At 37.1% G+C, this 72,089-nt stretch overlaps 2 protein-coding genes and 1 pseudogene across 2 annotated transcripts; all 3 read right to left on the bottom strand.

The window, feature by feature from the left end:
- Window positions 1-20,757: 20,757 nt before the first annotated feature.
- Window positions 20,758-22,356, bottom strand: LOC139890200 (uncharacterized). The gene is made up of 3 exons (XM_071873096.1): window positions 21,770-22,356; window positions 21,292-21,664; window positions 20,758-21,198 (listed from the first exon to the last, which is right to left on the bottom strand). The coding sequence occupies exons 1-3, from the start codon at window positions 22,354-22,356 to the stop codon at window positions 20,758-20,760; spliced, it is 1,401 nt and encodes a 466-aa protein (XP_071729197.1).
- A 15,955-nt stretch (window positions 22,357-38,311) lies between these two features.
- On the bottom strand, window positions 38,312-40,623 carry LOC139890199 (G-type lectin S-receptor-like serine/threonine-protein kinase SD2-5; annotated as a pseudogene).
- A 5,152-nt stretch (window positions 40,624-45,775) lies between these two features.
- Window positions 45,776-48,414, bottom strand: LOC139890198 (G-type lectin S-receptor-like serine/threonine-protein kinase SD2-5). The gene has a single exon (XM_071873095.1). It carries the CDS (start codon window positions 48,412-48,414, stop codon window positions 45,880-45,882), a length of 2,535 nt encoding a protein of 844 aa, XP_071729196.1. The 3' UTR covers window positions 45,776-45,879.
- Between the last annotated feature and the right edge of the window lie 23,675 nt (window positions 48,415-72,089).

Below are 72,089 nucleotides of genomic sequence, written 5' to 3'. Positions count from 1 at the left end.
TAAAGTTTTAAAATCGACAAACCGGTCATTAAACGGTAAAAACCCCCCTTTATAATAATAATATTACTTATATATATATTTGTATTTTTATAAAAGCAAACTAATATAGCGTTAAGCTTTGTTTAAAGATTTTCCCTGTGGAACGAACCGGACTTACTAAAAACTACACTACTGTACGATTAGGTACACTGCCTATAAGTGTTGTAGCAAGGTTTAAGTATATCCATTCTCTAAATAAATAAATATCTTGTGTAAAATTGTATCGTATTTAATAGTATTTTCTGCTAAAATATAATAGCTATTTTATATACACCTCGCATAACTATCAAGTATTTTTGGCGCCGCTGCCGGGGAATCGCTTAAAAGCCGGAAGCGCAACGCTAATATAAAAAAAAAATATTTTTAGTTTACTTTTATTAAAATTCGTTTTTATAAAAATACGTTTTAAATATTCGAAAATATAAAAAGAAAAACAAAAATATAAGTATTTTTAAGATTTTGTTAAATATTTAAGTTTTATAAAGTTTCTTTATTTTTATATAAGTTTTATTTAATTATTTTGTTTTTATTTAAAATATAAAAAAAACCGAAAAAAACATATATATATAAAATTTTAAGATTTTTATAAAATTATAAAGTATTTCTATTTTTAATTTAGTTTTTTTTTAAAAAGTTTTTATTTAATTTATATATTTTATTTAACTATTAAAACAGAAAATATAAAACAGAAAAATAAAAAAAATATATATATAATAAAACTGACCTGTCGAAACTTGACCTGTTTTTGAACTGGAATTGAACCCTCCGCGACCCGCGGAGGTTTTGAACTGGGTCATCGCGACTCGCGGAGCCGACACCGACAGAAACCCTAAACATCATTAATTACGGGGTATTTATTAATTATTATTATTATAAACCCTAATTACCTATTATTATTATAATTAGTTTTATTTTAAAGTTTCTTTTTATTTAATTTGTTTTATTTAGTTAAATTAGTTTAATTAAATTGTAAAATTAGTAGTTTTAATAAATAAATAATATAAAAATAATATTTTTATAAAAATTGTATTTTTATAACTTTTAGTTTATTTTTATATTTTATCCATTTTTAATCGTTTTAGCGTAATATTTGTATTTTTAGCTCATATTTAGTTTTAAACTTAGTTTTTGCCATAGTTATTTTTACTTCTAGATTTTTAGGCTTTGCCGTAGAATTCCTTAAGTGCTTTTTCTTTAGACTAAGATTTAGGTGCTTTAGAATTTTGCGACGCCTTTTTAAGTTTTAGTTTCTTTTTAAGTTATTTCCATTTGGGATATAGTTTTTCTTGTAAGCTTTAATATTTTTAGACGACTTTTTCCTATGTATCAATTATCATTCCAATTAGTAATCTCAATTTGCGATTATAATTTTAAGTTAGTTGTAGTAATAAGGTTAGGTTAGTTAATTGTTTTTAAGTTTTATAAGTTTCTTTTATTTTTCCGTCACCTTTTATTTTTCAACCATTTTTCTTTTTCGACCTTTTTCGACGAACTCTTTTTCTTTCTTATTTCTCGCTATTCTAGTTTTAGGACATAGATTTTTATTCTACTTCTTATCTAAATTTCTTAAAATTATGAAAATTTATTTTAAGTGGTTAAATTGATAGACATCAAAATTTTCTGGTTCGTAGTAATAGTTGGATTTGTACGTGGACCGGGTTATTGGAGCCAAACAGTCCTCAATTATATTGAGACCAAACGAATCCTGCCCCTCTGCTGCATCTTTTGACTATTCGAAACGTGGGCAAAATCAGAAAAGTCTATTGATTGGATAACTTATTATAATTTTTCTTTCCTTTTAAAAACTAATAGGATATTCAGTGAATGCACCGAGCAAAACGTTCACCACATTTTGTACGTTCACCACCTGTAACTAGATCAAGACATTTAGCAAATATTACCGCCGTTAATTTTTCTTTAGAATCGTCATCCAGTCGACCAAGTACTCCAGTTCAAATTTCCGATAATCCATTTTTTGAACCCGACCTCACAATTGAGAATCCGGAGAATATTCAGGGATGATTCATAGATCCTGAACCACTAAACTTTCCTCCGGAACCACCAATCATTCAAACAGAGATTGTTGAGGAACGAACCATTAAATCAGAATCCTCTAGTGATTCCGATTCAACAAATTCAATTATGGAGAATCTGGAACCTTTAAGTATGGAAGACCGAATGAGAGCTAAACGCACTGGCCAAGGTCACGCAATTACTCATCCAGACATTAATGCGCCAGATTATGAAATCAAAGGACAAATTCTACACATGGTGACTAATCAATGCCAATTTGGTGGTGCGCCGAAGGAAGATCCAAATGAACATCTACGTACCTTTAATAGGATCTGCACACTATTTAAAATCCGAGAAGTGGAGGATGAACAGATATATCTCATGTTATTTCCCTGGACTTTAAAGGGAGAAGCCAAAGATTGGTTGGAATCGTTACCTGAAGGGGCGATTGATACATGGGACGTTTTAGTTGAAAAATTTCTTAAACAATTCTTTCCGGCATCTAAAGCCGTAAGACTTCAAGGAGAAATTGTTACATTCACACAGAAACCAAATGAAACTCTATATGAGGCGTGGACTAGATTTGGAAAGTTGTTAAGAGGATGTCCGCAATATGGTTTACACACCTGTCAAATAGTACAAATATTCTACCAAGGATGCGACATCACTACAAGGAAAGACATAGATATAGCAGCTGGTGGTTCTATTATGAAGAAAACCGAAACTGATGCTTACAAAATTATTGATAACACTGCTTCCCACTCACATGAGTGGCACCAAGAAAAAGATATCGTTAGATCATCTAAAGCAGCTAGAGCCGATTCTAGCCATGACTTAGATTCAATTTCCGCAAAGATAGATGCTGTCGAGAGACGAATGGAAAAGATGACTAAAGATATTCACTCAATACGAATTAGTTGTGAGCAGTGTGGAGGACCACATTTGACAAAAAATTGTCTCAGTATTGAATTAACAATGGAACAAAGAGAGAATATTTCATACATAAACCAAAGGCCTGGAAATAATTATCAGAATAATTATCAACTGCCAAGACCTATTTACAATCAAAACCAGAATTATAACCGAAATATTCCATACAACAACCAACAAGGTCCTAGCAATCAACAAGTATCCAATAATACTTACAATCAGCAAAGACCTAATTTTCAAAACAAACCACCACAACAAACCGATGATAAAAAGCCGAATTTAGAAGATATGATGACGAAGCTAGTTGAAACTCAAACGCAGTTTTTCACATCTCAGAAACAAACTAGTGAACAAAATGCTCAAGCATTTAGAAATCAACAAGCTTCTATTCAAAATCTGGAACAAGAAGTAAGTAACCTAGCAAGGTTAATAGGTGAAAGAAAACCGGGAAGTCTACCTAGTGATACAAATGCTAACCCCCGAAATGAAACAGCTAAAGCCATTACCACAAGAAGTGGTACAACACTTAAACCACCAGAAATGCCTGTAACTTCTGATGAAGCTATTCCTACTCCACAAGAACCACAACCTGATCAAGATAAGGAAAAAGAACCGGTAGTTGAAAAGGTTAATGATGATAACACAGTTAAGGCTAAACCTTATGTTAAACCATACCAACTACCACTTCCTTACCCGAGTAAAATGAAGAAAGAGAAACTTGAAGCCGAGCAATCTAAATTCTTGGATATGTTTAAACAGATAAATGTAAATCTTCCTTTCATTGATGTGATTTCAGGAATGCCTAGATATGCTAAATTCTTGAAAGATCTAATCTCAAATAGAAAGAAAATGAAAGAACTCTCGGCTGTTACCATGAATGCTAATTGTTCAGCAGTGCTGTTGAATAAGATACCAGAAAATTATCTGATCCAGGAAGTTTCACAATTTCATGTTTTCTGGGTAGTCTTAGTTCAATAGAAGCATTGGCAGACTTAGGTGCTAGTATAAATCTAATGCCGTATTCACTATACGCTAAACTAGACCTTGGAGAATTGAAACCAACCAGAATAAGCATACAACTAGCCGATAGATCAATAAAATATCCTAGAGGGATAATGGAGAACATGCTAGTTAAAGTTGGTACTTTAGTATTTCCAGTAGATTTTGTTGTTCTGGACATGGAAGAAGATTCTCAAGTTCCTCTCATATTAGGAAGACCATTCTTAAACACGGCTAAAGCAATGATAGACGTGTTCGGTAAGAAATTGACCCTAAGTATAGAGGATGAGAGTGTTACCTTTTCAGTTGATAGAGCAATGCAACAACCGCAATCTGCAGATGATACATGTTATTATATTCAAACTATAGATGCACATGCAGAATTATTAGAAGAATTTCCAGAATTACAAGGAACCGGAGAATGTTCTTTAGGAGAAGGTAATGAACCAATTGATGAAGCTGAAATGTTAGCTACACTTATAGCTAATGGATATAAACCAACAATAGAAGAAATTCAAATGCTAAAATAAGAAGACAGATATCGATACAAATCATCGATAGAAGAACCTCCAAAATTAGAGTTAAAGCCACTTCCAAACCATTTGGAATACGCTTATTTACATGGTGAATCTGAATTACCTGTAATAATATCGTCTTCTCTTACTGAAAATGAGAAATCACAACTCATTTCTGTGTTGAAAGCTCATAAACCAGCCATTGCATGGAAGATTCATGATATTAAAGGAATAAGTCCTTCGTATTGCACACATAAAATCCTTATGGAAGAAGGTCATAAAACGTATGTGCAACGCCAACGAAGACTAAATCCTAATATGCAAGATGTAGTTAAAAAAGAAATTATTAAACTGCTAGACGCAGGTCTAATTTATCCAATCTCCGATAGTCCATGGGTAAGCCCAGTCCAATGCGTACCTAAGAAGGGTGGCATGACTGTCATTACAAATGAAAAAAATGAGCTTATTCCTACTAGGACTGTTACAGGATGGCGTGTGTGTATTGATTATAGAAAATTAAATGACGCCACCAGAAAAGATCACTTTCCCTTACCTTTCATAGATCAAATGTTGGAAAGATTAGCCGGAAATAGTTACTATTGTTTTCTAGATGGATTTTCCGGATATTTTCAAATTCCAATAGCACCCGAAGATCAAGAGAAAACCACATTCACGTGCCCTTATGGTACTTTTGCTTACAAACGCATGCCATTTGGACTTTGCAACGCCCCTGCAACCTTTCAAAGGTGTATGATGGCGATTTTTCACGACATGATAGAAGAATGCATGGAAGTTTTCATGGATGACTTTTCAGTCTTCGGTGATACATTTGAATCATGTCTAGTTAATCTGGAACGAATGCTTATTAGATGCGAACAATCAAATCTAGTTCTTAATTGGGAGAAATGCCATTTTATGGTTAAAGAAGGCATCGTTCTTGGTCATAAAATTTCAAAAGAAGGAATTGAAGTGGATAGAGCTAAAGTAGATGTAATTGCTAAACTTCCACATCCCACCAATGTTAGAGGAGTTAGGAGTTTTCTTGGGCATGCCGGTTTTTACCGACGTTTCATAAAAGATTTTTCTAAAATTGCCACTCCTATGAAAAAACTCCTAGAAAAGGATGCTCCATTCATCTTTTCAGATGAGTGTATCAAATCTTTTAATATTCTTAAAGAGAAACTCACTAATGCGCCAATCATGATAACACCAAATTGGAATCTACCATTTGAACTAATGTGCGATGCAAGTGATTTTGCAATGGGAGCCGTTTTAGGACAAAGGATTGAAAAACGATTTCAACCTATATATTATGCTAGTAAGACGTTACAAGGAGCACAAACGAACTATACAACTACTGAAAAAGAACTCCTTGCTATTGTCTTTGCTTTTGACAAATTTCGATCATATCTCGTTCTAGCAAAAACGGTGGTCTATACCGACCATTCTGCTCTTAGATACCTATTTTCAAAACAAGATGCTAAACCAAGATTAATCCGTTGGATCTTACTCTTACAAGAGTTTGATATTGAAATCCGAGATAAAAGAGGAGCAGAAAATCTCGCCGCTGATCATCTTTCTCGTCTTGAAAATCTCGAATTAGAAGTTCTAAATGAATCGTCCATACAAGACAACTTTCCTGATGAATATCTATTGAAGATAGATTATAAAGAAATTCCATGGTTTGCAGACTATGCAAACTACTTAATTTGTGGATTCCTTGAAAAAGGATTATCATACCAAAGACGAAAGAAATTCTTCAGTGATATAAAACACTATTTTTGGGAAGATCCCCATTTGTTTAAAAGTTGTCCCGATGGAATAATACGCCGATGTGTATTTGGAGATGAAGCTAGTAAAATATTAAACCATTGTCACACAGGACCAACAGGAGGGCATTATGGGCCTCAACTAACAGCAAGAAAAGTTTATGATGCTGGATTCTATTGGCCTACAATTTACAAAGACGCACACCTTCTTTGCAAATCCTGTGATGCTTGTCAAAGGGCCGGAAAAATAAGTCAACGTGATGAAATGCCACAAAATGTCATACAAGTATGTGAAGTATTTGACATTTGGGGTATTGACTTTATGGGTCCATTTCCAAAATCTCATAATAATCTATATATACTCGTAGCCATTGATTATGTATCTAAATGGGCGGAAGCACAAGCTCTCCCAACTAACGATGCACGAGTTATAGTCAAATTTTTAAAACGTCTTTTTGCAAGGTTTGGAACACCGAAAGCTTTAATAAGTGATCGGGGTACTCATTTCTGTAATAATCAACTTGAGAAAGTTCTTAAAAGATATGGAGTAACTCATAAAATCTCCACCGCATATCATCCACAAACAAGTGGACAAGTTGAAAATACCAACCGAGCTTTAAAACGTATTCTAGAGAAAACCGTAGGATCAAATCCGAAGGAATGGTCCATTAAATTGGAGGATGCACTCTGGGCTTTTAGAACAGCCTACAAAACTCCAATTGGAACCACACCTTTTAGACTTGTTTATGGAAAAGCATGTCATCTTCCAGTAGAAATTGAACACAAAGCATTTTGGGCTTTGAAGGCATGTAATCTTGATTTACATGAAGCCGGACGTCTACGATTAAGTCAACTAAACGAATTAGAAGAATTAAGACATGAAGCATACGAAAATTCGTTAATCTATAAAGAAAGAACGAAGAAATGGCATGATAAAAGAATCAGAAGTTCAAAAGAATTTAAAGAAGGAGACAGAGTTCTTCTTTTCAATTCACGATTCAAGCTATTTCCTGGAAAATTGAAATCAAGATGGTCTGGACCATTCATAGTCAAAAGAGTTTTCCCATACGGAACGATAGAATTAATAAATTCAAATGGGATGGAATTTAAAGTTAATGGTCACAGAGTTAAACACTACATAGATAGTCCGATGGAAGTCGACAACGAAGTTAATCACAATTTCGACACCACAGCTAACTAAGTGTGGGGAGAATCAAGTCTTTAAAGGATAATATGTATTTCTGTTAGAGTTAGATTGTCTGTTTTCGTGTAGTTCTCGAAAATGGAACCCGAATGGTCTTTCCCTAGCAGACCCTAAAGAACTAGTCTTCTCCCCCCATTCTGAATTTTTATTTTTTTAGGTTTTTACAAAATGAAGACTGCCTGTGAACTAAACCATGGTCTAATGCTACACGCTTTGATCACTAAACGTAATAATGACACACTACTGAGTGAAATAGTATCAGTAATCAGAGAAAGATTGGACGGAGTTAGAAAAGAATCCAGATGCGAAGATAATAAGTTACAATTTGGAAAAGGAAAATCAAAATCCGCAGCGAAAAGAAGAGCACGACACCTAGAAAGATGTCACAAATGCGGAAAATGGTCACATGGAGGTAAATGTTCAAATAATCAAACCTATTCAAATACCGAATTTGTTACTTTATGCAGAGACGGACCGTTCATATGTTTAGAATAAAAGACACTGAATGCTCGAGGTTACGCCTATGTAGCTATGGAAAACCAATTAAACCGACTATCTTATGAATGGGATAGATCATATAACTAAGAAATCTATTTCACAGGTATGTTTGTACAGTTTTTATTTTATTTTTTTTATTTTTAACCTTTTGATAATAAACGCTAATTTGTTCGCTATAAAGTATTAAATTGGTATTGAATAAAATTAGGTTTGGCGACCGAAATTATTGATATCATTCAAAAATTTATTACATCACTGCGAAATTTAACGTTTATTCTTAAGGTATAAATATCTTTAGACAATCAACCCAAAATATTTCAAAAATTCGTCATGAGTTAAATTAGGTCATGGAACCGAAATTACTTTACCGAAAAGAGGGGCGCATATTTTTGATAATATTTGATTGATTAAAGTGGGATAAAAAACCAAAAAGATTTTTAATTTTATTTTTACCATGTTTTTAAAATTAATATATAAATCTTAAATTAAAATTGTAAACTTTGTAAAATCAATATATTTAAAATTGTAAATATTTGAAAAAATTAATATAAGTTTGGTGTGAATTTATAATATGAATTTTTAAATTAAGTTTGGTGTGAATTTTTAATTTTTAAAATATGAATTTTTAATTTTATGCATTTCAAATTTTAAGTTTGGTGTGAATTTTTAATATTAATTTTGAATTTTATATTTAAATTGTGTGAATTTAAAAACAAAAATTTACTTTATCTCATTAAGTTAAAAATATGATTTTTAAAATTCGTCGTAAGTTGAAGACTAGGTCTTTAAACCGAAATTGCTTTACCCAAGGGAGGGACGAGAACTTTTATTATCATTATTTTTAATCTTATTGAATTAAAGTATGCCAAAAACATTAAAAAAACCCCAAAAATCTTAGCTTTTAAAACAATCGCTACAAAAAGACAAATTTTAAAATTTTGTCGAAGGACGGACTAGGACATCGATCCGAAACGACCTCGTCCTAAATAACAAGGGAAACAAAATTTTAAAATTAATTACTTAATTGTTTTAATTAGTATAAGATATTTAAAAAAAAATATACAAACTCCGCGACTCGCGGAGTTTGAAGAGTAAAAACCCCGCGACTCGCGGAGGGACCAAATTACAGAAAAAAAAATAAAGCTGAACGAACAGCTCAAACCACACACCACAAAAACACATACAGCTAAAATACTGCGCGAAAAAAACCCGAAAAACACCCCCAAAATCACAATTTTTAACCGTTAATCATCAAATCTTTTACTAAAATCATGTTGAGAAGGATGCTATCAAGGAATTACTCAAGAAAAATGACTGAAAGGGGTGAATCTTCATCCCAAGCTCGCAATGCTCCTGCTGAGAATGCGGAACAACAGGAGGTGGATAACTACTACAAGCAAGATATACCTCATCCAGTCATGACATTTTCTGATATGCACTTGGAAGATTTGCACCCGAACCTGAGATTTGACAGACTTTGGATAGATTATCCAAAATACCAAAGGGGTTTGCATACTCTTCATTCTAAAGTTGTTGAGGTACCGAGGGTCATAGAATGGGGACCATTAGAAGCTGTAGAATTGGCCGGGCCAATTAGGGAATTACTTGCACAGAGGTATGGTAATTCTACTTTTAATAACTAGGTACGTTTATTCACCATGCGTAGACCTGTATATAAAGTATGGTGTGAAGAATTGTTTTGTAGTATAGAATTAAATGATCAGGTAGCTAGTTTAACCGATCGATCTTTTATTAGATTTTTGTTAGGAGGTTCGATGCGCCTCATGTCTTTACTAGACATGGCTCAGGCTTTACGTATATATACGCCTGAGGAGTTAGCATCTGCCGATTGTAGAGGGTTGATACTAAATGGTAGAAAGATAGATGAAAATTTTGATACACATGGTGTATGGAGTCAAATGACAAGCCATCACCGATTCAAAGGGGGAAATTACTCTTATTTGGATATAGATAGAGCTGAATTAAGAGTGATTCATAGGTTTTTAGCTAATTCGATTACACAAAGAGGTAAGAACAAGGAAAAGGTAAATGAACAGGATTTGTTTTACCATATGTGTATTCGAGACCCACAAAGCGCTGTAAGTATACCTTATTGTGTGGGTTATTATTTATCAGCTATGGTTAGGGGGATGAGACCGCATAGCATAATAGGAGGTGGTATTTTTATTACTTTGATTGCTGAATATCTCGGTGTGGATATAAGTCGGGGGGATTATTAGTCGAAGAACCAGAACCCCGCGATACTATAGGTTTAAATGTATACCATGGTGCGAAAGTTTTGAAGAGGCGAAATAACGCCGCAGTACGATACCATGGTAGACATCCACAGGTTGAGAGAAACCAACAGCAAGGTAATGTAGGAGGGGGAAATGAAATGCAAGAAATTCAAAGGTTTATAGCTTCACAGGAGTACGAAAATGCTAGACAGAGAGCATTTGAAGATTGGCATGTTCATCAAAACCAAATCATAGCTCATTGCTAACATATAGGTAGAACCCATATTCCCACTCCAAAACCCATATTCCCTCCCTGGTCTATAGAGATGCAACCACCGTATCCTACGTATAACCCTGCCGAAGCATTTTATAGCACCTATGGTTATGCATGGAACCCCTATTGGTATCAGTATCATCCCTAGTCTACTTAGTTTTATTTATTTTGTAATTTGTAATGTTGATACGTTTAATACTTATGTTAATATTGTAATAGTTTTTATAATTTTCTAACTTTTATTCTTAGATTTTAATAATTTTTGAATGTGGGGTAATATACCAAACTTCAAAAATATGTATATATGTTTGCAGTTTATCTTATGTACACAACAGGGTAAAACAACGCATTTTCAAAGACTGGCATTAAGTTCAGCAAAAGCAACTAATTTTGACGACAAGATGCAAAATATATGTGAAATAACAACAAGACGGAATGAACAAATGATGTGCACCATTTATCATTCAGCAAACAAACGCCAATATATTTGGAAACTTTGGTAAAATTTAATCATTTTCACACAAATCACCCTCAATAATTTAAATTGTTACTGATTTCTTGCAAATGAGGGCATTGCAAGATCTTAAGTGTGGGAAGGGGTTAAATTCTTTCGGATTTTAAAATTTTTACTTTATACACTTGGTTACCATTAGAAATACTAGTAAAGTAGTAGTTGTATTAGAATCTAGTGCTCTCTGATAATAAAGAACAGCCCTAGTCTTATATACTGACTACCCAATTCTAGTAAAATTTTTCAAAATTTTCAATTAAATGAACTCAAAATCATGTTTATACATATTTATGAACGATAAAACTAGGTTTTAACACCGAAATTATTGTTACCTCAGAAAGGACATAAATTGAGAAACAAACTAAAATGTTAAAATTCATTTAAAATGGAATAGAGGACGATAAAAAGGAAAATAAAAGCCAAGTGTGGGAAAATTTACCAAGTTATCTTAAACATATGTCACATATATCTGTAACAAATAACTGAAAATACTTTTGCTTTGGACTAAACTAAACTGTTTTACCTGATTTACTATAAGAAAGATGGATCTACACGATGAATCAATTCCATCATTAAAAGGAAGTAAAGTCTTCCGAAAAAGACACGCGCTTCTTGATTTAGGTCAAGAAGTTGTCGTCCAGACCAGCTGTAGGTTGACGAAAAATCTAGAAAAGTAATCACTAAAATCAGCAGGAAATCCACGGACCTCGGCATTAAACAGGGTCGCCAAGTGGTCAGATTTATCCTAACCATGAGAAGGATTTATCTCGTAAAATGGGGGGCACCATGCAAATTAGCTGGATAAGACTAATGAACCAGATCCCCAGAAAGGATAATCTCCTTAAAAGATCAAAAATCAGCTTTTAAGCCTGATATTACTCAATCCTTGAGATTGACCTTAAAGATTGAGAATTACAAACTCATGGAATTCAATGATATCTAAACTCGAGCTTGAACGAGAAACTATTTTGATCAAAATTACAAACTGATTTGTTTTCTGAAAACCCTATTTTCAATGCGTTCATTACCATTGAACGTAAAATCCTAGGAATTCACCTGGAATTCATTAGGTCACCTGAACTAAATCGGGTGTCAACCGTAAGAACGGTGGTTGCATAGCATGGTCAAAGACAGGACCTTGTGCTAGACCGAAAAATTATAAGGATGAGCTTTACTATTGCTCCTACCAAGGATAGTAATTGCGTCTGACACGTTATAGACCATAATTAAAAGCATGTCAGGGGACATTGCCTTAACAGTTGCTTGTTCAACGCTTTCCTTTACAACCGGACGGTAGTTTACCAAAAGGTAATATACAGGACAAGTAAACTGGACTTGTTGCTTTCCAAATACAAGGTTAGCAAGTGGGTGACACAAAATCATAAGTTTTGAGCTAAAATTTTCAAATATGAAACCCACCAAACCCACAAAAATAATTTGTAAACACCGGTGAAGGGTTATTCCGGAAAACTTATCTAGGGTAAAAACTAGATTTAATTTTCAAAATATCAAATGTTTTCATAAAGATCCAATTTCCTTAATGGATCTAAATTTTTATAGTCATGTGGGACTGTAAACCATATCATTACTACCATTGTTTATACCGCCGTATAGAAATCACTGATGTACAAAGTGTGAAGAATAAAGAAGTGATTCTAGTATTTCAAGACGATATTGCTTGAGGACAAGCAACGCTCAAGTGTGGGAATATTTGATAATGCTAAAAACGAACATATATTTCATAGCATTATTCCTCAAGAAAGACAAGCTTTTAGTTGCAATTATTCTATTTAAAAGTGATATTCGTTTAAATAATAAAAGGTGAAGACAAAAGACAGATTCGACGAATTGAAGACGCAAACGACCAAAAAGCTCAAAAGTACAAAATACAATCAAAGAGGTTCCAATTATTGATAAGAAACGTCTCGAAATTACAAGAGTACAAGATTCAAAACGCAAAGTACAAGATATTAAATTGTACGCAAGGACGTTCGAAAATCCGGAACCGGGACCAGAGTCAACTCTCAACGCTCGACGCAACGGACTAAAAATTACAAGTTAACTATGTATATAAATATAATATAATATATAATTAATTATATAAATTATATATATATTATATTTATATAATAAACCGTCGGCAGACTAAGATCCAATTTGGAGTGAGCTGTATTTTCAAACTCCGCGAATCGCGGAGTTTGAAGGCAAAAAATGCCTCGAGTCGCGGAGTATCCCTGAACTCAATTCCCTATAAAGCCAACCGAATTCTGATCATTTTTCACACTCATATATCCATCCTCTCTATATCTATACGTAAATATTTATATATATATTTTAATTTTAATTTTAATTTTAATCCTAATAATAATGGTATGTTAGCAAATGTTGTAAGGGTGTAAGTCGAAATTCTGTCCGTGTAACGCTACGCTATTTTTAATCATTGTAAGTTATGTTCAACCTTTTTATATTAATGTCTCGTAGCTAAGTTATTATTATGCTTATTTAATCCGAAGTAATCATGATGTTGGGCTAATTACTAAAATTGGGTAATTAGGGCTTTGTACCATAATTGGAGTTTGGACAAAAGAACGACACTTGTGGAAATTAGACTATGAGCTATTAATGGGCTTTATATTTGTTTAACTAAATGATAGTTTGTTAATGTTAATATAAAGATTTACAATTGGGCGTCCCTATAAATTACCATATACACTCGATCGGACACGATGGGCGGGGTATTTATATGTACGAATAATCGTTCATTTAACCGGACACGGGAATGGATTAATAGCCACTAGAATAATTAAAACAGGGGTGAAATTATGTACAAGGACACTTGGTATAATTGATAACAAAATATTAAAACCTTGGGTTACACTCAGTCGACATCCTGGTGTAATTATTAAACAAAGTATTAAAATCTTGTTACAGTTTAAGTCCCCAATTAGTTGGAATATTTAACTTCGGGTATAAGGATAATTTGACGAGGATACTCGCACTTTATATTTATGACTGATGGACTGTTATGGACAAAAACCAGACGGACATATTAAATAATCCAGGACAAAGGACAATTAACCCATGGGCATAAAACTAAAATCAACACGTCAAACATCATGATTACGGAAGTTTAAATAAGCATAATTCTTTTATTTCATATTTAATTTCCTTTATTTTATATTTAATTGCACTTCTAATTATCGCATTTTTATTGTTATTGTATTTAATTGCACTTTTAATTATCGTACTTTTTAATTATCGCAAGTTTATTTTATCGCACTTTTATTATTCGCAATTTCATTATCGTTATTTACTTTACGCTTTAATTTAAGTCTTGTATTTATTTTTAATATTTTACATTTGGTTTTAACTGCGACTAAAGTTTTAAAATCGACAAACCGGTCATTAAACGGTAAAAACCCCCCTTTATAATAATAATATTACTTATATATATATTTGTATTTTTATAAAAGTAAACTAATATAGCGTTAAGCTTTGTTTAAAGATTTTTCCTGTGGAACGAACCGGACTTACTAAAAACTACACTACTGTACGATTAGGTACACTGCCTATAAGTGTTGTAGAAAGGTTTAAGTATATCCATTCTCTAAATAAATAAATATCTTGTGTAAAATTGTATCGTATTTAATAGTATTTTCAGCTAAAATATAATAGCTATTTTATATACACCTCGCATAACTATCACATGTCATGGGACATTGCCTTAACAGTTGTTTGTTCAACGCTTTCCTTTACAACCGGACGGTAGTTTACCGAAAGGTAATATACGGAGCAAGTATACTGGACGTGTTGCTTTCCTAATACAAGGTTAGCAAGTGGGTGACACAAAACCATAAGTTTTGAGCTAAAATTTTCAAATCTGAAACCCACCAAACCCACAAAAACAATTTGCAAACACCGGTGAAGGGTTATTCCAGAAAACTTATCTAGGGTAAAAGATAGATTTTATTTAAAAGATCAAATGTTTTCATAAAGATCCAATTTTCTTTAAGGATCTAAATTTTCATAGTCATGTGGGACTGTAACCCACATCGTTACTACCATTGTTTATACCGCCGTATAGAAATCACTGATGTACAAAGTGTGAAGAATAAAGAAGTGATTCTAGTATTTTTATTTCAAAACTATATTGCTTGAGGACAAGCAACGCTCAAGTGTGGGAATATTTGATAATGCTAAAAACGAACATATATTTCATAGCATTATCCCTCAAGAAAGACAAGCTTTTAGTTGTAATTGTTCTATTTACAAGTGATATTCGTTTAAATAATAAAAGGTGAAGACAAAAGATAGATTCGACGAATTGAAGACGCAAACGACCAAAAAGCTCAAAAGTACAAAGTACAATCAAAGAGGTTCAAATTATTGGTGAGAAACGTCTCAAAATGACAAAAGTACAAGCCGCAAAACGCAAAATACAAGATATTAAATTGTACGCAAGGACGTTCGAAAATCCGGAACCGGGACCAGAGTCAACTCTCAACGCTCGACGCAACGGACTAAAAATTATGAGTCAACTATGCACAAGAATATAATATAATATTTAAATAATTATATAAATTATTTATATATTATATATATTTAAAAATAACGTCGACAAGCAAGAAAACAAATCAATCTGAGCTAGCCCAGATGGCCATGCGATCGCATGGCCTGGAGGTGCATTTTCTATGCGATCGCATGGCAGTAGGTAGCAGGCCACATTGCTATAAATTTGCAGTTTTGGTTGATAAAAAAAATATATATCTTTTTCTTTTCTCTTATCCTATGTATCAAATATCACTCCAAATATTAATCTCAATTTGTAATTTTAATTTTAAGTTAGTGATAATAATAAGGTTAGGTTAGTCGAATGTCTTAAGGTTTTGCAAGTTGAAACTCTGTCCGTGTACCACTACGCTATTAATATCCACTGTAAGTTATGTTTAATTTTATTGTTAAATTAATGTCTCGTAGCTAAGTTATTATTATGCTTATTTAAGACGAAGTAATCATGATGTTGGGCTAAAATATTAAGACGGGGTAGGTGGGCTTTGTACCATAATTGAGGTTTGGACAAAAAAACGACACTTTTGGAAATTAGACTATGGGCTATTAATGGGCTTTATATTTGTTTAATTAAATGATAGTTTGTTAATTTAATATAAAGATTTACAATTGGACGTACCTATAAATAACCATATACACTCGATCAGACACGATGGGCGGGATATTTATAAGTACTAATAATCGTTCATTTAACCGGACACGGGAATGGATTAATAGTCTATGGACTTATTAAAACACGGGTGAATTATGTACAAGGACACTTGGCGTAATTGTTAACAAAGTATTAAAACCTTGAGTTACACGCAGTCGATATCCTGGTGTAATTATTAAACAAAGTACTAAAACCTTGTTACAGTTTAAGTCCCCAATTAGTTGGAATATTTGACTTCAGATATAAGGATAATTTGACGAGGACACTCGCACTTTATATTTATGACTGATGGACTGTTATGGACAAAAACCAGACGAACATATTAAATAATCCAGGACAAAGGACAATTAACCCATGGAAATAAACTAAAATCAACACGTCAAACATCATGATTACGGAAGTTTAAATAAGCATAATTCCTTTATTTTCATATTTAATTGCACTTCTAATTATCGCACTTTTAATTATTGTCATTGTATTTAATTGCACTTTTAATTATCGCATTTTTTAATTATCGTAATTTTATTTTATCGCATTTTTATTTATCGCAATTTCATTATCGTTATTTATTTTACGCTTTAAATTAAGTTATTTTTAATATTTTACATTAGGTTTTAACTGCGACTTAAGTTTTAAAATCGACAAACCGGTCATTAAACGGTAAAAACCCCCTTTTTATAATAATAATATTACTTATATATTTTTGTATTTTTACAAATATAGTTTTTAAAAATATAAGGTTAAGCTTGTTTAAAAGATCCCTGTGGAACGAACCGGACTTACTAAAAACTACACTACTGTACGATTAGGTACACTGCCTGTAAGTGTTGTAACAAGGTTTAGGTATATCCATTCTATAAATAAATAAATAACTTGTATAAAATTGTATCGTATTTAATAGTATTTCATAATAAATATATAACTATTATATAAACTATTTTGTATACACCTCGCATAACATCAACGAGCCATTCGCTTTTTTGACCAGTACTGGATTGGCAACCCATGTTTGGTACTTAACCTCTCGCAGTATGTCTGCTTGTACCAACTTTTCCACTTCATTCCTTAGGAAGGCGCTACGCTCCAGAGCCATGCCCCGTTTCTTTTGCCTTACTGGAGTCATACTTGGGTTGGCATTTAAACGATGTTCTGCAATGGTACGAGGTACTCCCGTCATGTCTGACTCTTGCCATGCAAACACTTCAGCGTTGTTCGCCAGGAGTTCACATAACGCACTTTTCGTTGCGTCAGATAGTGTGTGTCCAATCTGTATTGCCTTCTCAGGAAAGGAATGGTTGATGATAATGCTTCCCCCTTGCTCAATCGGTGGCGTCTGATGTAACGGCTGTTCGACCTGGCCCACAATCGGGACCCGATCAGAGAAAACAGTTGCAACACCTAACGGAGTTGGGAATTTCATCATGCCATGCACAGTTGATACTATCATGCTGAATTCGCACAACGCTTCCCATCCCATGATAATGTTGTACTTTGACTGGACTCTAACAACCACAAAGTTTAAAGCGACCGTTCGCCGTTTCGTATTTTCCTCTAACGTAACGTCAATGCTTACTCGACCCAGAGGCCAAGTCGTTTTGCCTGTGAATCCCGAGACGGGATGGAGTGGGGGTTTTAGTTTGTCCTGCACATCTTGTGGTAGCTGTAAGAAGCAATGTTCGTATAAGACGTCAACGGCGCTTCCCGTATCTACATAAATTCTCGAGACCTTGCATCGTCCTACCGTGGCGGTTATCATTACGGGTAGGTCGGTAAGACAGACTCTCCAGAAAGCAGGAAACGTGATAGGGGCACATTCCCATTCCTCCAAAACTTCTGCCTTACGAATGTGACCCGCGTGCCACATTTATACCATGTGGATGTGCTTTTCTGGAGCTTTTTCTTTTCCCCGTTGCCAGGCAAATTTCTTCGTCCCGGGGACTTTGACACGCGACGGTTTTAGATGGTTAAGTTTCCCCAATTTCAGCCATTCAACTATCACCTTCTTTAGTTCCCTGCAGTCGTCCACGTCGTGACCTTTATCTTCGTGAAAAATACACCATTTACTTTCATCTACAGCGAAACGGGGCTGCATCGGCTTTGGTGGCGGGAAATCTTTACTTATCTCTTCCGTTGCCAAAATTTCTTTAGGCGCTTTTGAAAATGACTTGACCAAACTTTCCTCTTCTGCCGACAACCTTTTGGGTACGTACCGTTCATAAGGGCGGTAGTTGTTACGGTGGTCAGACTTATGACTGGAACATCCGTAGCCCCTGTTGCTGCCGCTACCACTTCCTTTATACTTGTTACATGTATTTCCTTTGCTGTTTCCCTTGTCGTCTTTATCGCTCCGGTCCGTTGTGCTGTGACCCCTAACGACAGCATCTACAAACTCCTCGGAACGTACATAATGCTTTACCATTTTTACAGCTTCAACGTACGTTTTTGGCAACTTACGCCGCATCGATTTTACCAACGACAAATGACGAGTTTGGCAGATTCCCATGATGTACGAGTTTGGCATTCCGCTGTGAAGCGGGAAGTAAAATTCATTCGGGATTCACGCGACCTCATCTTGATGATGTGCGCATCTAGGTGAGTCAGTTCGGTGCGTTAAAATTTCTTGAAACGCTGCACAAACTTAGTTCTGAGGTCCGTGTAGCTGGATATGCTCAAGGCAGGTAATTTGGTAAACCACTCTCTCGCGACAGCTTGGAGCTGTCCCGGGAACATGTGGTACGCCGTCGAGCTATTCCAATGATGCGTCTTGACAGCTTGTTCGAATTGCTGCAAGAAGTCTTCCGGATCCGTGGTGGGGTCATATACCCCTAGCGTGAGGGGAGTAGTAAGGACGGCGGGCAACGGATGGGTGGCTATCTCTCGAGTAAACTTCTCAGACGTCGCGGAAACTTCAAACGTCCTTTTAACGTTGTCTCCCATCATAGCGTACCAATTGTTCAACATGTTGTCCGCCACGCCAAGCTGCTCGACCTGAGCACTCATAGATTCCGGCGCGGCTAGAATTAAATTCTCAATTAAGTCCTTTCATGCTTCCTCTCGGGTTTTGCTAAAACTTTTACCAACGTCTGACGCCAGACATGTAGAGCTTCGTGGTTGAACTTTGGACATACCAGTTGGCCATTCGCCGCCTTTGGACATGAGTGACGGTAAAACGAATCCCCCTTTTGCCAGAAAACGTATCGCTTCTGCTCCGCCGATGGGTTTAAGCTGGCTTAAATTCATTTCCGGGTTTTTCGTCTCCTCAGCGTCACGCCTATTGGTTTCATCATCATCGTCAAATTGCAACCTGGTACGCTTGATGGAGTCATCTGGTGTCTCAAAAGAGCTATCGTCATTGGGCTTCAAAGGGTCATACGGTTCTTTGCCGGTGTTGGCATTTGGTGACGGATTGGAATCGCCTGTCATCTGGTGTGAAAGTATTGATCAAACGGTCCCACGGATGGGGCCAAATGATCAAGTCAAAATTGACTTGAGTGCAATTAGTTGCATGACTAACCTTCGGAAGGGTTTCCTTCGATTTGCGTGATGAGTATGAGGGGTGTTGTGGTGGTTAACTTTTGCTGAGCCTCCAATTGAGCTTAGAAGAGTAATCAGCGGTGGTAAGTGTAAAATGTTTATTGATCCCTAAATGTGTGATTAAGAGCAGTATTTATAGGCATAAGATGTCGGTTACCAAGGATAACCACCACTAGCCCACTAAACCACGATTACCACTCCTGGAATCCTCTAATCATGCCCACTAACTGCTCCACGTTCTCCTGATTTTTCGGACGGATAAGTAGCTGTGCAAACCAAGTCAAATGTTAACGGCACGCTACGGGTGGCGTAGTGTAGGGTTAATCGTGGCCTGAGAGTGACGTTGACTTGCTATCCAACCAGGAGTTGAAGCTAAACGTCCAGCTACAGGATACGCCATGCGTCACACGTGACGGCCATGGCGAGACGTACGTCATTAGGGCCAAACGCGTGCAGGCCCATAAGCCAAAACTTACAAAAAACGAAAGTAGCAGCAACAGGCTTGTATCAACCATGATCGTCATTTGTTAGCCCAATATGATCACCAACCGTAGGTGAATATATCGTTCGCTGAAATCGGAATACATCACAAACACGTCCAACGCCCAGACACACAATTTGCATCTTAATTTCATTTCCGTGTGTATGTATGCAACTATGCATCAAATTCGCATGTCTCAAAGTTCAAATTTTGATACCCTCCCTCAAACATTTGAGCACCAAAATCAATTCTGCCTTCAAAACCAGGTAATAAAATCCAAGTAATTTTTAATCTTTTCATGGTATTAAATATTAAATATACTAAATATTTTTTTTTTTGAGCAAATAAAGACTTCATTAATAAAACTTACAATACATGGCTGGACATACCCAAGCCAAAAAACAGAAATACAACAAAACCTCAAAACAATACAACACACCAAAACCCACCAAGATAGCAAAAACAACCCAAATCAAGCCGTCTCATCTTTCACGACGCGCTAACATTGGGAACAAAACCAACATCCAGAATACTACATTGCTAAAGAGTTACCATTCCATTTCAAACCCCAAACACCAGCAGCACTCAATACATTTTTAGTCTTCTTAAGCTTGATACTGATCAGCTTCATCCAGAGATACATGATAACTTGATTACAAATATCATCACTTGATCTCCTTGAATTTCTAAAAACTCTCTTATTTCTTTCAATCCAAATATGGTACACCACAACAGCAATTAGAACTCTATTAATAACATTCCAGATGTTCTTAAGGCCAGGGTATTTTGCAATATTCAAGATAACAGTCTGCAGATCATTCCCAATGCCTCTAAACAAAATCTTCTGCTTTAATACAGCCCAAATTCTATGTGAATATTCACATTTGAAAAATAAATGAACATGTGAATCCATTTGCTTACCACAAAAAACACAGCTGAACTGTTTATTAGGGTACCATTTAGCCAACTTATCCTGCGTAGTCAATTTATGTTGAATGGCCAACCACAAAATGAAAGCATGTTTAGGGTTAAACTGATTAAACCAAACAACCCTGTGCTAAACTACCAATGGAAAATTATCTCTTAAATCAACCCAAGCTTGCTTTGTGGAAAAATGAACATGCTTATTATCAGAAGTAGCCCATACAGCTACATCATCATTATCACTTAAAGCAGGGACATTTAAGCTTGAAAGAGCAGGATACCTGTCAAGAATCTCCTCTGTCCAAATCCATTGGCCATTAAAAATAAGATCAGCAACCTTCAAATTTAAAGAGAGCCTGGAATCATAAAGATCTCTTTTAGAAATCATATCAGCAAGACAACCCAACTCAGACCATCTGTTAAACCAAGCTGAAACATTTCTTCCATTACCAATTAACCAATACTCATGAGATTTAACTTGATCTCTTAAAGCAAGTAAATTCTTCCATCCCCAACTATCAGAAGCACACAAATCAATATCCCAGATACTTTTTCCTTTCAATTTAGTAATCTTGACCCAGTTTGACCACAATGAATTATCTTGAGCAATTATTTTTCACAACTGCTTAATGAGTAAAACCTCATTCCACTTATGCAATGATTTTATGCCCAGTCCACCTTGATCTTTTGGCTTACACACCATTTTCTTAGCAATCTTAGCTCTACCCTTTAAAGCATTACCACTATTCCATAGAAAATTCTTTAACATTCTTTCAATATCATTGATAGTTTCCTTTGGCAACAGATATACAGAACACCAGTAGATTTGCATAGATGATAGAACTGAACTGATCAATTGCAATCTACCAGCATAAGATAAAGTTTTTGTTTTCCAACAATGGATTCTGTTTTTAATTTTATCAACCAAACATTTGCAATCAGAAATACCAAGCCTTTTAGAGAGCAAAGGCACCCCTAAATATTTCATTGGGAGGGAACCAATCTGAAAAGGGACAATCTTAAGAATTTCATGCCATATAAACCCTGGAACACTACCAAAGAAAATGGTACTCTTCATAAGACTAGGGAATAGACCTGAAAACTCACTGAATTCAGATAAACTTTTGTCAATGACCTTTATAGAGTCAACATCACCATGACACAGCACAAGCAGATCATCTGCAAAACATAAATGTGATAACTTCATGCCTTTTCAACCAAAATGGTATTTAAAAGAAGAGTTCTTGATGTTTTTAGCCATGATAAGAGTGAACACTTCCATCACTAAAGTGAATAGGTAAGGAGACAAAGGATCTCCCTGCCTAAGCCCTCTTCCCCCTTTAAAAAACCCATGATTTACACCATTAACACAGATAGTGAATGATGAAGTGGTAACACATGTCATAATCAACTTAATCATTTTGCCATGAAAACCAAATCTCCTCAAAATATACTCCAGGAATTTCCAGTCAAAGGTATCATAAGCTTTCTGAATATCTATCTTTAAAGCACACCTCTTAGGACCATTAACTCTATTATAGCCCCTTAGAAGTTCTTGAGTGATCAAAATATTATCCTGTATAGCTCTCCCAAGGATGAAGGCGCTTTGGTTGCAATTAACAAGCTTACTTAAGCTGCCTTTGATTCTATTAGTAAGAATTTTACTAATGCACTTATATAGAACATTGCAACATGCAATGGGTCTAAAATCAAAGACCTTGTTTGGAGTACCAATCTTTGGAACAAGTGCAATAACAGTAGAGTTGATTTCCTTCAAAAGTTTCCCAGAATCAAAAAACTCTCTCACTGCATTACATATATCAGGCCCAACTATATCCCAAGACTTCTTAAAAAAATATGAAGAAAAACCATCTGGACCTGCAGCCTTATTATTATCAATATCAAAGATGGACTGCTTAACTTCCAGATCAGTAACTTCACTAATCATTTGAATGGCCTCTTCTTCACTTAAAGAAGCAGTGAAGATATCACCCAACTCATTAACATTCCTAAGAGAATCAGAACAGCCTAGAAGATTTAGAAAGTGAGTCACAAACTGAGCTGCCACATCATCCCCAAAATGCCTAACACCAGTTTCATTACAAATGCTTTCAATCCTATTTTTATTTTTCCTAGCCCTTAAAACATTATGAAAATACTTAGAGTTCTTATCACCCTCTTGAAGCCATTTGATCTTAGCTTGTTGTTGCATAAGACTCAACTCAATCTTTGAAGCATTTGGTACTCCAGCAGCAGGTCAACTGCAACTTTTTTTAAATAATGATCATGAGGGTTAGAGTCAACAGCAAGTTGAGCATCTTGTAACTTCACTCTTAATTCCTTTACTTTAGAGAACACGTTACCATTTTCCCAACATAGCTTCTTTAACTCTCTTTTCATACCCTTCGGTTTCTTAACAACTTTAAACATCTTGCAGCCATGAACCTCTTTATCCCATCCAACAGTAATAAGAGGGAGGAAACCCACTTTATCAGCTACAAAATTCACAAATCTGAAAGGTTTAGTGTTAACAGCAAGACCATTTGGAATTACAAGTGCAGCAGGGCTATGATCTGACACTAGATAAGGATGGAAAATCCCATGAGCATTCGGATACTTGGCAATAAATTCACCATTTACCATAATCCTATCAAGCTTTTTTAAAGTATCAAAATTAGGGTTCTTGAGAGATTTTGTCCAGGTGAAATGAAACCCTGAACTACCAACATCTTCAACTTCAATACAATTAACACAATCAGCAAACTCTTGCATATCATCAGACATATCAAACAGCTAGCAGAATGTTCCTCAGGATCAAGAGTTACATTAAAATCACCTAATAAAACCCATGGTTTTGAATAAATAAATCTGGAATGATTGGCTAATTCACTCCACAATAATCTTCTCTCCTTCCCAGTATTATTGGCATAAATGAAACTACAGAAGAATTTGCTTTTCTCCACAACAGTCTCAATAAGACAATGAATAGCTTGCTTTGACATATGAACCACCATTACATTGACCAAGTTAGTATTCCATCCCAGGATGATTCTGTAACAACTAGGGCTATGTACAACATTGGATGCCCAACTCCAATTAGAAAAGACTTTTTCACATACTTTATTAACAGTCTTAGTTTTCAAGTGAGTTTCTAAAATAGCACAAATACTAATTTTATCATCTCTAATAAATTTACTAACTTCATTCTACCTATCATCATTATTCAACCCCCTAATATTCCAAGAAGCAATCCTTAACTCCATAATAAAAGAGGATAGAAAAGACATACCAACCTATACTAATATGTGATGGTCTAGACCATCAACATCATCAGCACCCACATTCATACAATCTGAGTATACTTCTTCAACATCATCTTCATCAGACTCATCACCTTCTGCAGATTTACCTTTCCTCAACATAGCTTCCCATTGTAATTGTAAGAATTTCACCATATCATATGACCACTTCTTAGTAACTTCAGCAGAAGGCTGTTGCTTATTATTAATATATTCTTCAACTATCAATCTATCATCCCTGATCACATCTGAATCATCATTATTATCTGCCAAAACTTGGAACTGGTTGGTTTGCACAAGAGCAACATTCACCTTATTCAACTGATGTGCAATTTTGTACTCTAGATTATTAGCTAAATACCTATCGATTATCACACAATACAGGCAACTATAACCAGTTCGTGTAGTAATTAAACAAGTATTTGACCAATTCGTTCCACAGAGAGCAGGTAATTGAAAACTTGAACTATTAATTATTCTAAGATTTAAAAGGGGAGTTTTGTTGTAAAACTGATTAAACGCAAAAGTAAATTAAACTTAACTCAATAAGAAGCAAACGTATCCACTTAGATTCAATTCCCTAGGCTAGGATTGCTCGTTTAAACCCGTTAATTAAACAATTACAATGATGTGACACTGTATTTATCTGTCGATTCCTACAGTTTAAGACTAGCAACCTAAGTATAACTGTCGTTAACCTAGAGTTACTAACCAATTCACAATGATATTACTCAAGATTATAACCTAACTTAGGTTGGTTTGGTGTCCCTTACAACCTCACAATTATTGCAATTAATTTCAAGCTCAACCACTATACGATTAATTTTATTATCGGTGTCCCACATAAAATCTCACGTATTCCTAAATTATTCACGTTCAATAATCTAGTAAAAGCTATTAATCAATTTAACTGTCGTTATTTAATCAATAACTTTCGTGATCTAACAATCAATAAGCTTTAATAACAGTGGATCTTAGCTAGACATAAACTTGTGTAATTTTAATTAATTGTTGTTAACCAAAAGATCGCAATTCATCACCTAGGTTCATGCATCTAAGCGAATACTAAATATTTAGCTACTCATGGTAAAGCAAATAACAAATAAATAAGAAGAACAAATAAGCATGAACATTGAATTAATTAAAAGCAAATGAAGTAAATTTATAATTTATAATCAAAACTAACCAAGAATGATATTGTGGCTTAAACCCTTGTAATATAATGAAGAAAGACAAAGAAATTCGTAACTAATGTTGCTGTGAAAGAAAATTCGTAAATAAAACTGCATGCCCTAAATTGGGGTAAAATTCGTCTATTTATAGAAGCTGGGAAAACAGCTAAAACCGACCCACGTCGCAATCCGTGACATCCCATCGCGATCCGCGATAACAACATCGCGATACGCGATGACTAGGACGCGACAAAGCCCATTGGAACGCGACAGAACGGTCAGAATGCCCTTTTTCCATGTCGTGTTCTGATGCACTTCATCACGTATCATGATGACCAAAACGCGATAAACCTCATCCTGAAGCGATGGAAACTTATTTTTTCACCCGAGGCATGTTTATCTTCAACTCTAACTTCGTTTTGGCTATATCTTCAATAAAATCAACAATAATGAGCCAACGAACCATATCTTGACACTTTCTTCATTTTAAACTCAAATAACTCGATATCTTAATCAAAGTCTTCAAAATACTAACAAATGGAACAAGATAACGCCCAAAATATATGTATAAAAATGGCGTTATCAAAATCCCCCACACTTGAACCTTGCTTGTCCTCAAGCAAGTCAATCTCGAAACAATAACTGTACGTATAATCTTCAACAAATTTCCGCAAGATTCAAGCCTTCAAGTCAATCCTCCACAAGCTCTCGTACTCTTCATCTTTTCACGAATAAGCTTATTTCCTCACAAAACAATTCCTCACATTCCTGTCACTTATAAAACAACATACAAACCATCAAACGCACCCCCCTTCTCCCCCCATTTTCATTCAAACACATTTCAAAAACAATATCCTAAGTGGCCCTTATCGCAAACAAATTTTCATAAAACATTCTTTCTAGGTCATGAATTAAGATGTAAAGACAATTTGGGTTGAGAAATCAAACTCCAAAAGTTTCCACAACTTTACTTCTTAACACAAACCTTTCATCTCAAAGCCTTAACTCTTTTCACTTAACTTCCCCTAAAAATCACATTACTAGGCTTTCAATATCCTTCTTTTCTTTGCATCAATCAACCCTTAAGACTTAACTTTCCAACCTCAATAACTAATCACCAATAAACATTCAAATAAAATTGGTGTAAAATGATTACAAATGATAAAAATAATCTTACGTTATAAGGTTTAGTATTTGTAATCATCACCCTTATTCGCATCAAGATAGCCTACTAACAATATTTAAGGCGCTACTGCAAATACCAATACTTCACAATTTAATCAAAGATCCAGTTATAAATAGATTCATACCTGTGTTTATGTAGGGAAATCCGTTTAACTTTTTAACTCTCTTGATTCCATTTCATGCTGATAATTTCTAAATATGCAAGCTATTCACATACTGGTCACATCTCTCTTATCCAACGTACCCTGCAAAGGTAACTCTTCCCAAAGTCTAGTCTTACTAGGTATTTCCCACATCATGAGCCAAAGATGATCACTGCTGCATAAGTATGAGACGAGTACTTAAAGATGATCACCTTGCCTTGAGATAGTAACGTCCTTGACCCGTGTAGCGAACCTTCAACCAACCGATCCCAAACCGGAAAAAGGTCTTAGGTGGTTAGGTGATCTAGCACCCCAAAGGATCTATCGGATCGAGTCTTAGAAACTACTACTTAAGCTCGGATCTCATAAGCATTATTTTTTTTTTTAGCTTTTTTTTTTTTTAAAACATGAACATTCTCTTTGAATGTCTTCCTCGTCTTCAATTTGTGACTTTGTAGAACCCGCAATGTATGATGTAGCGGATGCATAATGATGTGATTGATGATGATGAATGATTTGTTGTAGGAAGTCTTTAACTCATGACATAAAGCAATACCATTCACACCATAGTCAGCAACAACCACCCCTTAAAGGGTCCATTGGAGTCAGAGATTTGTGATTTTTCCTCTTCAAGCTTACATACCTAGCACTTATGAGTATAACACTTCTTTAAGAGAGTCAAAAAGCCATAAACACAAAATATGAAGCCATTTATATCCTAATCTCTAATTAAACCATTTTTCTCGCATTTTACCCAAAAACCCTAAATACCGTTATTCTTCATTTCTTGACACAAATAAGTTGCATTGTCATTTTTAAAACAAATACTAATCTAGATAAAATAAGATTAAATTTTTAACATTTTTAACCAAATTTATCCAACATATATCCTTTTTCAACTTTCACCTTTCATCAATTGTTTTTCCTCAAGCACTTATATACTCAAAATTCCTAAGTCATGGTAAAAAAGTTCATTCATAATTAACAAACCACTAACAATTTGCTTAAAACTAATAAACCTCACCGGCCAAAACCAAAAATTCCAAGTCAATCCCTAATCACTACGGGTGCTCTCATGGGTAAACATCTCAATCATAACCTTAAAAAGTTTAAAAATTCCAAAAATTTTGACCACTAGGCAATTAAAACATGCAAAAAAAATTTCAAAATCTGCGAGAATTTATCTCTCCCCCCACACTTAAGATCATGTAATGCCCTCATTTACATGAAATCAGAAAATCAAAAATAAATTCGAGAGGACAAAATAGTGAATAGGGGAAAAGAAAAGAAAACCCGGATTTTTAGATCCGTAGATCGCGGAAACACGGTGCACGATGGCGCTGAACTTACTGCCAGCATAAGAAAATCGGCATCCACTCGATCACCAAAACATCATAATCAAGTAAGGTGCTGAACTTAATGCCAGACTTTGAAAAATAATAAATCACAACCACCGTGAAACCTGAAACGAAAACATACATACCACAACCATAATTAATGGGGTGGTACCACCACGGTACCGAAACGCCCCAATTAAAATCCAAAGTATTAAGTTTAAGACTAACAATTACCATCATCCTAATTAAGATTACAGTCATCCAAAATAAAAAAAAACAAATAAACGAAATTAAAAAGTTTTGTTTTTCTTGTCACCACACGATCACCCCCGCATCCAATCACCAAGGCTTATACCCTCCATAAGATCCATCATACTGCCCACCATAAGGACCTCTACCACCTGACTGACCTCCCTGGTTACCTTCATCATACTGAGAACTAGAACCTGCTCCTCTTCGTCGGACCATATCCTCCCAAACTTCCTGAGCTACTGTGCGATCACACACACGATAAGGACCCGTCGACTCCGGAGTCCATGGAATACGAGTGCCATAAGGAGTAAAGATGGTATTAGGAGAAACAAGCTCCATGTTGTGTCGATGCCAATCGTGATGATATGTAACCTCATTAATACCATATGCAATCTGACTCTCCGAGCGTGCTCGGGTTTCCTCATTATAAATCTGCATATTACGCATCTGTTCCATTAAATCCCGGTTTGTAAAACGCTGACCCCCGACACCTTGACCTGCATCTTGATCACCTTCGGCCATCTCTTCATCCTCCTCCTGTGCCCCCTGCGAATCTCGGGGACGACGACGTCGAACCCTATATGGAATAACCTGGCCGTGCTCAATAGATATTACTCTCGCCCCTCGAAAAACATTTTCTCCTAACACAACTGCTTCAGAAACAATTCGTTCCATATCCGATCTATCAATTTCAAAAACCGATGCAATCCTCGTGATAAAATGACCACCTCGAATCGGGCTTCCCGTAGAACGAAGTCCACTACCCTGATGTTTAAGAAAATAGGCCACTCCATAAGCAACCGAAGTAGGTGTCCTGGTTCGAAATTGGTTCACATACCAAAGGTCCGGTAAAGAGACCTTCTCGTTCCCACTTCTTCAATGTGTAATAGTATGCGAAACCATTCGTTGAATTACACAAAGAGCGAGATCCATGATGTTAACACAAGGACAGTTACTCGGGCTCCATTCAGAATCGAAAGCAATCTCCCCCCAAACTCTAGCTGCATCAAATTCACGAGGATCAATCATATCAATTACCCTTTCAGCACCCCAAAGATAATCTCGAAAACTAACTCGTGTGCGTTCTTCATCGGTATAAATTCCCAAACAAGTAGCCAACTGAAATAATGACATAGAATGGTTAAAGATGCCCACCCGAATCGAATCGAAGATTTTCTTAGCCGTATAATTAGCTCCAAGATGCCCACCCGTGGGTCCTTGGTGACAATGCTCTAGAATTTGTTGAGCTTCCTTCCCATAAACACAACGACGAATCACTTGATTCGCCCCAATTCGAAAAAGATGTGGGGCATCCCAAAAGTAAAACTTAATATCCGCAAAGAATTTCTTCTTTTGTTGGTAAGTTAAACCTTTGGAAAGAATGCCCGCGGCTAGATAATTAGCAATATCGGCGAACCAAGGAGTTTCGGATTCAATTTCGATGCTCATAAGGGACTCATCGGGGAATGTATCATGAATGTCTGATTCATTGAGTTCCTCTAGGTTTGGGTTTTCAAGACGAGATAAATGATCCGCGGCTAAATTTTCGGCAACCTTTTTATCCTTGATCCCAATGTCAAATTCTTGGAGAAGAAGAATCCAAGGAATGAGTCTAGGCTTAGCATCTTGTTTGGAGAACAAGTACTTAAGGGCCGAATGATCGGTGTAAACGACCGTTTTAGACAACACCAAATATGACCTAAATTTATCAAATGCAAAGACGACCACAAGGAGCTCCTTTTCCGTGGTGGTATAATATAATTGAGCCCCCGTAAGTGTCTTATTGCGTAATAAATAGGTTTAAAGTGATTAACATGGCGTTGACCTAAAACCGCGCCTAGCGCGAAATCACTAGCATCACACATAAGCTCGAAAGGTTGAGACCAATCGGGAGATACCATGATAGGAGTGTGTGTGAGCTTCTCTTTTAAGAAGTTGAAAGCTTTCTCACATTCGATATTATAGTCGAAAGGAACGTCCTTCTCAAGGAGTTTAGTCAATGGTCGGGCAATCTTAGAAAAGTCCTTAATGAACCGTCTATAGAATCCCACATGACCGAGAAAACTACGAATGGCTTTAACGTTTGTAGGTTTGGGAAGGCCTGAAATAACATCAATTTTGGCCTTATCAACCTCAATACCTGCACGAGAGATTTTGTGCCCTAAGACAATGCCTTCCTTCACCATGAAGTGGCATTTTTCCCAGTTAAGAACAAGGTTTGATTCCTCGCACCTTTTGAGCACTTTTTCAAGATTAGCAAGACACGAATCGAAAGAGTCTCCAAAGACAGAAAAATCGTCCATGAAAACTTCCATGAAGTCCTCGATCATGTCATGAAAGATGGCGACCATACACCTTTGAAAGGTGCTCGGGGAATTGCATAGCCCGAATGGCATTCGCCGATAAGCAAAGGTACCGAAAGGACAAGTAAATGTGGTTTTATCTTGGTCCTTCGGATCAATGGGGATTTGGAAGTAGGCTGAAAATCCATCTAGGAAACAATAGAACTCCCTTCCCGCTAAACGCTCAATCATTTGATCAATAAATGGAAGCGGGAAGTGGTCCTTCCTAGTGGCGTCGTTCAAACGACGATAATCTATACAAACTCTCCATCCCGTGACGGTACGAGTAGGGACAAGTTCGTTCTTCTCGTTGAGAACAACAGTCGTGCCTCCGTTTTTGGGCACAACTTGAACAGGGCTTACCCACGGGCTGTCTGAGATGGGATAAATTAACCCGGCATCGAGCAATTTAACCACCTCTTTTTTAACGACCTCTTTCATATTCGGGTTTAGACGACGTTGCCTTTGTACCACGAGTTTAAAATCATCTTCCATTAGGATTCGATGAGTACAAAAGGCTGGATTGATGCCCGGTATGTCCGAGGTTTTCCAAGCTATTGCCCTTTTGTGGGATTTAAGAACGAAAACCAACCGACCCTTTTGGTCGCCGGTAAGTGTCGAAGAAATAATAACCGGCAATTGGGACGTACCTTGAAGATAAGCATATTCCATGTGAGGTGGAAGTTCCTTAAGCTCCAAGGTGGGCGGTTCTTCGAGAGATGTTTTGATATGGAATTCATTTTTCAACCGGATAGTTTCAAATGATTCCGATTCTTTAAGCTCATCCTCTTTAAGCAACTCCTCCAACTCAACTTCCGGGTCGAAGTCACCGTTGACTTCACCCATCATGATTACATCCGACGTGTCTACACTTAACAATTCCTGCAAATCATGCTCAACACAATCATCAATAACATCAATAGCAAAACATTCATCATCGGTTGAAATAGGGTGTCTCATGGCTTTATTAATGTGACAAATCACCCTCTCATTCCCAACACCTAAGCTAAGTTGTTCGTTTTGAACGTGGATGATAGCATCCGCGGTGTTAAGGAATGGTCGACCTAGAATAATGGGCACCTTAGTGTCCTCTCTTATCTCTAAGATCACGAAATCAACTGGGAATACAAGTTACTCAACCTTTACCAATATGTCCTCGGCTATTCCAATGGGGGTATCAAAAGAGTGGTTCGCTAAGCGAATCCCCATTCTTGTAGGTTTTAAGTCTCCTAAGCCAAGTTTAAGATATAACGAATATGGCATAAGGTTAACACTAGCACCTAAGTCGGCAAGTGCATCGTACACTTCCGAATTACCCATAGCGCAAGGAATAAGAAAACTACCCGGGTCGCCCAATTTTGGAGGCATCTTGCTCTTTTTCAAGATGGCCGAACATTCCTTATGGAGGAATGCAGCGGATACCTCATGGTACTTACCTTTCTTGGAGATTAGATCTTTGAGAAACTTCCCATAGTTAGGCATCCCTTGGAGCACTTCCGCGAGTGGCATGTTCACGCTAATCTGTTTAATCATGTTTGCAAATTTCTGATATTGACTCGCGAGCTTATCCTTTTTCAACGCTTTCGGGTAAGGAATTGGCGCTTTATATTCCTTCAACGGCGGTGATTTAGTTATGATCTCCGGCGGATCATCTTCCTTTTTCTCTTCGTCAAGCGACTTTTCTAACTCAGGCTCTTCCTCCTTTTTCTCCTCATTAATAGGTACCTGCAAAACATTAGAAGAAATAATAGGAGAAGATTTCGGAGTCTCCTTGTTAATAACCAAACCACTTCGATTGGTTATAGCATTCACGTGCTCATTCCTAGCCGGCATCTTGTTGTTGGGATTGGATTGCGTATTAGCTGGGAGAGCACCCGGTGGTTTCTCCGATAGAGATTGAGCAATACGCCCCATATCCCGTTCCAAGTTCTGAATCGACGCCTGCTGATTTCTAACTTGCTATTTTGTAGATTCCCCATCTTGCCTCAAAGCAGTGATACTTTCGTCCGTTTTCATAATAAAACCCCGTAGCAACTCCTCCAAAGGAGGCATCTTATTCTCTGGCTGCTGAACTGGTGGCATAGGCTGCTGGAAATTCCTAGGTGGTGCTTGCTGATTTCTGCTATTAAACCCAGGCGGCCTGTACGGATATACCTTCTGATTGCCCTGATAAACCGGATTACCACTCTGATAATTGTTACCGCCCATGTTATTCGCCTGATTGAAAAACTGTCTCCCACCCGAAAATTCACTAACGGCAAAATTACCCTTCTTAACATAACCCAGATAATTAGCCTGTTCCTCCATTGATGCTTGATCACAATCTTTGGTAAGATGCGGTCCTTGGCATAATTCACAACCCACTTTCATAGCGTGCATCTCTTTAGTCATTGACTCCATCTGTCTCTTGAAAGTCGCAAGTTGAGCCTTAACTGCAGCGAGCTCGTCACTAGTTTCGGTACTAGCAACATAAGAAGAGCGAGAAAGATCTAATTCTTGATGCCAATCATACGAATGCGTGGCAGTATCTGAGATGATTTCATAAGCGTCATCCGGAGTCTTTTTCATCAAAGAACCACCTACAGCAATATCAAGTTCTTTCCTCGTCGGCACATTAACCCCCTTGTAGAAAATTTGGAACTTATTGAAGTTGTTCAACCCGTGTTGAGGACAATTACGTAACATTTTTCTGAACCGTGTCCACGCATCATAAAGTGTCTCATGTGGCTTCTGAACAAAGTGATTAATTTCGCTCTGCAGTTGAGTGGCCTTTGCAGCTGGAAAGAAACGTTGCAAAAATTTATCTCCCATTGTAGTCCAACTATCAATTTCACCTTCAGGCAATGAGTCTAACCAATCCTTGGCATCATCTTTCAAAGACCAAGGAAAAACCCTCAAATAGATAACTGTCTCTGCGATATTTGCAATCTTGAACAAGTTGCAAATGCTTTTAAAGGAACGAAGATGCTCGAATGCACCCTCCTTCGGTGTACCTCTGAATTGACATTGGTGAGTTATCATATTAAGAATCTGTCCCTTGACTTCAAAATCTGTAGTGACTGGTGGTTGCCTGATAGCATTTCCGTTGCCAGCCCTTGTGGCTTTCATCAATGCTTCCATAGTCTGTCCTGCTGCTCCTTCAGCCATGTTAACTTCTTCCTTAATATACTCAAAATCCGGAATATAAAAAGGTAACTCAGCGAAATCCTCGGCGATTTCCTGTTCTTCTTTAGCTTTGCTGCGTGTGTAGTAAACTCTAGACGGTTCCAGAGTTATTTGTACCTAACCTGCGATCACACCACAACAAAACCGCGCGTAAAATCAAACAAAAATAACAGAAAAGGAACTTTTGCAAGAATTGCTTCTCATAAAAGGAACGAATAATCAAAAGCTTAACCAAATTTCCAATAAGTACACCGCTCCCCGGCAGCGGCGCCAAAAAGTTGATGTGCAATTTCGTACTCTAAATTATTAGCTAAATACCTATCGATTATCACACAATACAGGCAACTATAACCAGTTCGTGTAGTAATTAAACAAGTATTTGACCAATTCGTTCCACAGAGAGCAGGTAATTGAAAACTTGAACTATTAATTATTCTAAGATTTAAAAGGGGAGTTTTGTTGTAAAACTGATTAAACGCAAAAGTAAATTAAACTTAACTCAATAAGAAGCAAACGTATCCACTTAGATTCAATTCCCTAGGCTAGGATTGCTCGTTTAAACCCGTTAATTAAACAATTACAATGATGTGACACTGTATTTATCTGTCGATTCCTACAGTTTAAGACTAGCAACCTAAGTATAACTGTCGTTAACCTAGAGTTACTAACCAATTCACAATGATATTACTCAAGATTATAATCTAACTTAGGTTGGTTTGGTGTCCCTTACAACCTCACAATTATTGCAACTAATTTCAAGCTCAACCACTATACGATTAATTTTATTATTGGTGTCCCTCAAAAAATCTCACGTATCCCTAAATTATTCACGTTCAATAATCTAGTAAAAGCTATTAATCAATTTAACTGTCGTTAGTTAATCAATAACTTCCGTGATCTAACAATCAATAAGATTTAATAACGGTGGATCTTAGCTAGACATAAACTTATGTAATTTTAATTAATTGTTGTTAACCAAAAGATCGCAATTCATCACCTAGGTTCATGCATCTAAGCGAATACTAAATATTTAGCTACTCATGGTAAAGCAAATAACAAATAAATAAGAAGAACAAATAAGCATGACCATTGAATTAATTAAAAGTAAATAAATTAAATTTATAATTTATAATCAAAACTAACCAAGAATGATATTGTGGCTTAAACCCTTGTAATATAATGAAAAAGACAAAGAAATTCGTAACTAATGTTGCTGTGAAAGAAAATTCGTAAATAAAACTGCATGCCCTAAATTGGGGTAAAATTCGTCTATTTATAGAAGCTGGGAAAATAGCTGAAACCGACCCACGTCGCGATCCGCGACATCCCATCGCAATCCGCGATAACAACATCGCGATATGCGATGACCAGGACGCGACAAAGCCCATTGAAACGCGACAGAATGGTCAGAATGCCCTTTTTCCATGTCGTGTTCTGATGCACTTCATCACGTATCATGATGACCAAAACGCGATAAACCTCATCCTGAAGCGATGGAAACTGATTTTTTCACCCGAGGCACGTTTATCTTCAACTCTAACTTCGTTTTGGCTATATCTTCAATAAAATCAACAATAATGAGCCAACGAACCATATCTTGACACTTTCTTCATTTTAAACTCAAATAACTCGATATCTTAATCAAAGTCTTCAAAATACTAGCAAATGGAACAAGATAACGCCCAAAATATATGTATAAAAATGGCGTTATCATCAACTATCAATCTATCATCCCTGATCACTTCTGAATCATCATTATTATCTGCCAAAACTTGGAACTGGTTGGTTTGCACAGGAGCAACATTCACCTTATTCACTTGAGTTTTAACTCTGTATTCCCTTTTTTGTTTCCCACTTACAGCTGCCTTTGAGTAATTCCTCCCAATAGTATCAGTCCTACCTTTACTTACATTAGCAACTCTCTTCTTATACTACACATCTGTAAAACCATCCTTTGCATCCTTAGGTAACTCATGCTGCTTCTCCAATTCCTCTGTAGTTTTAGGTCTAACCTTACACTCATCATGAGAGTGTCCAAGCACTTTGCAATAAGAACATACACTAGGCCTCCAGGAATACTCAACTCTAACCCTTTTCACATTAGCCTAGCCTATCCTGCTCTACCCTGCCCATTATGACACATTGCAGCAGTAACTTTATCCATGACCAAAGGCTTACCAATTCTGCTAGCAATAGTGCTAATGCCCTTTGGGGTCCAAGCTTCAAGGGGAATATTCATAAGTTTAACCCAAACTGGAATACTAGTAGGTTCAGCCTTTTCAATAGTCACATCAGGACTCCATTTACACACTAGAAGAGGTTTTTCAGCTACCATCCAAGGACTATTTTCAATAACATGATTCATTCCTTCCTCATGCTTAAATTTGAAATAGCACATTTGATTATCATCCATTATAATCTCTAAAAATCCAAACCTACTCCACATTCTCCTGAGATTATATTGTAAAGCAAAAAAAAGACATAGAGCATCCTACCATATAACCACAGGCAGTTAAATTCCACTTCTGACTACCTTCCTGAACTAAATCCTCATCAAATATAACAAATTCATTTCCATCATTATCAACAGAAGGAGGCACATAGCTCAATTCCTTAGTGGAACTATCAGCAGTAACATTCATAATACTAGCATATGTAATTACAGGCTTAGCAACAGGAACATCACAAACTGTATGCACAACATCAACCACAGGACAATTAACAGAATTAACACATGAATCATCCTTACTTGCAGGTTCAGGAGCAGCACCAGAACCATGAATACTCGTAAGATCCTTTTCCTGTACAATCTCAGCCTCTTCAATTTCTTCGTTATACTCGCTACTCTGCAAATGATCCTCATCGCTCACACTCAGCTTTGATAGATCATTCTTCTTCTTATTAAGATCATGAATCGAGTTCTCAAATTTATTCGAAATCCTAATTCTGCGTCGCGATGTTCTTTTTTGGTTAGACATATCAGGAATCACCAAAAACAAACAAAAATATACAATAACAGTAACGGAGAACAGATTAGAAACATATCTACGGTTTAATTGCAGAAAACGAAGAAAAATGAGGTCGATTTGATGAAATTAGGGCAGAAATGGCGAAACTGCCTTTCCCGCCAAAATCGCATCAGGGAGAGAGAAATTCATTTTTTTATTTTTAATATACTAAATATTACTGATAACAATAGTAGTTTTATAACTCCGATCAGTTAAACTCTTCCTGATTAAATATACATACTTAATATATATCAATGTGTAATTGTTGCAGCACAAGGCCCATTGGTTGTTAGTACATTATATTTTGCACACCAACCGTTTGATGAAATGTTTGTATGACAGTTTATGAATATGATACTTGACGAACTAGTTGAAGATTAAGCAGAAAACATTTAGTTGCTGTTTCAATCTTTGCAAGGATGATTTCTAGAAGTTTATATGATTATATCAATTGCAAAGATTATCAAGAACCAAAGGTTTTCTTGTTCATTATTCAAGTAACAATTGCACAGATGGAGTTGTTGCTGCTTTACAACCATTTCTTCAGATTAGGTCTTATGTGAATAGCCATCAACCTGGAATTTTTTGGCTTGACAGGATTTATCTCTACTTCCTTTATATTTCCAAAATTAATTTTGATAGATGCAACTCAAATTGGTGTAATGTTCCCAAAATACCCTCATATAAATACTAACATTAAAATTGTCTAAACTATCATTTAAGGCTATATTGGTACAATTATGTGGATCTATCAAAAATAGATTTGGAAATATCACTAGCCTTATCGTAACAGGATGGTCAACTAAGAAGTTTGTAAAACAAGTATATCCGCAGGTGGGAAATGCGGGATAGTCAAAAAATATGGTCAAAATGCAAAAAGATGCATCACTGATTGACGTGTCAGGGTACCGCATGTCCCAGTTGCGGGATCCCTTTAACCTAACCCTAAGAATAATGTGTCAAGCGCTTGATGGGTACTGCATGTCCCACTAGTGGGACCCTTTTCATATTTTTCCAAACCCTAAATCTTATAGGTAGATGATGATTAAAGCTGCTAGATTCGTTTTTTTTTTTGTCAGTTTTTTCGTAATTTTTTATATGTTCCGCTTCTACCAAATTTGAGACCCATAACATGGTAAAGTCTACATGAAGTGAAACAAGAACACTTAAAAAACAAACAACAGTTCAGTTGATCTAGTATGTAAGACATATTAAATTGGTACTCCGTAATACATAAAAGGCTTGCATAACTACACAAGAACCTCATGGTCATCTTGGTCCGGATAGAACCGAAGGAAACAATGGTGTTTCATCTTTCTCATCTTCAACTGTTGTTCTCTGCAGTCTTGGATCTGTTAAGTTGTAGTCCAAGTTTGACTCAACTTTCAGCATCCCTTCTAATACCTTAATAACAGTCGACATTGATGGCCTTTTTGAAATTCAGTTTGCAAACACCATGAAGCCAATTTCATCATCTCTGTAACCTCTTTACCGTGCACCTGCATATCTTCACTATGCTTGTCAACAATCTCTAACAACGTTTCTTGTTCCCAACATTTTTGAAATACACCGAGTAAGTGCCACCTTTCTTCCGTTTGAGATCTATCAAAATTCTTCCTCCCGCATAAGATCTCTAACAGAACCCAAAGCTATAAACGTCAACTTTTTCAGTGATGACCGAGCTCAACCATTCTGGAGCCATCTCATTGTAGTAATCACTTCAGTCTCATTTCTATCAATGAGCTTAGACAATCCAAAATCAGAAACTTTTGCATTGAAATCATTGTCGAGGAGTATGTTCTGAGGCTTAATATCAAGGTGGATAATTTTTTGCCTACAATCTTCGTGAAGATACGCTAAACCTTTTGCTACATCGAGAATGATTTTCTTTCTACATTCCCATTCGAGTACGTGCTCTCGATCTCCATGGTAGATCCATCGATCTAGTGATCCATTACTCATGAAATCATACACCAGAAATCGTTCTGAGTTACATGCAAAAAATCCTCTAAGTCTAACCAAATTCACATGGTGAATGCTTCCAATGGATTCAACCTCAGCCAAAAATGACTTGTTAACCTGCCCAAGTCCCTCAAGACATTTTACGGCAATTTTCGAACCATCTTCAAGGGTCCCTTTAAAAACTGATCCGGATCCTCCTTGACCAAGCTTTTTACTGAAATTCTCTGTTGCATTTTTGAGTTTTTCATATGAAAAACGTGTGGGCATTCCTGGTACTATTTCTATATACTCTTCTCCCAATTAATCATCCTTTTTTAGCTTGCTAATTCTAGCAGCTGCGATTCTCACAACTACTATCAGAGACAAAACACTTGCAGTGCCTAAAATGACTATTGTTGTTGCGTGACTTATTCCCTTTTGCATTTGGGATGTAGAGGAATGAGGTGCTCTTACTTTCTGGACCTTTACAAAAGCTGTAGAATTGTAGTTTAGATCGGGGTCGTCACTATTCATGGTAAAAAGATCAGATGGTAAATAACACTCTCCGTCTGAAGAATTCGAACGATACTGAAAAATAGCGGCTTTACACGAGCAATTCTCGAGACATGATTGTTTACAAGTCTCCATGTTCACATTTTCCATGTCTGCGATAAACGTGAAGTACTTTACATCAAGTTCAATAAAAACATGCTCTTGCATCGCATCACATGTAAGAGGAGTAATCTCAGAGCATCCAAGGTTCGGTTGTCGATCGTTCACAGGCCTAAAATATACTGTGCTGGGACAACTACATTGCTGATTAGTCGAGCAAAGGCCATTTCGCCCACATGCTAAAGGATAATCACATTCTCTATTTAAATATCTAAATAAATCAGCAACCTCAAACCACCCTCCTTGCCATTCAAATAATTTCAAATGCGAGTAAATATTGACATAAGTCGGGTAATCAAAAGACTTTAAGAGAATACATACCTTTTTGAGCCGTCCAATTAGTTGACGAAACGCTAGGTACCAACTGCTGTCCTTCAAATAGTCTTTGCCCCAGGACTAAAATATCAGTCGGGTAATCAAAAGATTGCCAAACGATAGATCGGTTAAAATCAAACAACACCAAATTACCATCATCAGTTATGTTCATACCAGCAACTGATTTTCCACTAGTGTTGGTAGTCCAAACCGTGCTTCCATCGGCATCTCGTAGGACTAATTCTCCCTTTGAAGTAAAATTGAGGGTTGCGCCATAACTAACCGGATTGTCTCGGTTGGCGGACCATACTACTTGAGGGAACCCTGTACCAAGTTCAACAACACCATCCCCTCTTTCCATCTCAATGATAAAGACTGCAAAGAAATACGAAGTGCAGTCTCCGTTGCAGTAGAAACCGCAAGCGAAACTTGGCCCGAATGTTCCTCTTAAGAGGATGACTAGGATGGTTGACCCATCATAGAAGTTAACAGAATTAGGATCAGAATCAATGTTAGTCCATGTAGTAGAAAGATTTGCAATAGGGTAATCAAAGGGCTGTGCAGTGACTGAGTAGTTATTTAAGTTTAATATAATAATAATTAAGGCAAAAATATAACGACAAATCATCCATGCTGCACTCATAACTAACAAAACACATAAGAACCTTTGAATTGATGAAGGTGCTTCATGACTTCAAATATAATACTCCGTATCAGATTTCAGATCTACTATTATTTTTTATATTAATATTATATATGTAACAACATACGGAGTAATAAGTTAAAATTATGTGAAAGCTGACTGAAGTAAGTTGAGGTTTTTTTGTTCTTGTTATATTTAATATTCATTAATTAATCGTTGTTCATATTCATTAAACCACGTGCTGAGTTTTCCAATATCATTTTCAAACATGCCCACTATACATTTCTTCTAGAACTTATTAAATATACGTAAGTTGATTGAAAAATTAGTAAGAGCAAAAGGTTCCATCTGTATTAATAACAATTCATTCGTTCCGGACCAGAAATCTGAACTCGTTCGTTCCGGCAATCTATTTTTACGGCGGCTTGTGGAGAAATCGGGTGAGTGGAAGCGGTGGCGATTGCGATGGCGGCAATGCTAGCCACTGATGGCGATGGTGGTGATTAATTTGAAAGGAGGAGTGTGGAGTGACAAATGGATCGGTGATAAGTGGATGAAGCTTGTGGAATAAATCGCCGGAATGCTCTAGAGAAAGAGCGGTGGTGGAGTGTGAAGAAAACATATTGTAGTAAATAAATATCTAAAGTTTAAAAAAAAAAAAAAATACATTTTAGTAATAAAAAATTCATGTGAACAGTAAAGGCCTGGTTTAAATTGATATAATTAAAAAATAACAAAATCATGTGATTTTGTAGGTTCTTGCCAATAGAGTGCAACAAGAAAAGGAAAGAGTTCAACCAGAAGCCCGGTGACAACCTCAATCAAGAGTATTGTCCATAAGCGATTACTTTTGATGAAAGCTGGGAAATGTGATAACGATGATCTTTTGGGAACTCTATTGAAGACCAACGACGATGAAATTAAACATGACAAGAATAGGAACTCCGGGCTAGAAATTGAAGAAATCATCGTAGTATATAAACTGTTCTGCCTTGGTGGATAATAGACTACACTAAATTTGTTGGTTTGGACTATGGTTCTACTGAGTCAGCACACACGGATTGGCAAACACGCGCTAGGGATGAAGTTTTACAAGTCTTCGGTGATAAACCACCGTATTATGAGGGACTCAGCCAACTGAAAATTGTGAGTCGGTCTTTCATTATATATATTTTTTGAACGGCGGTTAGGAGTACACACTGACAGGGGTCCGAACACGATGTCGGAACCCACTCGCCCAATCATTTTCTTGGACGAACTATTATAGTCTTAGGAGGAAACCCCTACGACGAATCCATACGGGCATGGCGTGAGGTAAAAACCCCTCAGTTGAGGCTCGAACGAACCTCCGAGGCCCATGAAATGGCTAGGTAACAACAAGGGAAATCTTACGAGTGGGAGTCGAACCCCTTACCACCCGTAAGGGAAGTAAGCTCCTTGTTGTTCGGTCTTTCATTACTTGGAACTTCACAAAATAGAATTTCACTAAAACGAATTAAGAACACATTTAATAGATAATATTCACATTACAGAAGCTATATATTTACAAGAATAATTTGAATTTGTTGTACAAGATAATTTGGTAGCTAGTTTTATCTATCTATTTAATCAATATACAAAAATTCAACTTGTTTGACCTGCTTATGCACTCGACTATATCCGTTAATAGTCTGGACCCATTTGACCCGTTTAGATAAGGATAAACCAAACTTACCCATTTGTAGGTAAATGGGTCTGAATAGTAGCATCTAATTATACTACTCTTCTTGTGTATCAGGTTAACATGATTTTCAGTGAAGTTCTTAGGCTATATCCACCGGGAATCCAATTAGGACGGATGGTACATAATTGAAGTTTTGTTGATACAGTAGAACGTCATAAGTTAATAATGTTGAGACTTGAATAGTTTATTAATTTAGCGAAATATTAATTATATCGATAAATTAATATTAATATATTTATTTAAAACATTAGCTTATATTTATGAGCAACTATCAAAATAATGCATCGGCATTCGAAATTACCATGTCCGTTCACTTTACCTATTTGGATAAAACATAAACACACGGACCTCTACCCGGACCACTGCTCGAATGGATGTGTTCTCGGTTACCGTCGATCGGGTTCGGGTTTCCGCCCGAACGTGTGTGTTACGTGCAAATGAGGAGGGTCGTTGAAATAAATGATCTACTGATGCCAAAAAATCGCCGTTCAAAAAAAAAAAAAAAAGACCTTCAAAATTCTCATGTACGCAGTGGCGGATCTAGGATTGGGAGTCACTGGTGTCACCGGTTAAACCCTAAAAAAAAAATTCTACTACATGGTTTTATTTCAGTGGTGTCACACAAAAAAATTTACACTATTCAGCGGTGTCACTAGTTAAAACCCCAAAAAAAATTCCACTACATCGCGTATTTCAGTAGTATCCCGTGCAACCACTCGGGATATAATAGATCCGCCCCTGCATGTACGTACATTCACACATTAATAAACTTGTCAAGTTCAATGTACATAGACCTAGATTGATCACTATAAAATGTCTAATGATGAATTTTAAAATCACATCTAGATCGATCACTATAGATTAATTTTTTACTAAAAAATTCTAAAATTTTGGAATATTTTAATAATTATTAATTTATAGTTTCGTTGGGACCAATATATTTACATTAGGATTTCAAAAAAATTATTATCTAATCATTTTATCGATTGGAGTCTATTTTTTTACTACTCTCAAGTTGAGACCGGACAAATTATTAATTTTATTGAGTTTATTGATTTACCGAGTATTAAATTATCAAGTATCTACTGTATATTTATTCATGAAATCATGTGCTGATTTTTATCCTATTCATCATCATATACATTTCTTTGATGCATACATTCATTGTCTCATTTTTCACACACTAACTTTTGTTATCACTTATATCTTTTACATTAATTACTTATATTTTTGAGTATTTGGTTTGAAACCGTGGAACCCGAAAACCAAATCGAAACCAAACCGGAAAAAAACTAAACCGAATTTGCAAAACGGTTTTCTGATCGAGTCAAACCGAAACCGAATTTAAATTCGGTTTTCGGTTCGGTTTTGAAAATTATGAATTCGATTTAACCGAAAATCGAATTCAAAACCGAATTCAAAATTTTTATATATTTAATTTGTATATTTAGGTTTTAATTTCATTATAATTTGGGATCCAATCAATAAAATATATTTTCACCCATATAAAGATTTGGTAGCTCACATTATAATTATGCTACTCAAATTATTATGTACTTCTTTTTAATAACAGAAGCAGTAAACGTCATACTTAAGCTGTAAATATTATTAAATCATCGAATCCTTGATAATTTAATAGTACGTCATTGTTTTAAATTATATATAACTAAGACATCAGTAACGTTAGAATTAAACTACCATCGTTCTCAGTTTTTTCATAATATTAGTTTTAACCAAAAACCGAACCGAAACCGAATTCGGTTTTCAGTTCGGTTCGGTTTTAACTTTGAATTTGGTTTTCGGTTCGGTTTCAGTTTTGCCCAAAAAAATTTAAAACCGAATACACCAAACCGAATAAACCGAACAAACCGAAAACCCAACCGATGAACACCTCTTTCATATTCGTTTTCTTAAGTTGATATCAAATTTATCAGCCCAATATGATCACCAACCGTAGGTGCATATATCATCTACGGAAATCGGAATACATTACAAACACGTCCACCGCCCAGACACACAATTTGCATCTTACTTCCATTATTGTTTATGAATCAAAATCGCATGTCTCGAAGTTCAAATTTTGATACCCTCCCTCAAACATTTGAGCACCAAAATCATTTCTGCCTTCAAAAAGTCCAAGTTTTTCATCTTTTCATGGTATTAAATATACTAAATATTACTGATAACAGTAGTACTTTATAACTCGGATCAGTCAAACTGTTCCGATCAAATAGACATATACTTTAAATATATCTTCCTTATTGAATGTGTAATTGTTGTAGCACAAGGCACTATGCAGTACTTTATGTTTTGCACACCAACCGTTTGATGAAATGTTTGTATGACAGTTTGTGAATAAGATACTTGATGAACAAGTTGAAGATTTAGCAGAAAACATTTAGTTGCACTTACAAACATGGAGTTGTTGCTGCTCTTACAGCCATTTCTTCAGAATAGGTCTTCTGCGTCTTATTCGAATCAAACTGAGCTAGATAAATTTGCAGCTATAGCTGATAGTTGGTAAGCTCAATTACTTTTGTTTATTGTAGGTAGTGTTGCAAACTGGGTAGTCTAGTTATCGCTATCGGTATTAATAAAATTAATTTGCATACATCGTGTTTAATATCTGAGATTTGCAAAGCAAGTGGGTAGTCTAATTATTGCTATCTATCGGTAGCCTAATTAACTCTGATGTACGCGGCTTATCTGGAACAGTCCGTGACCATTTCCACAAGCCTTCCTTGACCACCCCAAGATTTGAACCGCGACCTCCGTAAGGAGTTCAGGGCCCCAGAGGCCCGAAATTGACTTGCTTTGCCAAAAGCCTTTTTTTTTTTGTAGTACGAAGGTGGAATTTGCCAAAAATTGCCTTTGTATGGACACGATGGACCACTGGACTATCTTGGGATGTTTATGGACTTATGGTTGTGTATTACCTCTGTGATTTGTTTTTTAACGTTGAAGGAACTTAGCCAGCTAGTTCTGCTGAAGAAATTGAAAGACACTTTGAATGGGATGAATCAAAATTCATAATGGTACTCTAATTATCTTAAAAAGTTTTTATGTGAAATTTAAGTCATTTTATTTGGCACAAGCCTCCTTATGATTCTTTTTGTAACTCTCTTATATTATAAATGAAACCGTATGTTGTGTTTTGATTAGCTAATTAAATGTAATGTTTTCAAATACCTCATGAAGAACCTATCTAACTTGCACAGACGAACTAGTGTGTGTGTGTGTGTGCAAGTGCGCGCGTGCGTGTATCTTGTGGCCTGTGCATGCTGAGTTACAAGTTATAAAGGAATGTTTGGATAATCATTAAACCCTTCCAAAGGTTGAAAACAAGGTGCTGTAATATTTATTTTTCATTCAGATCATTATCATGTAAGTATATCAATTTGTGCAGGGCAAAGTTTACATGAAGTGGAACAAGAACACATAAATAATTAACAGTTTAGTTGATCTCGATAACAAATATTAAAACGGTAACAAAGTTCATCAAAGGCTTCAATAACTACACAAGAACCTCATGGTCATCTAGGCCCAGATATAAGAGAAGGAAACAATTGTATTTCATCTTTCTCATCTTCAACTGTTGTTCTTTGCACTCTTGGATCTGTAAAGTTGTAGTCCAAGTTCGACTCATCTTTCAACATCCCTTCTAGTACCTTAACAACCATTGACATTGATGGCCTTTTCGTAAAATCAGTTTGCAAACACCACGAAGCCACTTTCATCATCTCCGTCACCTCTGTACTGTGCACCTTCATATCTTCACTCTGCCCGTCAACAATCTCTAACAACGTCTCTTGTTCCCAACATTTTTTAAACACACCGAGTAAGTGCCAACTTTCTTCCGGCTGTGATCTGTCAAAATTCTTCCTCCCGCATAAAATCTCTAACAGAACGATCCCAAAGCTATAAACATCAACTTTTTCAGTGATAACTGAGCTCAGCCACTCTGGAGCCAGATAACCGGGGGTACCTCTCATTGTAGTCATCACTTCGGTCTCGTTTCTATCAATGAGCTTTGACAACCCGAAATCTGAAACTTTTGCGTTGAAATCTTGGTCGAGTAGTATGTTTTGAGGTTTAATATCAAGATGGATAATTTTTTGTCTACAATCTTCGTGAAGATACGCTAAACCTTTTGCTACGTCAAGAATGATTTTCTTTCTACAATCCCATTCGAGTACGTGCTCTCGATCTTCATAGTAGATCCATCTATCTAATGAACCATTGCTCATGAACTCATACACGAGAAATCGTTCTGATTTGCATGCACAAAATCCTCGAAGTCTAACCAAATTCACATGGTGAATGCTTCCAATGGATTCAACCTCAGCCAAAAATGACTTGTTAACCTGCCCAACACCCTCAAGACATTTTACGGCAATTTTTGAACCATCTTCAAGTGTCCCTTCAAAAACCGATCCAAACCCTCCTTGACCGAGCTTTTTACTGAAATTCTCGGTTGCAGTTTTCAACTCTGCATACGAAAACCGCGTGGGCATTCCTGGAACCATTTCTATATACTCTTCCTCCATTTTAGCATTTCTTCTTCGCTTGCGAATTCTAGCTACTATAATCCCTACTATAACTACCAAAAACGATAAACTTCCAACGATGGAAATGACTATTGTTCTAACCTGAATTTTTCCCTTTCGTATTTTGGATGTAGAGGGTCTTACATTCTGGACCTTTACAAAAGCCAAAGCATTGTAGTGAATTACATTCGGGTCAGCATTCTGCATGGTAAAAAGATCATTCGGTAAATAACAATCTCCCTCTGAAGAATTCAAAACATACTGAAACATGGCAGCTTTACACGAGCAATCGTTGAGACATGCCTGCTTACAAGTCTCCGTATTCACATTTAGCATGTCTGCGATAAACGTGAAATACGAAACATTCTCAAGTTCAATAAAAACACGCTCTTGTGTCGCATCACACGTAAGTGGAGTAATCTCATAGCATCCAAGGTTCGGTTGTCGATCGTTCACAGCCCTGAAATAGTCTATTTTGGGAGAACTTGTTGATACAGGACAACTACATTGCTTATTAATCGCGCAAAGCCCATTTCGCCCACAAGCTAATGGATAACTGCATTCTTCAAGAGACTGGCTGAATAAATCAGCAATCTCTAACCATGCTCCATGCCATTCAAATACTCTCAAATGCCCGTCTGGCATAAGTTTCATATACTGAGCCGACGATGCAGGAGGTATTGTAATCACATTATCTGGATTACTCGGCTCAGCAAAATTAATAAATAACGACAAACTCCCATTTAATAACCTTACGTAACTCTTTTCTATAATTGTGATTGAATCTGGTACCACGTAATTATAATAGACTTGAGGTGGGTTTGATTCAATATAACCAAACAAACCTGTTTTAGTAATGACTTTAAGAGAATACAAACCTTTTTGAGCCGTCCAATTAGTTGACGAAACGCTAGGTACCAACTGTTGACCTTGAAAAAGTCTTTGCTCCGGGACCAAACTATCGGTTGGGTAATCAAAAGATTGCCAAACGAAAGATCGATTAACATCAAACAACACCAAATTACCATCATCAGTTAAGTTCATACCAGCAACTGATTTTCCTGCAGTGTTGGTACTCCAAACTGTACTTCCATCAACATCTCGTAGGACTAAATCTCCCGTTGAAGTAAAATTCAGCGTTGCACCATAACTAACTGGATTATTTCGATTAGCAGACCATACTACTTGAGGGAACCCTATAGCAGGTTGAACAATACTTCCCCCACTATTGGTCTGAACGATAAAGACTGCAAAGAGATACGCCGTGCAGTCCCCATTGCAATAGAAACCGCAAGCGAATCGTGGCCCGAATGTTCCTCTTAAGAGAATGACTCGGACCGTTGACAAATCACTGAAGTTAACAGAATGAGGTGCAGTTTCAATGTTGGTCCATGTAGTAGAAAGGTTTGCAATTGGGTAATCAAAGGGTTGTGCAGTGACTGAGTAGTACTTTAAGATTAAGATGTTTAAGATGATAATTAAGGCAAAATTATAACATGAAATCATCCATGGTGCACACATAACTAATAAAACACATAAGAACCTTTGAAATGAAGAAGATTCGTGATTTTAAATATATATCAGATCTACAAATATAAGTCATGTTAAAGTTGACTAATGTGAGTTGTACTTTTCTTCTTGTGTATTTATTCATTCGTTCATAAAACCGTGTGCTTGAGCTTACCCAACATCATATTTAAACCTGCCCATTATACATTTCTTCTAAACCCGTATAAAAAATATCCATAAGTTGCATGACCAATTAATAAAGAGCAAAAGGTGCCAACTTTATATTATACGTGTTAAGATTTAATACTATATAACTACCTTTAATGACCTGGGGTTGTAATTGAATATTGTATTGTATATTGTATATAAGAATAATAAGAGGGAGTAAGGAGTATACTGAAAATTGAATTCGGTACATCTGCTTACATTCATCGGTGCATATGTACTACTTAATTTACTGTACAAACAATGTACATATTTATTACTTTTGTGGTTGAAGCAGATGGCTAACATATTTATTACTTTTGTGGTTGAAGCAGATGGCTATAAAAATTGATCAGACACTTGACTTTTGAGGATATGTATCTTAGCACATATCTTGACTTTGCACATGTTATAACACTCCCCCTTGAATGACAATTTTTATTTAGAGAGCAACTAGTACTGTCTCGTTAAAAACCTTGTTAAAGAAAACACAGTGGAAAAAACTTTAGCTAAGGGAAAAGGAGTGCACCATATAGTTGACTCCCCCTCAAGTAGACATCGTTGAGCTGTTGCATCTTTTGAGCATCCCTCATCCCAATATTGTTAATGTGTTTTCTGAAAATAGCAGTGGGAAGTGTTTTGGTTAAAAGATCGGCGATTGTTGCTAGATTGAACATATATCGTATCAATCTGGTTGTCCTTAATGAGATTTTGAGTATATGAGAAGAATCTAGGAGGTATATGTTGATGTGTAAAATCGTGTCTATAATTTTATAATGGAAACACCGGTTAAAAGATTACTACACACTAACGGGCAGTGTATCCGATCGTGCAATAGTTTAAAGTTGGTAAATCCGAAATCGTTCCACGGACAGTTTAAAATGAGAATTAAGATTGCAACTAATGAAATAAACTAAGTTAATCTATGAAAATTCAAAGTACGAGATAATGGTTTTTGTGGCTATTTAATGATTAGCTAAATCAAGATTTGATTTTAAAACAGAAAAGAACAATATTTTTGGTATTTTAAGATTTAAGCTTTAAAGAAAACGAATAAAAATAAGAAAGTTTTAATCAATAAAAGAACAAATGTTTGTCTAGACCTTTTACACCTAATATTGGATGCATTAAGATTAAGCCCCAGTTATAATCTAACATATGTGAATTACCTAGTCGGTTCACCTGAAATTCCCCAGCGCAAATACTTCAATTAGAATTACACGACACGGAATTTCCCGTAGCCTAAGACCTCCTAATTGTGACCAAATATCTCAACTGAGATGAAGACTCGAATTGCAATCACACCAACTCTCGTTGTGTATGATTCACCCATATTTCGTCTAGCCTTTTGAATTCAATTTACTCGCGTCTCCGAGTAAGCAAAAGCAAACAACCAATTAAGACAAACCAATTGCAAATTAATATATTAAATTATTGAACTCTCGTCCTATCAAACAAATACACAACCAATTGAATCGAAAAAGTCTAGCTTCAATAAGAATCGTTCTTTAATTCAAACTTCAAATCTTCATAAATTAAAATAATAACTGATAAATAGCATCCAACACATAGGTTTATAAGTCTAGACAAACATTAAATAACTAGCCAATAATCATGGCAACAATAGAAATTAAACTAATAAATAATAAAGAAAACATTGTTTGATAATTAAGAATCAACCTAACACGATGAATCTTGGTGAGTGCTTGGATTGATCCTCGAAAACAGAATGATTGGAGCGTTAGAGTGACCTTGGAATTCCCCAAAAGTGACTGAAAATCGCCCCTTGTGCTCCCAAATTCGGCTACCAAAAAAGAAACCCTTGGAATAAAAAATTGCACCTTATTTATAGCAACAGAAATCTGGCCGACCTGAATTGCGCGGTGCGCACTTGTGAATAAAAAATGCTGTTCAAAATTTAACGTTGACTGATGTGTTTTGAAGCTCTAATGCGCGGTGTGCAGTTGTGTGCGCGGCGCGCAACTCTGAACTCATCAATTCTCCTTCGTTTTTACATATAACTCGACTTGATCACGAACCAATTCACCCGAATACATAGAAACTGCTGTAAACTCGCCATAAACTCCATAAATCAATCAAATAATACTTCTAGGCTCTCAAATCATAATCTTTATAATAATCGCATATAATAACCAAAACCATATCCAAATGGACATAAACTGAGGGATATTGCCAAGATAAATATATGAGAAATGTGCAATATCAAATCACCCCACACTAGAGACTTGCTTGTCCTCAAGCAAATTCGACTCGAAAATAATCTTCTACTAAATGATAACGTCTTCATAAGTGTAAGTAGAACCACCGAACATGAACCAAATGAGCAACTAGCGTGGGTACGGTTTTAATAGAACAAATTAACCATGTGACTTCCACTTGTAATCCCAAATTATCTAACATCCCCAAATAAAGAATCGGCACAAAATAATAACTCGAACAAAGGGCCAAATATGTAATCCAAATAATTGTAGAGAATCTCGAACCTGATAATGTCTTCAAATATATGAAACGTGGATACAAGTGGAAGCCATGAGACGAAAAAGTGAAACTCTCGAACCAAAGAACCATACGAACCATACGGGCTACCCCGCTCTTGGTCAAGCTAATGCCTCCCACGGTACCTAACATCGCTAGATGTCGGTAAGAAAATAATGTGCTTAGGAGGATACACATTACGTCCAAATATCATCGATAATCATGAGGTGATCATCTAATCCGTTATGTCAATCATAAAGATTGAGGTTTATCAGACTTAAAAGCTGATTAATCTTTAAGGAGATTATCCTTCCGGGGATCTGATAAATCACTGACATTTTGTGTATACATGGTGCCCCCCGTTTTACGAGACAGATCTCCCTCATTGAGATAAGTCTGACCACTAGCTCCCTGTTTGATGTTGAGGCCTAGTGGATTTCCAGCCGATGTTAGAGAAGACTTTTCAAGACTGTTCATCAACCTACAGCTGGTCTGGACTACTACTCATGACATAAGTCATCAAGTGTGTCGGTCGGGAGACTTGACTGCCTTGAGGATGGAATAGATACATCCTATGGTCATAAAAAGTGGTCGGACGCAACATTATCCTTGTTAGGAGAAACAATGAGGATCGCCTTATTAAATTTTTCGATCAAGCGCATGGTTCGGTTTCGACCACACGATTTAATCACCGCTCTTACGGTTAACACCCGTTTTGGTACAGGTGACCTACGATTGAATTCTGAAGAACTTGTAGGATTTCACATTCAATGGTAATGAACGTGTTTGGAAGTTCAAGACTTCCTCTTCCCACAGTACCTTTATATCGTGATATGATATTGGTATGAAATGGTATAGTTTAGGAAGTCTGCTATACCAAGTAGAACGAACACTCGGAAGACTTTACTTCCTTAATAGGATGGAAACGATACATCCTAAGGTATTGGAAAGTGTTACCCACAGTTTCCCTTGGTTTTAGGGAAACGACACGGAGCAAGTGTAATTTCTGAGCCAACTAGACCCGGCTTCAGTCTAGGGCGGAAAGAACACAGGAAACGACATTTTGCACATTTTGTAACCGTCAATTCGTAGGTAACAACTTGCCAATATGTATAGCAAAAGGGTTTTGGCCGAATTTTCAACTATTTTTCTCTTTTTTTTTAAAACTAACTTTTCTATTTTTTTTATTTTACCCCTAATTTTTCAATTTTTTTTTACGACCAAAACTCGTGAAACGTTAAGTCTTTTTATATCAAAACTAATATGACGATGACTCATTTAACAACCAACCCGAGAGATTTTACATCCCCCACCCCACACTTGAGATCAAGTAATGTCCCCATCACTTGAGATCAAAAATAGATTAATATCGAAAGGGTAATGTGAGAAAGAAAATGTAAAAACTTATCGAGTTTAACCACTGATCGCGGAATGCCAGTACATATGGCGCTGAACTGACTGCCAGCATAAGAACATCGTCCATTCCCGATCATCACACCAATATCATCAATCATGTAGTTTTGCTGAACTTAATGCCAGACTTGAAAATTCGTTTCACCAACCAACCTAATAAAAAGAAAAGCAAAAGAACTACATAAACGGGATAAGGTGGCACCACCCGGTAACCGAAACGCCTTATCCCCTAATAAGTCTCACAGTACATAATCCAAGCAAATAAATATCTTAGTACAGAACCAAATAAAAATGTCTAAAAACAAGATACAATATGATCAACAGGCACGCAGGCCCTCATTCTTGATAGTCATCAAACGGCCATCCTAAAGTTCCCAAATCGTGCCTGTTCGGACGCCCGTTCGGGTACCCCTGTTGGAACCTCAACTGCGCGTCCCTCATGGCCGCTCTCTCATTATACCGCAGTGGATGCTCGGGACAGTTCTGGTCATAGTAATAAGCTGACTCTTGACTAGCAGTAGCATAATACTGGTCTGGATTAGAATAGTATAAACGCGAATTATGGCATCCCCAATCAACACCATATGCAATCATCCCAGTATCATAATAATTAGCTCTTGCGAGATCCTCCTGTCGCTGCTGACTCTGCCACATCCGATCATTATGTCGACTTGTGACGACCCGGAAATTTCCGACCAAATTTAAACTTTAATCTTTATATTATTCAGACACGATAAGCAAATTTTGTTAAGTTAAATCTCAAGAATTTTAAACTGTGTTCATACATTCATTATAACCTCGACCAAATTCCGACGATTCACGAACCGTTATATATAAATAGATATGTATATGTATATATATATATTATAACTTGAGAATATTAATAAAGTATTAAACGTATAATACTTTACACGAACGTATTTGTTTCAATATGATTTTCGACGAAAAAAAAATATATTAAATGATTGAATTATCAGAAACATTGAATTATGATTACAAGTCTCTGTTGAGAGGTCCACTATGATTTGAGAAAATCTATTCCTCTTAACGATATTCAGAATAATTTGTAAAGCTATTTATAAATAAAAACAAAAAGTGTCATTTATGAAAGTTAGACAAAAGTTAGTGGAGAATTGGTTTCCATAATATTCTATTAATCTATTTTCAAACGTACAAAGACGTTTTCAGTTTAAAAAGAACTTTATTATTAAAACGTATATAACTTTTATAAATATCTAGAATCACTTTTGACAACTCATTACTTAACCAGTATAATAAATATAACGATATTTATATTTTATTTCATTAAATATATATAACGATTTAAATTAATATTATATATATTTATACGCGTATTATACATACATAGTTTTTTTATACTTTTACTATACTTTAACTTTACCTTTACTTTACTTTTACTTTACTTTAACTTTAATAATTCATACTTTAATAATTCACTTTAATAATTCATACTTTAATAATTCACTTTAATAATTCATACTTTAATAATTCACTTTAATAATTCATACTTTAATAATTCACTTTAATAATTCATACTTTAATAATTCACTTTAATAATTCATACTTTAATAATTCACTTTTATAATTCAAAAATCTATTATAAATAGAATTCAATAGGTTTCATTATTTCATAGAAACTTGAAAATATATTTCTCTAAACTCTCTCAATTGATATATATATATATATATATATATATATATATATATATATATATATATATATATATATATATATATATATATATATATATATATATATATATATATATATATATATATATATATATTGTTGAGTCCCCAAAATAATTAAGGATTTAATTATGACAAAACAATATTTATTTGCACTAAAGTGTTATGTGCAGCCAGCACAAGTTTGTTTATGTATAGTCAGCTAATATAGCTGTGTCGAGTGTTTAGTATGCTGCCTAGTCTATCAGCACAAGGTAGAAATGTATTCTTCGAATCAGCACAGGATGTGCACCCAGCAAATCAAGAATATCAAGTGACTCAGCATATGAAGGACCAGTAAGTCTGGATATCAGCATACAACACAAGACAGCCATGCTCCATTACAAGCATGATAAGTTTCCCTGAGTGGTCTACATCAAATGTACTATTCAACAGAAGTCGAAGACAAAGTTGAACAGAGAAGGACACGCGTCGGCGGCTGACAAGTGACCTTACAAGACCGCATGGGAATGCAGAAGTTTAACTTATGTGCAGACATAAGTTATCCGTTGTCAACACCTAGGGAACACAACATTCTATTTGTTTAATCAAATAGTGGTGCCAAACCAAATTGGGGTGTTCCTGCAAATAGCTACTAAAGAGGAAAGAAAGGGAGCACGCCTCCTTACACAATTGTCCCCTCAAGTACAGACATCCTATGTACCAGTGGACAATAGATCAATTACACGGTTAATAGAACTACTATATATATTGTTGTATCCACTATTGTAAAAACTAGTGGTGTGGGTTTATCTGTTAGAGTCCAAACCGTGTAATAGCTTTAGTTTATCTCTTAGCTATAATCTAGGTAATCTGTATCAACCAACTATCATTTCCGCCAAGGATAGTTGTGATTCTTTCTGATTTAATCAATAAAGAATAACCGTTGAAAATTACCTGTGACTCTATCTTATTTACTACAGAATACTAAACGTGTTTAACTGACTAGTTAATTAAGAAACGAATTGTATTCACCCCCCTCTACAATACTCCTGTTGTTATTAAGGGACCAACAACTGGTATCAGAGCTTCAGTCTTGATAATTAATATCTTGGATCTGAATTCTCTTATGGCTTCGTATTCAAACTCAGCTTACCTTGAGAATGGCTCGTCTAACAGACCACCTAAGTTTGATGAAGATGAGTATGAAACCTGGAAGGCAAGGTTCATGCTCCATCTTGAGTCTGTGGATCCACTCATGCCTGGAATTGCCAAAGATGGCCCTTTTGTTCCCACTGAGACAGTTGGTAGTGCACCAGCAACAGCTGACACTCCTGCCATCCCTGGCAGAGAGGTTATTCTCACTCCCTCTAGATGGGATGATGAGGATAAACGTCGAGTTGGTCTTGACCCTAAAATCAGAACCCTGTTAGCCATAACTTTGCCTAACCCACTGTTTAAACTGATCAAGGGAAAAGAAAATGCTAAGCTTATGCTTGACTACCTAGATGTCACCTATGAGGGTATGGGAGAAGTTAGGCAGAACAGGATGATTGCTCTTAAAAGAGAATATGAAATGTTCTTTGCCTATAAGAATGAAACCCTTAAGCAAACCTTCATTAGGTTTAACTCTTTGATAGCAGACCTGTTCACTTTAAATGTGACCTACACTGAATTTGAACAAGTGAACAAATTCATTGATGCACTGCCATGTAAATGGAGACCTGTTACTGACCCATTAAGAACCACACAGACCCTAAAGAACTTTAACCTGTCTTCTCTCTACAGTTCCCTTTGGAATCATGAGAAGGCAGAAGCCAAGTTTGAACTTAACATGAAAGAAAACTTTAGGTCTGCCCCCACCACTTCAAAATCATCTAAAAATGATGATACTGCTCTTATTGCTGCTGCTAAATGGAAGAAAGCTCAAAAAGCTTTACTGGTTCAAAAGTTACTGGCAGAACAAGAGTCAGCTGATAGTGTTGAGGAAAGTGGTACTGGGTCTGAAGAAAGCAGTACTGATGAAAGTGATGTAGAAGGGTTTGCTGAAGGTATGGCTCTGCTGGATAGGCAGTTCAAAAGGTTCAATCGTAGTAGAACCAGCAAGTCATACAAAGGGAGCAAAAAGCCAAGTGCTAGGTACAACAGCAAGTCAGTCAAGGGTCCTAAATCTGAGTGCTTTAATTGTGGGAAGGTTGGACATTTTGCTGCTGAATGCATGTCCAAGAAACCTTCCACGTCACATGCTAACTCTTTCTCAAAAGCTGATAAGTACAAAAACAAGTACAAAGATATGAAAGCTCAGATGAAGGAAAGTGCAAAGACTGACAAGAAGGGTAAACAGCCAGAAAAGGTTCTAGTTGCTGAACATCATGACTGGGATGAAGCCAGCACGTCTTCATCTTCTGATAGTGATACTGATGATGATGGTGCTGGTTACGCTACTGGTAAAAAGCTGTGTTTGATGGCCAAAGAGGTCGAGGAGTCTGATGAGGATGATGGTGGTAGTACGTTTTTGGCTGATATGAGGGAAGCTGATCAAAACAGAGATTCTCCTCAATGGAAAACTGAAATGATGTATAAGGTTGATAATTTTCGAACTTATACTGATGATGAAAAAGCTGAAATGTTTGACTACCTAAGAATTGACTTATGCAGAAGCTGCAAACGTGAAGAGAGTTTGAAATCTAGTAACAAATCTTTAAATGAAAAACTCAAAGGCAAAAATGATGAAATTAAGATCTTAAAAGATACAATTTCCAAACTTGAAAAACAAAACTTTGCTTTAGAAACTCTTCACGTTGAGGCAGCAGAAGTCAAGACCCAGCTGGACAATCTCAAAAGAGTTGTTGCTTCATGGTGCACATCTGCTCAACGCACAGCTAAATGTGTTAACGAGCAGGTGCCTGCCCAAGTTCAATCCTTCTTTGCTGGTGACTATGCTGCTGCTGCTGCTATTGCAGAAGTTACTTTCATGGACCCGATTCTTGAAACTGATCCTGAAGCTGTCTTGCCAAATACTTTTGCCAAGATAGTTGAAGGTAAAAAGGTTGTGACAAACAAATTTGTTAGACCTACTGTGTCCCCACCACCTGCCATGAAAGAAATTTTGGAGGATGAAGTTAGAGCAAGAGAAGCCAGTAACTCAATTGATGAGACTACTGACCCCTCAAGCATCTACTACATGACTCCGAAAGAAAGACGTATTAAAAGGGAAATCACTGAAAACAATTTGAGAAAAGTTAAACCAACTGATTCCCCTTCGTGTTCGAGTTCTACCAGTGCTAAGCCAGCTGATGACCAATCTACTGGTCACCCAGTAGCTGCAGACAAGCCAGTGAAACGAAATACTGGCAAATCTAAGGCAGCAGTTAAGATACCTACTGGTTCATCAGCATCAGAAGACAAGCCAGCAACTTCCCACGCTAACTTGTCAAATGATAAAGGAAAGACATTTCGCCATGGTCATGGTACTGGTTCCAAAAGGAAAGCTGCCCATAAGGGAAAAGCAAAAATTGACTCGACTGATGAGCTGTCTATCACTGAGATAATGACAGTCAAGCTTGACCAGCTAATTGAGGTAGTAACCAAAAGTCGACCCGATCTTACTGCCCCTATTAGATCTGTGCATGACCAGCTACAAAAGCCAAAAGTGAGAAAATGCTACAAATGTGGCAGCAAAGCTCACTTGGCTAACCAGTGTACTCAAACCCAAACCCCATCTGCTGCTTCTTCTAGCAAGCCAGTAGAAAAGAAGAAGTCATCAAAGGTGACTCCTTCAGAACCCATCCTTGGATGGGTTCCCAAAAAGAACTAATCTCTAAGCTATTGTGCAGGGCATTCAAAACAAGCAAATCTGGTATCTCGATAGTGGTTGTTCGAGACATATGACCGGAAGTAAGTCCCTGCTGATGGACTATCAGGAAAAGGATGGTCCAGTTGTTTTGTATGGAGATAATTCGTTGGGTTACACAAAGGGTTTTGGTACTTTGACAAATGGGAATGTCACGTTCTCAAATGTTGCATATGTAGTTGGGCTTAAACATAACTTACTCAGCATAAGCCAACTGACAAGCAAGAATAAGATAGTCCAATTCAGAAAGAAAATTGGTACTATTTTTGATAAGACAGGGAAGCCACTGCTGACTGCAAAACGTCATGAAAACATGTATCAAATTGACATGAACACAGCAGTCACAACAACTGATACTTGTTTCTATTCGAAGGCAGCAGACAACCTAAAGTGGTTATGGCACAAGAGACTCTCACATCTTAACTTCAAAGATATTCACAAATTATCCAGTAGAAGTTTGGTGTCTGGGCTACCCACAATGTCTTATGTGAAGGACAGATTGTGTCCTGGTTGTGAAAAGGGGAAACATCACCATGCCTCGTTCAAATCAAAGCAAATCTCATCTGTTGAGAAACCATTTCACTTACTTCATATGGATCTATTTGGTCCAGTGAATGTGGCCAGCTGTAGTGGGAAGAAGTATACACTGGTTATTGTTGATGAATACTCGAGATACACTTGGGTGTTCTTTTTGAGGCAAAAGAGTGAAGCTGCTGATGAAATCATCAATTTTATCAAAAGAATGGAGCTTTTGAATGGGCAACTGGTGAAGCAACTAAGAAGTGATCATGGTACAGAATTCAGAAATGCTACATTAGAAGAATTTTGTGCTGACAAAGGTATTTCCCAAAATTTCTCTGCTGTGAGAACACCTCAGCAAAATGGTGTTGCAGAAAGAAGAAACAGAACTCTCATTGAAGCAGCAAGATCTATGTTGGCTGAGTCTGGGTTGAAGAATTCCTACTGGGCAGAAGCTGTGAATACTGCCTGTTTTACCCAGAATAGATCTCTTATTGTGAAAAGACATCAGAAAACTGCTTATGAAGTTCTCAAAGGAAGAAGACCCTCAATTTCATTTCTTCATGTATTTGGCACTCCCTGTTACATTCTAAATAATAGGGATCAGCTGGGCAAATTCGATGCTAAAGCTGATGAAGGTATATTCCTTGGATATTCCAACATGTCAAAGGCATATAGGGTCTACAACAAAAGAAGGGGTTGTTTTGAAGAATCCATTAATGTTACATTCGATGAAACTGCCTCTGCTTCATCTACTGATCGTGAAGATGAAGTGTTACTGTTTGAAGAGCCTACTCAGCAAGCTCTTGATGATGAAGAGCCAGCAGCACAACCCTCACCAATCCATGCTGCTGGGTTCTCTGATGATGAAATGGAACATTCTGTTCCATCTGTGTCTAAACCAAGTGGACCTACTGGCTCTACTGAAGTGCTGCAACTTGAGCCTAGGTCTGCTGGTTCTGAGAGATCACATGCTGGTACTGATTCTACTGATATTGATCAGCAACCTTCTGTTGCTGCTCACTCATCTGAACCAGCTGATGATCAAGATGCTGTGTGTTCTACAACCAGCTCACCTGTTCATAACACCAAATGGACAAGGGAGCATCTGATTGAGCAGATTATTGGTAATCTTGCGAGTGGTGTTAAAACACGGAGGCATGCAACCAGCAACTTTTGTATGCATGTTAATTTTGTGTCTACCATTGAGCCCACGTGTCCTGAGGAAGCACTTCAAGATCCTAGCTGGGTTGGTTCAATGCAAGAAGAAATTACTCAGTTTGATAGGAACAAAGTGTGGACATTGGTACCTGAACCTGAGGATAAGACAAAGAAGATCATTGGTACTAAGTGGGTGTTTAAAAACAAGATGGATGAAGATGGTGTCGTTATTAGAAACAAAGCAAGATTGGTTGCTCAAGGGTTTAGACAGGAAGAAGGATTGGATTATGGGGAAACTTATGCACCAGTGGCTAGGATGGAAGCTATCAGATTATTCTTAGCATATGCTACTAGGATGAACTTTAGAGTATTTCAGATGGATGTTAAATCTGCATTTCTGAATGGGAAGCTGCAAGAAGAAGTTTTTGTCAAACAGCCTCCTGGTTTTGTAAGCAGTAAATATCCAGACCATGTCTACAAGTTAGACAAAGCTCTTTATGGCCTTAAACAGGCTCCAAGAGCATGGTATGAGACACTTCATGTGTATCTCACTGGTATAGGTTTTAAAGTTGGAACAATTGATACCACTCTATTCTCAAAAGAGATAGATGGTGATCTCTTGTTGGTACAGATATATGTGGATGATATTATTTATGGTTCTAAAAATGAAAAACATTGTCAAGATTTTTCAAAACGTATGTCAAAGGCATATGAAATGAGTTTACAAAGAGATCTGCAATACTTTTTAGGATTGCAGATCAAACAACTTGATGATGGAATATTCATAAGTCAAGATAAATATATCAAAGATATGTTAAAGAAATTTGGTCTGACCTGTTTAAAAGACATAGGGACTCCAATGGCAGCATCCATTAAAATAGATGCTGATCTAAATGGTGAACCAGTCAATATCACTGAATATAGAGGTATGATTGGATCCCTACTTTATCTCACAGCCAGCAGACCAGATATTATGTTTGCCACATGTCTCTGTGCCAGATATCAAGCTGATCCTAAAGAGTCACACTTGCTGGCAGTAAAAAGAATATTCAGATACCTAAAAGGTACTGCTAAACGTGGTCTTTGGTATCCCAAAGACCAGGATTTTGAATTAATTAGGTATTCAGATGCTGACTTTGCAGGGTGTAAAATAGACAGGAAAAGTACTACTGGTGGTTGCCAGTTACTGGGTAGTAGGCTAGTCAGCTGGATAAGCAAAAAGCAAAATACTGTGTCCACATCTACTGCTGAGGCAGAATATGTCTCTGCTGGTAGTTGTACTGCTCAAGTACTGTGGATGCAAAGCCAGCTAAAGGACTATGGTGTTCATGTTACAAAAACTCCAATCTACTGTGACAACACCAGTGCAATTGCTATCACCAACAATCCTGTGATGCACTCAAGGACTAAGCACATCGATGTTCGGTATCATTTCATAAGGGATCATGTTCAAAAGGGTGATGTTGAGTTACATTTTATTTCTACAGACCAGCAATTAGCAGACCTATTTACAAAGCCATTAGATGAGAAACGTTTTAACTATCTCATCTCTGAGCTGGGTATGCTTGAACTTTAAATAAAAGACAACTTTTGTTGGTGTGCTGGCTCTACAACGTGTAGGACAAACCAGTAAGTCACATTTATTTACTTACTGCCTACATGTCAAACAACCAGCACAGCAAGGTCTTTTATATTTTGGTTACTTAAATGTTTTCAATGAAATAATAAATAGCTCTCTAAATTTAATGATTCCTTAAAACTGGAAACTCATTTACTTCCAATGATTTAAATTAAATTCATGACATATTAAATGTAACAAAAGTATTTTGTATTTAATACAAAAATTATTTTTGAGGTTTTAAATCAATTTGTTTGAAATGGAATCTGATGCATTTAATGCTGAATGGGAGGAATGAGTGTTTAAGCCGTATAAATGTCATGTCAACAGTCTGTGTCCCCTTGAAAACGTGCCAGTCTGTCACATCTGCCCAAGCGCCTGCAGATGACAGTAATTTTCTCTCTCCTGCACTTTTTCACCCAATCACAATGGATAAAAGTGTGTTTCATCTTCCATAATAACCTTCGGTTATTCATTATTCAAAACACACACACTTTTACTCTCAAAATCTTTTCAATCTTCAATCTTCAAATCTTCATCCTACATTCATCAATGGCAGAACAACAACAACAATCACCACGTGCTGCAAGCCAGGAAGAGGAACAACAGCAACAACAACCTCAAACAGTCGAACCACAACAGCAACCACAACCTGCCCCACAACCGCAACCGGCACCGGCACCGGAGGAACCGGTGGTTCAAGAACAAGTCGTTCAAGGACCACTGTTCAATCTCCACCCCAACCTGATTAGGGCTCCCAATGCACCTGATCACTCACTGATTCGCCTATCTAGAGGCAATGCTGCACATGCCCTCTCTATCCCCAAATCGAAGGTTAACAAAGGGTATGAGGCCCTCATCGAATATATCCGTCAATCACCTCTGGCAAGAGCCATCACCGGTGTACCTTCCCGATTCTATGCTGCCTGTTTGGCACGATTTTGGTATACTGCCACTGTTGCCACCACTCCCGGCAACGTTCCATGTATTCGTGGCATGGTGACTGAAACCCTAAATTGCTCTGTCACCGTCGAAGCTATTAGACGTGCTCTTCAATTGCCCGGTGGACCATTTGTTGATTCACCTACTAGTGACGAATTCAGAAGGGAGGTGTTGGAGACCATTGGGTTTGCTGGACCAGTGGCACATACACCGTTGAGCAAGCATATGCCACCACTGTGGTACTACTTCTTTGGGTTGATGACTCAGTGCATGAGTCAAAAGTCAGGAAGCTTTGACCAATGCTCAGATTTTGAGCTCAAGCTTGGTCATGGGTTGTTGTTCAACAGGAACATCGATTACGCCCTTGAAATTTATTTGAGGCTAAGGGAAATGGTGACTGCTAGAGTAAGAACCAACTTGATTCCATTTCCACGACTCTTAAGCCTGGTATTTGAAAGTGAACTGGGTGAAGCTTATCAGCAAATTGCTGATCAATCATTTGAGGTCCCAGTAAAACAAGGGGGCATGCCAAAGGATGTACCTGCTGCTCCATATGCTGAGTTGACACCAGCAATGAACGAGTATCTTGCTGCTCGTCGTGGAGCCACCCAATCGACTGCCTCTGGTTCTGCACCAGCTGAGGGGGAGGGTCCTCAGTGAAAGCCAGCAAAGCGAAGGAAGCAGCCAGCTACCTCAACTAGTACAGCCACCGTCTCATATACTGGTAAAGCAGTAGTTGTATTAGAATCTAGTGCTCTCTGATCATAAAGAACAGCCCTAGTCTTATATACTGACTACCCAATTCTAGTGTTGGAATCCGTTGCTCATCTATTTCTTGGTAACAGGAAAACCTAAGCGTGCTAAAGCTAGCTCCAAGCGAACCACAGGGGAGATTGCACCAGTCTCAGCTGCTGCTCCTGCAAAGGATGTAGCTATGGAACCTGGTGCGTTTCTAGACCAAACAGCAGAACAATCTAACTTAATTGAAAATTTTTTAACTGCTGACTTGAAAAATGTTGAGGGAGTTAAAGGTATAACTCTGGCTCCCAAGCTGACTGGTTTTAAAACAGGTGTCAAGAAGAGTAGCAACCCATACTCTTCTAACCAGGCACTTCCACATTTTTCTGAAATGAACTTAATGCAATACTCTCTGCTGACAGTACAACCAGCAGAGAACATAACTGACCCCCACAGCAGGCTTGAGCTGGGTCTTCATCGTGTTAAACCAGCTCAGGTGACTGCACAGCCAGTATGTTACTCGGATACTGATAAGAGTCACACTCCTACATCATTACCAGCCAGATCTCTTACACTATCTGGGTCAACATGTGTTGCCAATGAGTCAGCAGAGTCACCGCTGTACTTACAGACACCTTCTTTTGTCTCATTCGAAGGGCTGACCAAATCACAAGTCTGTCCCCAGAGACCAAAAACAGATGCAATTGTTGAGTCAAATTTATTTGGTTCTACAGTTGCTAACATAACTTGTTCTATTGTTTCAGTTCTTAGCAGGGTAGATGAATAGGCAGAGGGGGAGCAAAATAAAGATGTTGTTATTCCTACTGGTGATATTGCTGCCTCTGCTACTGGTGTTGGTGCCACTGATTCTGTTACTGGTGGTGCTGATGCTGGTACTGTTGATTCTGCTGCTGCTGGTGTTACTGAGGAGTTGGCCACTACTACTGGTCCAACTGTTGTTACTGAGGAGATGGATACTGATACTACTGCTACTACTGTTCCTCCTCAAACTCTCAGTACCACTACTTCCACTACTGAGTCTGATGTGGAAGATGTTATCATGGAAGAACCTCCTGTTCTTGAGAAGGTTATTGACAATATTGTCAAGGATGTTCTTCTTGATGAACCTGTCACCCAGCCAAGAGTGGACTCTGCATTAATGTCTGATGAGCCTACTGATTCTTCTGATTCTTCTACTATGGAACGTCAAGTTCTTACAGAATCTGCAGTTCGTCATCCTATTGGTCCAATTTTGGTTGCTACTGAACCAACTGCTGAGATGGAGTTTGAAACCATTCAGCCGAATGCAACTAATGTTATTGTCATTCCTGGTTCTGATTCTGGTATTGTTACAGCTGATGCTAGTGCTAGTGCTACGTTTCCATCTGATTCTGCTATGGATGCTGGTACTAGTGCTACTTTTCCTTCTGATACTGGTGCATAGGTTGCTGATGTTAAGGATGCTGGTACCTCTGCTGACACAACTACTGATTCGACTAAGGCTCCTGTTACTGAGGAAAAAAAGCCATATGTTGTGCAGGTACCAGATCCAGATGAAGTTGTTCCTAACTTCATTTTCAAGGGAGCTTCAATCTCTCCCAAGATTGCTATGCTGGTCGATCAGCTGACCATTGATCCCGAATCTGCAATAGTCTCAGCCAGCAGATTACCTCGTGAAGAGATGGTTGAGCTATTATCTCAGCTTGATAGACCAGCTAGAGAAGAAATTTATGAGAGGATAGCCCTGCTGGAGCAAATCAATGAACAGCCTTACTATCATGTTTTTGGTATGGCTCCAACTGCTTCGCCATTTCTTGGTACATGGAGGCCTCTCAAGTTTGTCATCGATCCTACTACTGGTAAGTGTGTTATGCAAAATGTCCCTGATTCGCCAGTACCTTCTTCTTCCTCAGCTTCTTCCTCATCATCTTCTTCTGATGGGGATGCTGATGAAGGTACTGGTGAGGGTGAACCAGCCATTCATGATAACGTGACTGGTTCCAAAGACAAACCAGTGGATCTTATTGATGACAATGCTGATAATAATGCTGACAAGGATATCAGTGGTTCTAAGCCTTCGGGCGAAGGTAAAAACGATGGTGATCATGGTGATGAGTCAGCTCCTGACCTTCCACCTCCACCACCCCACGGTGATACTCCTCTGTTAGCTGGTGCTGACCAACCTTCAACCTCTGCATACTTAAAGTTCAATGCAGATGAGGTTGCTGATATTTCCACCTTTGCTGTCTATAAGACACTGCAAGGGATCACACAAAATTTGGAGGAAACTATTCGCAGAGCTATTGTTGATAGTGTCTCTGCTGCTGTCAGATCTGCTGGAGAGGCTGTTACAACTCCTATTGATCTTAAACTCCAGCAGGTGTGTGCTTTTGCTGATGTGGCAGTCGAAGCAATCACAAAGCACCACGAAGATGAAGAGGAGCTTGAAAGGCGAATTATCTCTCACAATGAGTACTGTGAAAATATCACCCGACTCCAAGCTGATTTGGATGCTGCTAATCGCAGAAATACTTTCTTAAATGAGGAGAACAGGGTGTTACATGAGAGAATGGAATCGCAGGAAGCTCAAATGGCTAACATGATTCCTGCTGCTGCCTATGTTCAGATGGTTGAAAACATGCAACGAATGGCTGCTTTGCAAGGTGATGTTCGAGCCATCGTTGAACAAATGGCTATGGGTGTAGCCAGGAATGAAGTTAGATCCTCCAATCTTCTGCTAAGACAATTTGGTGTGGATCCTGGTGCCCATCTTACTCCAGAGGTTGCTGAGTGGAACAATTTTGCCTTCTCTGCTCCTCAGTTAGACAGTGATCTTGATGCTACTGTCTCCCCTACTATTCACCCTACTGCCCGTGCTGATGACAAAAAGGGGGAGAAAAAGTCCAAAAAGAAATCTAAAAAGAGAAAACAGTCTGAGGGGGAGCATGAACATGAAAAGGCTCCTAAACACCCCAGGAGAGATGGAGATGGTGATGGTGATGGTCAAGACACTGGCCCTAAGCCCAGCAACGCTCATACTGAAGCTGGTGGTGCACAGGCAACTGGTGGTACTCAACCCAGTGTGTCTGCCACACCAGTGGATGATATTGGTTCTGGCAGTAAGCCCAGTGATGTTTTTGATATGGCTGTAGCTGAAGCTTTTGTGCTGTCTCAATCTATTGAACGTAAAATGAAGAGGAAGTTAGAGAGACATCAAAAGCGACAGCAGGAACTAGATGATGCCTTCAATGCCAAGTTTGAGGCCTTTACTGAACTTAAACGTCGTAAGATTATGCACAGAAGATTGCTAAGTCCAAAAGCAATGGCAATCGATGATGACCTGACTGCCTTTGATAAACACAGAAAAGAGGCAAGAAAAAGAAATGCCAAGTTCATGGTCAAATACGACAAACAGAGGGCAAAGCTGTATGCACAGAGAGCAGAAAGAATCAGGAACATGACTCCTGCTGAGATGAAGGATTACCTTGATTCTACTGAGTCAACTGGTGGAGTTAGAGCTGATATTTTCATGAAATGGGTTGATGCTATGTTAAAAGCCAGCTCTACTCCTCAACCAGCATCTGCTGCTCAGCCAGCTACACAACAAACACAGCCAACAGAAACAATCATCCTTGATGATGATGATGTTATTAGTCAGGGGGAGCATCTTGCTATTGTTCCTTACCTGCCTCCTATTCAACCAGTATCGACACAAGAACCATCAGCTGAACCCAGGCCTATTGACAAACACAGGGTGAAATCTGCTCCTAGGGACAATCAGCCCCTGAGGAAAGGACCCCTATTCGAGGCAGCTGATGAAGGTACTGAAGTGGTTGAGCCAGCTGATACTAATCAGTCAGCTGGCATTGAAGACACAGCAAGGAGTGCTGTGATAGAAGACCCAGCCAGAAGTGTGCTGCTGGGTAGTACAAGTGTTGAAGACCCAGCAAAGTCGATTGAGCTGGGTGCTAAACAAGTAGATGATGAAACGGTTGATCCTGCTGACTTCACAGTCTGGGGAAGAGACGGCCAAACATTTGTTCTATCTCCTCTTCCTCCCCAGATTCAAGCTTACTTTGACAGAACACAGGATAACCGGGTCAATCAGCATCCAGTTAGTTCATCTGGCAGCTATGAATCATCTATGTATCCTCCATCTTCCCCAAGGGTTCATGACAAACATATCACTTGGGAAGATGACTCAGTAACCCATGGTGAGCCGAACATCAGAAAAATGAACCCAGATGAAAGAGAAGCCTACAGACTTCAGATCACTGTTCCAGAGCTGATTGAACAAAGAAAAATTGAACTTAATGAAAGAATTCGTCAAGTCAGGCTGCTGTATCATCCTCTTGATCAGCCACACTATATTGCTGCACTAACCTCTGGCATTGACATTAGGGTGTACTTGAATAACAGTGGTCTCAGGCTCTCCACTACTAATGAAAGAATTCATTTTGAAGATGCTCTCCAGCTGGGTATGGATATAAGGGAGTATTGTGCTGCCCTTAGTACTGAAGAGGGTAGAAAGATGGTTGAAGCAGTAAGATCCCTGAACATTTCTTATGATGATTATCTGTTGGGTTTAGCTGCTGAAAGGGAAGCCAGAGAAGCTGCTGATGCTGAACTTGCTGAACGATCAAGGCTTCAGGATATTGAAGACAAATTGGCTGCTGACAGAAAGCAACAGGCTGAGTCCCTCAAACTAGCCAGAGCCATTGTCAAAGAACAGGATAAGGTTTTTGATAAGATAGAAGCTGCTGAGAAAGTACCTACCACTGCTCCTATAGTACCTGATCACAATATTGAGTTTCCTGATAATTATTATAAGAGCAGGTATGGTAATGTGATGAATAGAAGATCTAATCCCTGCAGAATTATCAAGGTAAACAGAGGGACAAAAAGGGCTTTCAATGTTGTCAGGGATAACAATGTTCAAGAAAGGATTAGTTTTGATGACTTAAGAACTCTTGGATTCAGTGAATGGATAGAAATCTTGGAGTATTTCATTGGTAAAGGTGAGAATGCTATCAAGAGTGCTCTTAAGACTGAACTCCAACAGCTGTTCAAGAAGGCAACTAAGTTTGGGAATGCACCAGTAGTTGATGTTGATGAATTTCTTGCTCAAAAGCCTAAAGGGAAGCAACCTACTGGTGAAGGACCAACTGGGAGAAGCCGAATTGTTCTACCTCCTTTCATCCCTGTTTATGACCCTGCTGAATTACCTCTCCTGTTCCCTGAAGCCTGGAAGATTAAACAAGAGGAGCTATCTGATGAAGAAAGAGAAAGAGAAAGGGATAAAGATAGATAGTCTCCTATGTGCTTAACTTGTATCTTTTGTAATTTACTTTTCATTACGAATTATCTTGTAATTATTGTATATATCTGATGTAATGAAGGTAAAGTGAGTTTATCTTCAAAATCATATCAAATTATAAGATATAGATAACTCAGCAAAAGATCCCAAAACAAACTTAAAGGGACGAATTTACTGTCTACTCTCACTAGGTCCCTAAGTGCTGGCTTTAGTGTTTTCTCTTCAAGTCATAGGTTTTGTCATCATCAAATAGGGGGAGATTGTTGAGTCCCCAAAATAATTAAGGATTTAATTATGACAAAACAATATTTATTTGCACTAAAGTGTTATGTGCAGCCAGCACAAGTTTGTTTATGTATAGTCAGCTAATATAGCTGTGTCGAGTGTTTAGTATGCTGCCTAGTCTATCAGCACAAGGTAGAAATGTATTCTTCGAATTAGCACAGGATGTGCACCCAGCAAATCAAGAATATCAAGTGACTCAGCATATGAAGGACCAGTAAGTCTGGATATCAGCATACAACACAAGACAGCCATGCTCCATTACAAGCATGATAAGTTTTCCTGAGTGGTCTACATCAAATGTACTATTCAACAGAAGTCGAAGACAAAGTTGAACAGAGAAGGACACGCGTCGGCGGCTGACAAGTGACCTTACAAGACCGCATGGGAATGCAGAAGTTTAACTTATGTGCAGACATAAGTTATCCGTTGTCAACACCTAGGGAACACAACATTCTATTTGTTTAATCAAATAGTGGTGCCAAACCGAATTGGGGTGTTCCTGCAAATAGCTACTAAAGAGGAAAGAAAGGGAGCACGCCTCCTTACACAATTGTCACCTCAAGTACAGACATCCTATGTACCAGTGGACAATAGATCAATTACACGGTTAATAGAACTACTATATATATTGTTGTATCCACTATTGTAAAAACTAGTGGTGTGGGTTTATCTGTTAGAGTCCAAACCGTGTAATAGCTTTAGTTTATCTCTTAGCTATAATCTAGGTAATCTGTATCAACCAACTATCATTTCCGCCAAGGATAGTTGTGATTCTTTCTGATTTAATCAATAAAGAATAACCGTTGAAAATTACCTGTGACTCTATCTTATTTACTACAGAATACTAAACGTGTTTAACTGACTAGTTAATTAAGAAACGAATTGTATTCACCCCCCCTCTACAATACTCTTGTTGTTATTAAGGGACCAACATATATATATATATATATATATATATATATATATATATATATATATATATATATATATATATATATATATATATATATATATATATATATATATATATATATATATATATATATTTGCTCTGTATTATTTCAAGATATTATTAGTATACATAAAATATTACGACGGAGTGCTGTCCGAGTGATTTCAAAATAGTTTTTTTGAATGATTCGAAGCTAAGAAAATTATGGGTTATAGCTATGGAGGTGATGGGTATGGTTCATGGGTATGCTCGTGAGGTCAATCTAGTGTTTATCATCTCCGTTGCGTCTACGTACTTTCCTGCAATATTGAATCTCAATATTGATACGTTCGTGAATCCGAGGCCAACCTTGCACTTATTAAATGACGTTATATGTATTTTTACTACGAAATACAGTATTGTGAGTTTCATTTGCTCCCTTTTATATATATTTTTGGGACTGAGAATACATGCGCTGTTTTTATAAATGTTTTACGAAATAGGCACAAGTACTAAAACTAATTCTATGTGGGTTTAAACCAGAAATATACCATTAGCCTGGTAACATTAAACTACTTGTCTATGTACGGTAGGAGCGAATCCTAAAGATAGATCTATTGGGCTGACAAACCCCATCCTGACTATGGGATGCTTTAGTACTTCGAGGTTATTTTAAACACACCTGATCTGGTGTACTTCAGAGGGTAAAACATGAACGTTAAGGCTTGTTACCGGGTGCCTACAACTTATATAATACTTTTATACACTTGCGAGTGTACATATATTTATAAACGGAAATCTTGTGGTCTATTAATATATTGAAATGATTGTTATGATAAACCTGTGAACTCACCAACCTTTTGGTTGACACTTTAAAGCATGTTTATTCTCAGGTATTAAAGAAATCTTCCGCTGTGCATTAGCTCCTTTTAAGGATATTACTTGGAGTCATTCATGGCATATTTTGAAAGACATTGCATTCGAGTCATTGAGTTCATCAAGATTATTATTAAGCCAATTATAGTTGGATGTATTATGAAATGGTGTGCATGCCGTCAACTTTCGTTGTAAAGAAAGTTTATCTTTTAAAAACAAATGCAATGTTTGTAAAATGTATCATATAGAGGTCAAATACCTCGCGATGTAATCAACTATTGTGAATCGTTTATAATGTATATGAACGGGTCCTTTCAGTTGGTATCAGAGCGGTGGTCTTAGCGAACCAGGTCTGCATTAGTGTGTCTAACTGATAGTCGTTAGGATGCATTAGTGAGTCTGGACTTCGACCGTGTCTGCATTTCAAAAGTTTTGCTCATCATTCTTGTCGGAAATTACCTGCTTATCATTCTTAGTCTAGACACATCTTATTGCATTGATTGCATGAATAGTGTATAGACAAAATTCATATCTTAGCGTATCTGCTAATTCATATCTTAGCGTATCTGTTACTGTAAACTTTGCCTGACATATTCCGTAAATTCCTCCGTAATCTACGAAACCTTTTGCTCTATATAATTAGAATACCACTCGATAGCCGGAAAATCATTTCATATCGAAAAATTCTTTATTCAATCGTACGAAATGGAATTCGTCATTAGTTCAAGTCCCTCGGATTCCGAAATGGAATCCCACTCAAGTTCCGAAAGCAGTGTGACCGGAATGGATCAACCAATTAGTCATCATCTATTCTGGATGAATTGGGGATGGGTTCGTAGCCTCCTTAATCATTGGAGACAAGAAGAAGGTGATCCCTTCCATCCACCACATTGCCCTCTTGGCGAAGAACCTGAAGCACTTACCGGCGAACCTATCCGAAACACCATTTTCTCTCTTATTTCTAGAGTATCTCGTCACGATTACATACTACACCAAATTGTTAGATTTTATTTATCCGCTCGTCCGAACCGACAATCACCCCGGTGTAATAGAAGAAGTCAACGAGCTTCGCGCTCGGGTAGTGGCTTTGGAGAATATGGTGCAAAGGTTACAAACACCAGCAGCAGCACCAGCAGCATAAACAGTACCACCATCAGCAACACCAACAGTACCATCACCACCACCAACAACAACATCCACATCCCACACCGCAACATCACAATATGTATCTCAAACATCAACGTCATACGCCCTGTAAATATTCAGGAATATCAACAACAACAAACGATGAAGTATTAATTCATAAACTTCATTGAAGAGATATCTCTGCGGCAGTTATGTAATCTCCAAAATCTTAGAGATTATTTAATTCTGACCGTAAATCGGATGAGTGAACGGAGATGGTAGAGTAGAAACTTTGATCAAAAATGGTGTACGATTTACAAGCTAGAATTGTTTTACCAACAGCATCAACAGGACCGTAGCATCATCAACACAGTCAGTGCCGTCAGTATCGTCAGAATCAACAGCACCTGTAACATCACAAACTCTGTCAGTTCAAGAATCATTGTGGACATCATTACGAATCAACAACAAATATATTGTATCAACGAGTTATGAAGTATTAACTCATTTCCAATCGAAA

Source organism: Rutidosis leptorrhynchoides, chromosome 2 (genome assembly GCF_046630445.1).
Source record: "Rutidosis leptorrhynchoides isolate AG116_Rl617_1_P2 chromosome 2, CSIRO_AGI_Rlap_v1, whole genome shotgun sequence".
Classification (NCBI taxonomy): Eukaryota; Viridiplantae; Streptophyta; class Magnoliopsida; order Asterales; family Asteraceae; genus Rutidosis; species Rutidosis leptorrhynchoides.
This window is presented reverse-complemented; position numbering and strand designations above follow the sequence as displayed.

Coding starts and splice junctions, on each gene's coding strand:
- LOC139890200 (XM_071873096.1), bottom strand. CDS start 22,356: ATGAAGTTATCACATTTATGTTTTGCAGATGATCTGCTTGTGCTGTGT. Junction 21,665..21,769: donor GTTTTACTCATTAAGCAGTT/GTGAAAAATAAT, acceptor TGCTTCTGATAG/TTGGGGATGGAAGAATTTAC. Junction 21,199..21,291: donor TAAGAGATAATTTTCCATTG/GTAGTTTAGCAC, acceptor TTGACTACGCAG/GATAAGTTGGCTAAATGGTA.
- LOC139890198 (XM_071873095.1), bottom strand. CDS start 48,414: ATGTGTGCACCATGGATGATTTCATGTTATAATTTTGCCTTAATTATC.